General features: G+C 44.7%; 1 long non-coding RNA gene across 1 annotated transcript; it reads right to left on the bottom strand.

Annotated features, from left to right (window-relative positions):
* Positions 1–13,987: 13,987 nt before the first annotated feature.
* On the bottom strand, positions 13,988–47,025 carry LOC309634308. The gene is made up of 3 exons (XR_014247965.1): positions 46,941–47,025; positions 28,975–29,040; positions 13,988–28,597 (listed from the first exon to the last, which is right to left on the bottom strand). It is a non-coding gene; the product is annotated as an uncharacterized lncRNA (long non-coding RNA).
* Between the last annotated feature and the right edge of the window lie 25,064 nt (positions 47,026–72,089).

Genomic DNA, 72,089 nt, shown 5'->3' with positions numbered 1-72,089 from the left:
TTGGTTAGGATGAGGCAGGGAGAATGATGAAAATGATTCTGAGATGCTGATGAAACCCAGAGCGGTGTGGTTCTGAGTGGAAAGCGTGTTAAGAAACCTGAGAAATTTCTGCCTGCTTTAGTCTACCATCAAGGAAATTATCTTATCCTTTTTTCCTCTTGTTTTCTGTTTTGCGTAGCACAACTGGAGATTAGAGTAGAAAAGATGTTCCTGGGGCTTTCTCTGAAAACAATGGCCCTACCCCACCAACAGGGAAAGGATTGATGCTAGGAATTACCAACTTGTAAATGAAAATTAATACTGCAATTAGCAAGGTAGGAAAATCCATCTCATTGTAAATAGTGCTACTTATAGATTGTGATATTCCCCCTGGGATCACCAGGTTATTTAAAAGGAATAAATCAGGAACCACATTCAAGCCCATGAAGAATGCCAGAAACATTCAGAGCAGACATACACCCAAAACACATAATATTTTCGCCAGGGTTGTAAAACAGTTGATAAAGTCAGTTTTTAAAAAAGACACACATTTGTGATTTTTGACACTTCTTAGATGGAAAGTGTTTTCAGATTGGCTTTTGAATATCAACATTGTCACCTAGACAGCTTTCTAGCAAACAGACTAAAGACATTGGATAAAAAGATTAGTCTCACAAAAAAACGATGAGATGAATACTGCATTTCAAATAAAAGCAAGGGTCTCCAAGGATGAAATATAAACATTCGATAAACCTGCAGTCTGATAAAAATCTATATAATGGCCTTACGTTTCTATAGCTGTCTAAAATATGGAGGCTGCCTTCACGTCCATTAACTCATTTGATTCTCAAGTGTGTGTGGGAAGAGGTAAACGAGAGAGATGTAAAAAAAGAAAGATCCTCATTTTACAGATAAGGAAGTGGAGCCAGAAAGATTCAAGCTCACACTACCTCCCAGGTATTAACAGACTGTGTGTATTTAATGTTAGCTGCCCCTGAATCAGAGTTAAAATGCAGCTATACTTCTCTAGGCAGCCAAAATGGGAATGCCAACACAGGGATGGCATTCTAGCCATAGTAGGGCTGTGACTTCAAGTTTATGGGTTCAAGAATGAACCAATGCAAGAGATGTAGGAAAACTACTTCGCCTCCCCCCATGAATATGGATTTAGGGATAGCAGAATTTCATCCTAGTGTCCCCATTTTTACACCCATATCTGACAGATTGGTTAGGGCTCTGCTAGTTACAGTGCATCATAGCCTGCCTTGAATTGAGGCTCTACATTTATACGTGTCTTCCTTTCTGCACCGCAAGAGCCCACAGACCAGCAACCAAATCCTTAATGTGTTGTTTCCATCCAGTGCCCAACCCAGTGCCAGTGCTTCATAAACCTGTAGAGTTGAATAAACCATGAGAACAGATACTTTGCAACACCACCAATTGGGTCATAATGTAGGCATGCAGACTGGAAGACACAGTCGAATCCACTCGAGGGTTAGAATTGTCAGATGCCTCCCTTTTGAACCATGTGACCTGATTCCTCTCCTTTTCCATAGTTTGGTTCCATTTCTTGGGATGAAGTCAATTATAGATGACCCCCTCCTTTCAAACAGATTGAAAGTGTGTCTGAAAGTCAAGTAACAAACTCATATGCTAAAAGGGAGTTTCCATTCACCAAAACTTTTAATCCTTTATCAGGAATGCCAGGCCCTGTGGCAGGGTTGGGGGAACCCTGCAAACCCCCATAAGTGGTGGCCCATGTGATATGATAGCTGCCACCCCCACCCCTGGTCCACACCCTAGACCCCATCCCCAGCCAGACTCTCATGGAAGGGCAGGACAGTCAGGGATTGGTGCATGAGCTTCAGTAGCTTCCATGGAGAAAATCTTTGCAAACTTTTAAGGGAAAATGCATCATGTAATAATTCCTATTTTGTGTAAAAAGGGAAGAAAAAGATTAAAATAAATATATATGTAAGTATAGACGAAAGACAGGAAGGAATAGACCAAAAAATTTTAATGGCTTTTTCTAGCTGGTTGGATTATGATTTCGGTTTTTTCTTTTCTATTTTTGTATGGTTTAATGTACTCATTTTTTTTTAACATCTATAAATACCTTAAAATTTATTTTTTTAATCTACTTGTAAGATATTAAAATCATTGCTATTAAAGCTAAAATCCTTTTTGACCACCATCCCTAAATTCCCCGAGGTAATCACATCACTTTGGCATGCCTCTTTCTGGATTTTTTTCAATATATTTAAACATACGTATGTATGCACATAGAAATACAAAGTATTGTTTTGTTTCTACATGGATGGCATCATACAATACATATTCTGCAATTTTCTTTCCTTGTCAGTTACATATAAATCTACCTCATTTAAAAAAAAAAAAACTATTCCATCAAATAGAGACTGAAGCATATTTAGTCCAGTGGTTCTGCACTGGAATCATGTAAGGGGCTTTAATCAAACCAGTGCCCAGGCCCCATACCTAGAAATTCTGATGCAACTTTTTTTGCTTCCCCTACCACCCAGGTGACTTTAATTTTTTGCTGTTTTAGAACAGTATCATATTGTGTAACCTTGCACATATATGTGGGTGGTACTCCAGGAAGATTTTTTTTTAAAGCACTTATATTGCAGTACCAATTTATACTCTTACCAGAAGTATATGAAAATACCCCATACGCTTCTCTACCTTGGATATTATTTAATTTAAAAATTTTTAAACTTTTTGCTACTTTGATGGATTAAAAAATAGTATGCCATTTATTTTCATTTTACTGATCATTTGTAAGATTTATATATTTTCATATGTACAGCGAGGGATTGAGGATACAAGGTACCCAGTTTTGTATCCCAGCTCTGCCACCAATGGGCTGTATGCCTTCAGGCCAGTTGTTAACCTCTCCATGCCTCAGTTTCCTCATTTCTAACATGAAGAGAATAATAGTGCCTAGTTCAGAAACTTACTGTAAGACTGACATGATTTAACATAGGTAAGGTTTTAGAACTGTATCATCACAGAGCAAGCACACCATAGATGTTAGTTATTCTTTTTTGGTCATTTGTGCTTTTTTACTATTACTGCTTAATCAGAAAACGAAATTAAGTTTTAAATACTGACCCATTCAGAGAAAGCTACCCAGGCAGGCCTCAAATCTCTCATGGTTAGAGACCTTACATACTTTGTTCCTACTCTCCGTAGTAAAATGGGAATGGTAACTCTCCACCTGTTTGAAGACCAAGGAGGTGAAATGTGCCTTTTGGGGGCTTTAACAGGTCAGAGGTGATGTAAGTCTATCTGTTTTGTATCGGGAAGCAGAGTACTTTCGTCGCGATCACCAGACAAGTCTGCAGTGCTTCACTAGAAGCCTAGAAAGTTAGGCCTGGAAGGACGAACCAAAGGACTCTAGAGACCATCCACCAGGCACTGTATTTTATAGATGAGGACACTGAGTCCTGAAGAATTCGAGTAATTGGATAAGCTCCCACAGCTACCCAGGGACAGAATCAGACTAGAGCCTAATGCCCTGGAACTTCAGGAAGCTTTGAGCTGATGTTCTCTGCTGCCCATTTGGGCCTGGGTGAAAATGTTTCGGGGGCAGGCTCCGATATTAATATGTATGTGAAAAAGAAACTGAAGAAAAACTTTAATTGTACATAATTAAGGCAATAAGTAAGAATAATTAGGATTTGCTATTTTAGACACACTAAAAATACAAAACTATTTTTTAACTGTAACACTACTGGTTTCTTAGCCTTAGGACAAGTTCCCAAGTAATATATCACCTAGAAAATGTTTTCATGCCACAAGATAATTCTTTTTTTAAAAAAGGTCCAACAAATCCATCTGTACAATTCACACTGAGATATTTGGATAAACACACACATACAAATTTGGAGAAATATCATGATTTAAATAACCAGCTAATATTTGGGGTCCCAATGTGATTTTTAAAAAATCTCATTCTGACCCAAGGATGAAGGGGTTTGAAAAGCTCTTAACCCTTAAAAAAGAATAATTCAAAAAAATTTTTCCCAAATGACTATGAAAGCAATTAATTTTACAAAAATGTTAGCTCTAACAAAGAATTATGTATCCATGTCTGATTTTGAAGGAAAGGAATGATAAAAACCAACAAGAAATAAGACGTATATTAGCTTGTTTGATATGACTAATTATGTGAAATATTGACATAATGTCATAAAGTTTTTTTGGTAATACCTGAAGCAGGTGAAAAAATGTGTATCCATTATTTTCTCTCCTAAAGTAAAGCCTTCAATTAGTGTATGCAAAAGTCATCAAGGTGATTCAGCAGGCTTAGGGTGAAATGTTATCAAGAAGCTGACCAGTTTGGATGCTAATATAGGCAATGAGGTCTCAGGAGTGTCATCTTGGAGCACACCATCTCACATCCTAATTTCCATATACCACGGGTAGGGGAGACAGTGCTGGCTTCAGCCCTTTGCATTTCATTTCTGGGACTTGAGATTTCACGTCTTCTGTTAGTAATGACTTACAGTGCTGGATTAATTCCACTACTCCCCACTTGCAGGAGAAACCAAGGGGAAAGGTCAAGTGTCTTGTACAAAATAAAGCAGAAATGCAGTGACCTGAAATTCAGATTTTCAGTTGATATCAAAATTTTCCCTAAGATACATAAAGAGATCGCACTTCACAGTTATTATCTTATTTACCTCGATATTAGTTCTCTAATTCTGCTTAACAAATTAGTCCCAAAAGTTAGTGGCTTAAAACAACAAACATTTATTATCTCACAGTGTCTTTGGGTCAGGAACTCAGAAGAAGCTTAGCTGGGTAGTTCTAGTTTGTCGTTTCTCATGGGGTTGCTATTAAGATATTGGCTAGAGCTACTGTCATCGTAAGGCATGACTTGCTCTGGAAGATCTGCTTTCAAGATGGCTTACTCATTTGGATGGCAAATTGGTGCTGGCTATCGGCATGAGGACTCAGTTCCTTGCCACGATGGACCTCTCCATAACACTGCTTGAGTGTCTCACAGCACGGCACTGGCTTCCCCCGGAGGGAGTGATACAAGAGAGAACAAGGAAAAGACAGGCCTCAAAATGTCTTCTGAGGCTTGATCATACCTTCTATGATCAAGCCTCAGATCAAGCATACACCATAATTATTCTGATGCTCTATGGTTACCAAGTCAGCCCTGTTCAATGTGCAAGGGAACTATTACAGGGCATGAATACTCATCACTGAGGATCATTGGGGACCATCTTGGAGGCTGCCTACCTAACTTTTTTTTAAGAAGCTGTGAGTACACAGTAGAAGCATTAATATTCTGTTTTGAAGACAAGGAAACTTTTTTTTATCCCTAGAGAATGAAAGCTACATTCGCAAGAATGGGGATGTGAACCCAGGTCCTCTGAGGCGGGTTGTGTGTCCACACCTCGCAAAATGGTGGCTGGTAGGTCTCAGTGCAGCACAGATTCACTCCCCTCTGTGGCACTTTCCTAACTTCATAGGAAACTTTTTGATAGAGGTGGAGGTATGTAGCTTAGAATGCAAGCTCTGACATACTTTAGAGCTCCCAGTTATTTGGGGGGAGCTCATGTCCATGGCCCCACTTCAATTCCTAAATATTACTAAATAGATAAATAGGTTTTCTCTTTCCTCCTGACCCACAAAGGTATTCCCTTTATTTCCAGTGTATTTTAAGCATTTCAAGTATTGTATTAGCTTTCCTATGAATTCAAAGACGAGAAAGGGATTTCATGTGCGCCTAATCCAACATCCCGACAGGGAGAGCGGTATTTGACCTGACTCGGATTCCTCATTTTCAAAACAGGAACAAAAATTGCCTCTATAAGATTGTCGTGCGGTCACATGGGACGACTCACGCAAGGTGCTTAGCACAGTGCCAGGCACACAGTAAATAAATATTTATCGAGCATTTAGCAAACATTTATAGAGCAAAACATTATGATCGGTATTACTGGACACTTTATTCTCCTTGGGCCTCCGTCTCTTCATCTGAAAAATAAATGAGTTGGATGAGATCAGGGAAGGGGAAAAGGCTCCCAAATACCCAGTCTGTTGTGAGCAAGCAGCATGGGCTGTCTGGAGAAGAATTCTAAGACTAAACCTCTGGTAGCAGGAATGATTCCAGAATAGGTTCGTGCTATCTGTTGAGGTCTGGGAAAAGAAAATGCTGACACTCATGCATTTCTTTGCTATCCGTGGACTAGATAATCAGTTAAGTCTATTGAACTTTGGGAGTATAAGATTCCATATCCCACCAACACCTTCTCACACACAGGCGAAATGTTCTTAAACTGATCTCTGGATTATCCGGAGTTTTTGGTGACCAGCTCGATCATAATCAGTATGCCTTTAAAGGTTTTAACCTCTTTTGTAAATAGCCAGTGGGTTACTTATTTGAATTCACCCAGTTATTTTCAAAACAACCAGGAGTATGACCAAATTCAGTCTTTCCTTCAAACTAGTTTTGCGTGTCTCTGTGAGTCGCTACATGACGATATATGTTATTTTAAACTCTCCTTATTTTTAATGATATAAACAATGAAAGCCCAAGTAAGAGAAAGGAGCTAACACATTTATTCCCATTCTGCCATCTGTTTAAAGCTGCTGATGTAATTCCAGTTTGAAATTGCATTAGCGCTTGCCTCCTGGACTTCTTCCTTATTTCCTTTTGTGTTTCAGGCCTTCTGTACTTAAGAGAAAGCACTGCCTCTAGGATGTTGGTCAATTAATGCACAGCTACAGGATAGCTCTGGCCATTTTCAAACTGGTCTCCAATTTGGATTTCCTTCACGATTAGCTAGAATGAGTGTAACTGGAGTGTTATTTGCTTAAATGTATTTGGTATTTAAGGTTTGATTAGTGATGTTTTCAGCAATACCATCAACAATCAGCAGGTTTGTTTACACTGCAGAGAATGGCAGAGATTACGGGTTGTGGTCATGCATACTCAATCATGATATATTGGCTTTTTTTGACTTTTATCTCTTGGATATGCCTCAGAATTCAATTTTAATTTTTTAAAAATGCAGCTGCTTTACACTGGTTTGAATAATACTACGGTAGAGGGTTTTGTTGAATTGTGTGATGTTTCTTGGTGTGTGTGCGTGTGTGTGTGTGTGTGTGTTTGTCTTTTATGAGGCTGGGTGTCATTTAAAATTATGTTTTACTGGATAACCAGAGTGTAATTTCTTTGCTTGGATATAAACTGTGTGCGTGGGTCAAGCCCTTTTTCTTTTCACTTTCAAATGAAGGTGAATGCCACCCTAGGGACTTGGCATTGGGTGAGGTGGACAAGGTATGTGAGGGCACAAGGGATAGGGGCAGGAAAACCGGAAACTTGGGCAGCTTCCTTCACTTTTCTGAGCCTTAGTTTCCGCACCTGGGTTTATACTAGAGAATTCTAAAGTCTTTCTCCTCTAAACAACTTCTAAAATAGGCACCTTTCCCTTTTCCTGATATCGCTGTAGTAGCGGGTGCTCCTTTGGGTGCATGAAATTGAATCTCATGTCAAAAATGTCATCAGAATAATAGAAAGTTGGATTGGAAGTGACCTTAAGGGCTCTCCCCAAAGCTCTTTCAGGCTCTCAGTCATAACCACCCTTAAGGGCACAGCCAGCAGAGAGGAGTGTATTCACTAGGTATCAAGGATGGAGCTCAACTTCGGCACGCTTATGTAGAGTGTCACTTCTACTCAGAATCCTGGCTCTGAACCATGGCTCATCACTGTGGCTCAGAACTATCTGTGGATTTCTTTTTTAATATTGGTGTCTGGATCCTACAACCAACATGCCAAATCAGAATTCTGGGGAGTAGGAACCCAGTATTTGTATATTACCAAGCTCCCTGGCTGATTCAGAGCCTCAGTCAAGGTGGAGAAGCTCTGTTCCAGAGAAACATTTCATTGAGATAGAGTCGAGTCAGCAGAAGGAGAGATCTGATTTGGGAATCCAGAGACCAGGGATTAAGCCTGACCCAAGTACCAAAGGAGCACAGAAGGAGGGAGGACTAACACAACCAGGGAAAATCAGGGGAACCTTCACAGAGGAGGTGACATTTGAGTTAAATCTTGAACAATGAGTAGGAATTTTCCTTTTGGAGAAGAAAGAATGGGTTGAGAGAAAGAATGTATTGCTATGTGTCACAGAGTGTGTGCCAAAGCAGGAGCAGTAAAAGGCAAGATTTCTGAGTTTCTATTCATTCCTTCCAGAGACCACGTGAAATGCTAGCACTAGACGGAAGGGCCTCTCCTCCCACAGGGAGGTTCACTGGAGCATACATGGGGAAGGGGAATATCTGGAGTTGGGTGTGTAAAAGTAAGCTGCATCAGCTTACAAAAAGTCATGACTCCCAGGAAATGAATTTGGAATTGATTCTATAGGCCGCTGCTCGCAAGTGTAAGGTCACAGCACACTGGTATGTTACAATCCGCTGTGAGGGGCTGTGAGTAGTGTGTTAGTGCTGGCTATCAAAGATGCAGTAGAAGAGAGTGGTTGAGAAGGCAGGCTCTGAAACCAGACCGTGGGAATTCAATCCCAGCTCTGCCACTTACCGACTACAAGCCACCTGCCTGTACGCTGGGCAAATTATTTAAGTATTCAGTGCCTCAGTTTCTTCATTTGTACAGTCTTTTCTCAGTATCCATGGGGGATTTGGTTCCAGGATACCAAAATCCACCGATGCTCAAGTTCCTTATATAAAATGGTGTAGCTGTCAGCCCTCCATATCTGTGGATACAGAACCCACAGACATGGAGGACCAACTGTATAACAGAGACAATAATGTTGCCTACCTCATAAGGTTGTTATGAAGATGAACATGCATCTGTAAAACACTTGAAAGTGTGCCTGGCAGTATAGATATAATTATTATTATTACTAATGCTGTTATTTTTAAAAATTTCTACAGTAGTTTGAAAGTCACACACATGTTCGAGGAGACTCAATTTTATGTACAATTTATACTCATTTGTTTTACTAAATGGCAGAGATCAAGGCAGAGGTGAGCCATCATTCACCAAGCTGCATATAGCCTGGGCTATGCCCAGACCAGTGAGACCTGCAAATGTCCTCCAGTAGGAACCACTGCCACAGGCATGCCACCTGAGTAGGGTTGCCAGGTAAAACACAGGGCACCCAGCTAAATCTGAATCTCAGATAAATAATGAAGAATCTTTTTAGTATCCTAAGGATACCCCAACTATTCCATGGGACATACTTATGCTAAAAAAAAAAAAATTATAAGTATGGGAGGAGGGTCCACGTGACTCTAGTCACACTTTAGGAGCCAGAGCCCCTTCCAGAGAGGCTGGATCTCCATGGCCTCTCCGAAAAGGGATCCCCCACAAGTAGGGAGGGAACGTCATCCCTGAGAAATCTTCAGGGAAGCTGGTGTTAGGCCCTGAAGGCTGGAAAGGATTTTGATAGGTGGGGAAACAGCAATCAGTGTTGCAGCCTGGAGCCTAATGTGCTCTAAGGCACAGAGGCATGGAAGTGTGTGCCATGTCTGAAACCACTGAGAAGACAATGACAGCAGGGGCATAGGGATGTGTGTGTGTGTGTGTGTGTGTGTGTGTGTGTGTGTGTGTGTGTGTGTGTGTGTGTGTGTCTGCATGGGGTGGTGCTCAGGAGGACATATGGTCCGGGAAGTGTTTGGGGGCCAGGAGTTCAGGAGTTTAAGAAATTAGATTGAATGAGTTACTACCCAGTTCCTGAATTAGTCATTTTGCTTCCTTTCTTAATGGATTTCATTACAGACATTCCAGTTTCCCTAAGCATTGCCATTTTTTTCTTATTATGATTAGTTTGTTTGTTTGTTTATTTGTTTTACAATTCTTCTGTGTTCAGTTAGTGAAAGGTTGTAAGATGGATAGGAACAGCAAGGCTCAATGATTATTTAACAAGTAATAAACTGACTGCAGTCAAACATGCTTGTCATGGAAGCGTTATTCTGTTATCTGAAGCAAACATGGCAGAGCTCGTTTATTTAATTAGAAGCTGTTTTTACTGGAATCCTTCCAGGAGGACAGTGGGTGTATTCTATGGCTTTTTCTGGGCTCTTCAGATTTCAGAGGTCTCACAGATAGAAATTAAATAAAAGGGGACAGTTAAAATAAAACCCTGTGAACTGTTATTTCTCCAAGAGTGTCTGTTGACTGCTTCCTTCCTCTTCAGCTGTTCAGGGATGGAGACCTTTATCCTCAGAACTAGGCAGATAAAAATTACATAAAAATGTACTGAGTTCTTTTGGTGTTTTTCCCAGATTTAGAAGACACACATCTTGCCATTTCTTGATTAATTACTACATGGAAGTTGTTGAGAGGCAAGCTTGGCTCAACATAATGAAGGACTCGCATATGATTGTGGAAACACTGCCAGGCTGGTTGAGGAGGATTTGGGTTCTAGTCTTAAGAGCAGCAATAATTCTTTGTGAGATCCTGGGCAAGTTGTTTCCCTTCTTGGGGCTTCAATGTCCTCGTCTGGGGAATGAGAAGTGGATCTTAATATTTCCTTTTAGCAGCCCCATTCTGAAGTGTTGGGACACGCTGGCAAGAAGACTGTCCACAGAGGAGTAGCCAGGCAAGCCAGAGCAGCAAGGAAAGGCCTGCTGAAGGAAGGAGCTCTGCATGGAGCCTTAAAAGGAGGACAAGGGAGGGACAGGGGAGAACTTTACAAATTTATTCTAAACAGATAATCATAGATGCCTACAAAGCCTTATGTTGACAAAGGAGATAATGCAAGGAGGTTCTTTGGATATTACTATTTCAAGAGAATTGAGTTCATGAGTGTGAAGATGTGAAGTGCTTGGCGTAATAGACCTTCTTGTTTCTAGGAACAGTAGAGTAGGTTATTTAGACCAATCCTCCCACTGAAAGCAACTAAAAATGTACATTTAAAAAAAAACTTCTTAAAAGCATCAAAGAGATGGCAGGAAAATAAAGAATTACTGGATTAAAAATAAACGGAAAATGAAAACCTAGTAAGATAAGCAAGCACTGTAACTGCTTTTGATCTGAACACACTACTCCCTCAAAATTAAAGCTTTGTTCTGGCAGTCTCAAGAGGTGAGAGGGACAGAAAGCAAAGCACAGGCCACACACGGTGAGGCATCTCCTAGGAGACCCTTCCCACAATAAGCTGGGACCAGAAGGGACACAGTTCCAAGAATTACACCCTGGTTCTAAACCTTTGGGTCCTGTTCCAGTCCCTTGCTTCTCAAAGTGTGGTCCATGGATCCAGGATATCAGTGGCACCAGGGAGCTTATTAAAAATATGGATTCCTGAGTCTCACCCCAGACTAACTGTTTATTCAGTATATATACTTTAATAAGACTCTTGTTAGAAGCAAACATGAATCCTCTCAGGAGAAATGTACTTTCATTCTAGGCCTCAAACTATTCCTGACAATAGCTTTTCTAATACAATTTTCAGTAAATAGTCCAAGATAAGAAGTCACAAAAGGAAATTCACCTCCACAAGAGAGAACCAGCAGAAACAACAGACAATAGAAACAGAACTACAGAGACTTTACATGGTGGAATTATTAGATGTAGTCTATAAAACAATAATTTATATTCATAACAGCTATGTGTGAAAGGGATCATAAAAAATTTGAAAAACAAGCTTGAAAGTGTCTGCAGTGAATAGAAAATATGAACTATAAAAAGTTCATGACAGATTTGAAAAAGGACCTTAGAAATTCTAGACATAAGTTTTTATCATGATTTCTGGAGCTCATCCATTTGTGGAGGACTGGCTTGGGGCAGTAAGCTACCTGTCACTGGAAGTGTGTGAACAGGCTAGACAACTGGCTATCTCTCCACTGAAAAGGGGAGAGTAGTATTGACTAAGCATTAGCCAGGTCATCCTCAAGTCTCTTTCAGGTGCAGATACTATAAGATATTTTTCTAAGATGGGACATCCTCCAATTGGCCAGGGCCCTTGGAATTCCTTCTAACTTGACTTTTCCTTGTGTGGGATTGAGAATCCTCCCCAAGGTTGCTAGATCACCCACTGCCTTGGGGTAAATAACACCACAACTGTGTGATACTTGTAGAGAGGTAGGGATCATCAGTAGAAACTCCAGATGAAACAGAGGGAGCCTATCTAGGGGACACATCAGGGGCCATGGACCCAGGAGAAGTTTATGGACTGTGATCCAGACTGATTATTTGCACATTTCTGCATGAAGCTTCACAAGCCCTCCCCACTTTCAAACATTCTCAGAACTTCATAATCTTCAAAAATAAAAGGAGGGACTTCCCTGGTGGTGCAGTGGTTAAGAATCCGCCTGCCAATACAAGGGACACGGGTTCGATCCCTGGTCTGGGAAGATACCACATGCCGCGGAGCAACAAGGCCCTTGTACCACAGCTAATGAGCCTGCGCTCTAGAGCCCATGAGCCACAACTACTGAGCCCACGAGCCACAACTACTGAGCCCACGTGCCACAACTACTGAAGCCCGCACACCTAGAGCCCATGCTTCACAACAAGAGAAGCCACCGCAATGAGAAGCCCACACACCGCAACGTAGAGTAGCCCCTGCTCGCTGCAACTAAAGAAAGCCCGTGCACAGCAATGAAGACCCAATGCAGCCAAAAATAAATAAATAAATAAATTTTCAAAAAAGGAGAAAACACTAGGGTCCTTCTCTTGATCCTCTTCCCTTCTTGGTTCTGTTTATCCTCTCTCCTTGTTCTACTCTATCAAACTCTTCAAAGGTAGGTCTGTGGCCATATTTTCTGTCCACTCTCACGTTTTATGACTCCTTCACCCTAATTTCTCTGCATGCCATGAGCTTATTCAAGTTTGTTTTTCCTTTGGTTCATCCTCCCCAACTTCTCTGATCATCTCCTTCTTGGGGCTCTCTCTTTGGAAATCACAGTTACCATATGAGGGGCACCTAAACCACTTTCTACATCATTTAATCCCCACACTAATCATGCAAGATAAGATACGCATTTTTGTCATTCCTATTTTATAATAATATGTATTCATTATAGAAAAATTAGAGATTATCTGTAAACAAAAAACAAATTGAAAGCTCCTCTAATTTTACTATCCAGAGATAACTTTACCACTGTTAATATTTGGTATATTTTATCCAGACTTTTTTTCCATAATTTTTTTGGAAAAAATGAGATTTTGTATGCTGAGCATATGTTTTTATAACCTATTTTTATTTACTAACAAGAGATAGTGAACCTCTTTCCATATTTGTAAATACATACCTACAACATAATTTTTAATGTTTGCATAGTATGGATGTATGATAACTTACTTAGCAAACCTTCAATCATTGGGCATTTGAATTAATTCCAATCTTCACTATTAAAATAGCATCTTATAGTTATATCTTTGTACGTATCCTTAATTATTTCTCCAAGATAGAATCCTTGATGTGGAAATGGATTCATGCTTCTGATTTTGACAAATTTCCCCTGCAGAAAGTTTATACTAATTTAGACTGTCAACAGCAATGTGTGAAGGTGAGCATTTTCCTGCACCCTAACTAACATTTAGGTATTATTGTTTTATTGTCTTGATTAATTTCACAAGCAGCCTTTTATTGCTGTTTTAATTTGATTATAAATAAGATAGAATACAGCCGTCCCTTGCTATCCATGGGCGATTGGTTCCAGGACCCCCAAGGATACCAAAATCTGCAGATACTCAAGTCCCTCACATAAGATGGCATAGTACAGTATTTTCCCTTATGTTTCTTTACCATTTAGTTTTTTTCCTTTGTGAATTAAACTGTTAGTATTGTGTATATATTAACACACTGGCATGTAGAAATGAATGTTAGCATCATCATTATTATAGGTAGCAGCCACAGTATATTGCAGATAGTTTCCCCCAATTTGTCATCTTCTTTTATTCTAATTCAATTTCATTTTATAATTTAGGCCATACAGAGGTTTAAATTTTTTTTTTTAATTTGTACTTGATTGTTTTTTTATTCCTTGTTTGTTTTGTTTTGGGTTTTTTTTTGTTTTTTTTTTAATTTTTTTAATCATTATTTATTTTACTTATTTATTTTTGGCTGTGTTGGGTCTTCACTGCTGCGTGCGGGCTTTCTGTAGCTGCGGAGAGCGGGGGCTACTCTTAATTGCGGTGTGCGGGCTTCTCATTGCGGTGGCTTCTCTTGTTGCAGAGCATGGGCTCTAGGCGCCGGCCTTCAGGAGTTGTGGTTCACGGGCTCTGGAGCGCAGGCTCAGTAGTTGTGGCGCACAGGCTTAGTTGCTCCGCGGCATGTGGGATCCTCCCGGACCAGGGCTCGAACCTGTGTCCCCTGCATTGGCAAGCGGACTCTTAACCACTGCGCCACCAGGGGAGCCCCCAGGTTTAAATTTTTGATGTGAACAAACTTATGAACCTCCATCTTTATAGTTTCTGCCTATGGTTGCCTGCTTAGAAAGAACTCTCCCACTCTAAGATTATATAAATGTTCACCTTAGAGTATTTTTATGGCTTCATATGTTACATTTAGATCATTAACACGTCTGGAATTTATTTTCATTTAAGGATGGGATAGAGATCAGTGGCTTTTCACAAAAGGCCAAACGGTTTTCCTACTCAACATTTTAAGTGTTTTTCAAATGGAACAGAGCAGAGACATTTTTGAATCAAGACCTGTGAATGGCTATATCTCTGAGTGGAAAGGAATTAATTACTGCATGTCAGAAATCAGCATGGGGCCAGAGCTATTAAACATACTAATGGCTTGGATGGAAGGAGAGCTGCAAAGCAGGCTGTGAGCCTCTCCCTGTCCAATGGTGATTTAAGTGGGTTACTTACAGCCCAAGATGACAGAGTGAAGAAAGCCAGACGGCCTTCGGTGTCGGGGAAGGGAGCAGCCATGGTGTCAACAGACAGAACTGGGTCTGGTTGTAATCTGCCTGCAAAGCTCACCCGACTCCTTGGCCCTCGTCTTGAAGACTGGAAATGGAGCAGAAGGCCTGAGAAAGGCCTTCCAAAGCAGCATCCCTTCGTGGCCAGGCCTGGAAAGACCACACCTAAAGGTTTTTCCAGCTAATACCTCAGCAGCCGCCTGTGCTCACGATTCCTCTCCAGCACGGCCATGCTCTCTGGTTTCGTTCCACGAACTTCTGGCTTCTAGCTCTGCTCTCCCACATCCCCCACTGCATTGTTTTCTTCAAAGCACATGTTTCATAATAAGGTCATTTTTCTCTAGACTGTTTTTTAATGCTGTACGGCAGTCCCATCATTGCATGAGTTTTTCACCTTTAAACTGCTTTCATAATGCTGTACTTTCTGAAAGTGGACCTTGGTTATTCTATGGGCAAGTAACATAACGATACTAGTTGACAATTACACCTTGCTCCCACGTGTTTTAAGGCACACCTCAGAGTAATCCTGACAGATAGGTGGGCAAGATTGGGTGGACAAAGCCCAAATTTGAGAAGGGATTTTTCTGAGGGACACAGTGAATCTGGAGCAGATCTGGCACTCCACACTAGGGATATGGGCCCAGCTTCAGAATTCCACCTACTCAGCTTGATGGCTCTTGGGAGTCCTGTGATTCAGCAGAACTCTGATAAGCCCTGTTGCAGCCCTGTGCTAGGGTACCAAGATAACAGATTCATACCCAGTCTCTCAGCAGTTTCACTCCAGGAGTGATTTTTGTGTATTTCCTGTGTACAAAATGAGAGATGGACAAAGAGAGAGTGTTAACCACAGTCAGGCTGTTTGTCAGGGAAGCCTTCACAGAATACTGTGTTTGGGTAGTTGGGTGGTGGCATGTTGGACTATATGAGCTTCGGGGTCTTTAAAGGAGATCTGTTGTCCTGGCACCCATTCCACACCCCCGCAAAGCTTTCCCCTCTTCTACTCTAGTCCGTGCAATTTTATCCTCTGACCACAGGTCTAGGTTCAGGTCAGGACCCACACTATTCCAGTGACACTCAGCCCTGGAGTTTTTGTTATAATCCTATTGGAGGAAAAGATGCTGGTCTTTCCTTAGGGGTAGCTGAGAGGCTGATGACCATCTTACCTCTGTGAGGGGAGAACCTGCCTGAGGGGAGCCCACAAAGGAGAACAGAGCTGAGAGAGGGAGAGGGTAAGACTGAGTCTTCAGGACAGTGTCTGGGCTCTGAATCCAGTCACCCCTGAAAGCAAATACCTTGAATTTTACCGTCATGTGAGACTAGCGATTCCTTTTCTTATGTGTGTATACCAGTTTGAGTTGGGCTTCTGTCAGTTGCAGCCCAAAGATCTTTGGCTAATACAGAGTCTTGTCCAAATCCAAGGCTGTGAGTCTTTAGCAGACTTGGCGTGGGGTGGGGGGCAGAAATGGTGTCCGCACTGCCTCAGCATCTAGCTCCTCTGCCTTGCAGGTCCTGCTGCTCAGCGTTCATGAAATGATTGGGTCCAGGGTTGTCCTGCTTTCAAAGCTGTTGATTTTTGCTCCTTGGTGGTGCGAGGTTCCAGACCAGGGCAGGACGTTCAGGTCAACTACTGAAGGATTTGCTTTCGAGTGAGCAATCCAGCTGTAGGAATCCTATATGAAGGTCACAGATGATGGCTAGGGAAACTCTCTTGTAGATCTTTCTAGAACAGTACCCCCTCCTTCTTCTGGAAAATAACCCCTTCCCCCACCCTAGCCATGTGGTTTGAATGGGGACTGCCAGCATCTTAGTGACACAGCCATGTGACCAAAGCGATTGGCCTGGAGTGGGCACCTGCCCAAGGATGGGGGAGAAAGAAGTCGCAGATCTTCTCCAACACTGGAGATGTCTAGAGTCTACAGTGACCAGGTCCCTTGTACTGGGGAAGAAACAGCCTGAGAAGGGAGAGAATGAAGTGGCAACACAGAACTTGGCATGAGGGAAAGGGGGCGTGGAGATGGGTGAGGTGAGATTAGGCAGTCTTCTACTCCCACATACCATTTGTCTTTGAGATCCCACTTTATTCCCTATGCGCCTCTTGATTAAATGAGCCTTCTAGTAAATCCCCCTGCAAATAACCAAACCTATTTAGCTGAATTAGGTGTCTGTCATTTGCAACCCATAGGGCCTTATACAACTGCTCAATTCCCCAAGGCCTTCCAGGCTACACTTAGCTAACTAGCCACCCATTAGATCAGTGGTTCACAGCCCAGGCTCACATTAGAATTACCTCAGGGGCTTTTAAAACACAATGGGACCCCTGCCCAACTCCAGAAACTCTTACTTAACTGAATCTAGAGAACTGGCCCAAGCAACAGGTATGTTTTTAATCTCCCCAGGTGATTTTAACATGTATCTTGGCTTGCAAACCACTGTAGAGATGACCAATTCACTCTACTTGCCTACGGAGTGGGACATGTTGCAATAAGGTTGTGGTCCTTATTTGGTGGTCTTGGCATCTGAAGGGCTTGGTCCCAGCCCCATCTTAGTCACTAATTCTGTGAGTGTAGGCAAATCTGTTGACCGAGCTTCAGGGTCCCCACTTGTTAGATGGAACTAATAGCTACTGCTCTGACCTCCTCACAGAGGTCTCATAGGGACCAGATGTGCAGGAACCTAGAACTCTTGGAATCCAAAACCTCCTGGAGCGGAGACTGTACGTCCACTCCACACACTCCTCACACAGTGGAAGGGGATGCTGTGGCGTCTTCTTAGCTTTACTGGAGTCAGGACTGAAGCCTCAGGAGGGACAGAGGGCAACTCCACCTCAGCAGAGGAACACAACATAAATGGGTCTCTAACCTGCAGTTTACACAGTGTCTGTGTCCCCATTTCCTGCCTCACCCCCTGCCTACCCCACCCCCACTCTGCCTCACCACCCGTCCCCCGCCCATCAAAGTTCCTGTAGGAACACCTCAAAGATTCCTTGTCAACAGCCAGCCACCCATCAAGGCTACTTAATGATCAAATCAGCTTTTCTAGGCCTTTTCCTAAAGGATTTTTATCTCTGTCCTTGTTCTCCCCTGGATTTTTTTTCCACCACTCTTTGGCTTAATAAATGCCTTTCCAGAAGGCTTCAACCCGGCTGGAAGTACACTTGAACAGCAATTCTAAGTCCTTATTAGCTCTATAGTGATCAGGTGAAGGAATAATTGATCTCAATCAGGAACACCTGGTTTCATAATTGCACAAATGATTATAATTCAATAATAAAAGTCAATTTAACTAACTTAATTCAGATTGCTTTAACCTCTCGCAGACAGTTAAGAAGTAAAGAAGCAAACATAGGAAAAAAGGAAAAAGAAAAGAAAGAAGAAAAACAAAGCTCTGTCTAAACTGCCTGACCCAGTAGGGCCCAAATGTAACTGATTCATTTTCCCCTACCACAGTATACATTATCGCTTCCGGGCCTTTGTTCACTATATTCTTTCTTTGTAGAATATCCTTTCCCCATTTCCATACTTCCAAACTCTATGCATTTTTTCCAGATCAAACTCAAATAACACCTCCTTTAGCTCTATAAGGTTTTATAAAGTTTTGGGGTCTCAGAGTTGGGAAGATATCCAGTTCCCCTGTGGGCCTTGAGCAAGATAGTGACCAAGGGAAGGAAAGTAATATTTATTGAGCAGCTTTTGCAAGTCACTCTGGTATTTCATGTAGTACTCATAGAGCTTAACAATTTGCTCAAATTCAAGTAGCTGGAGAGCAAGCAGAGACAGAATCTGAACTCAGATCTCCCTGATTTCAGATCCAGGTCAGGGCTAATGGCCACCAAGACTTGGTCATTCATGTCACCAGAACTTCACTTATATCCCCAAGCTGCTGAGGCCTGCGAATATTTGAGCTCTAAGACACCCTCAGGAACATGAAAAAAACCCTCACACTTCAAAGAATGCTGCACCTTGGGCGATCACTGACAATATGAAATAAGTTGAAAGTGTCCAATTTTAAAAGGAAGGAATAGGTCATCTTTACAATGTAAAAAAAAAAAAAAAAGTCAATGGATGGATTCATTATGAGGTTAGTTGATCATGGAGCCATGTTTAGCCCTCAGCCATGCACGGTGCCCCCTCGGTCAAAGCTCGGTCAAACCTCTCAAACAGGCAGAAACAGGGACCCAGGAAACAGGCGCTCCCATCTGGTCTCTGCATTGCCAAGAAGAGGTCCAGCCGCTCATGGCAACCTCCCCTCGGGGCTGGAAGAGCTGAGGCTGGGCCAGGGCAACCTCCCCATGACGGCAGAGAGCAAACAAAAGCAGCCAGGATGCTGAAGGGGCGCAGGGCTCAGCTCCCGATGCCACTGGCTGACCCTCCTCCTGCACTGGGACTCAGGGCAGAGACCTAGCACGTAGGCTGGGAGAGAATCTCTATGTTCCTAGGAACCTTGGCTTGGTGGGGGGGGGAGGAGGTCGGTCGTCAAAACCTCCAGCCATGAAGACCCTAAGGGATTATCTAGTCCAACCCCCTCATTTTCCAGATCGAGTTGCTGGGGCCCAGAGAGGGGAAGGAATTTGTTCAGTGTCACTGGGAATGTCAATGACACAGGCTCCCCGTGCGGGGTTCAGCGTAGGACACTGAACCCTGACAAGCGACCCTGGGTTTCCATTGGGTTCATCGGAAAAATCAGAATAATCACATCACTCAGTATTTTCCAGCCACTGGAAAAGTCTACCTTTGTTAAATCCACAAAGCATAAACATTTGCTAATCAAACTATTTACCCAAGTGATACTCAATTAAAGCAATATTAAGGGAAATAAAATGTGTACATGCTACTGACTTACCTATGCAGGATTTATATCACATTCTTTTTTTTTTAACATCTTTATTGGAGTATAATTGCTTTACAATGGTGTGTTAGTTTCTGCTTTATAACAAAGTGAATCAGCTATACATATACGTATATCCCCACATCTCCTCCCTCTTGCGTCTCCCTCCCACCCTCCCTATCCCACCCCTCTAGATGGTCACAAAGAACTGAACTGATCTCCCTGTGCTATGCTCTCCCTGTGCTATGTGGCTGCTTCCCACTAGCTATCTATTTTACATTTGGTAGTATTTATAAGTCCATGCCACTCTTTCACTTGGTCCCAGCTTCCCTTCCCCCTCCCCGTGTCCTCAAGTCCATTCTCTTCGTCTGCATCTTTATTCCTGTCCTGCCCCTAGGTTCTTCAGAACACTTTTTTTTTTTTAGATTCCATATATATGTGTTAGCATACAGTATTTGTTTTTCTCTTTCTGACTTAGTTCACTCTGTATGACAGACTCCAAGTCCATCCACCTCACTACAAATAACTTAATTTTGTTTCTTTTTATGGCTGAGTAATATTCCATTGTATATATGTGCCACATCTTCTTTATCCATTCATCTGTTGATGGACACTTAGGTTGCTTCTATGTCCTGGCTATTGTAAATAGAACTGCAATGAACATTGTGGTACATGACTCTTTTTGAATTATGGTTTTCTCAGGGTATATGCCCAGTAGTGGGATTGCTGGGTCGTATGGTAATTCTATTTTTAGTTTTTTAAGGAACCTCCATACTGTTCTCCATAGCGGCTATATCAGTTTACATTCCCACCAACAGTGCAAGAGGGTTCCCTTTTCTCCACACGCTCTCCAGCATTTATTGTTTGTATAAATGACCATCATTTTTTGATGATGGTCATTCTGACCGATGTGAGGTGATACCTCATTGTAGTTTTGATTTGCATTTCTCTAATGATTAGTGATGCTGAGCATTCTTTCATGTGTTTGTTGGCAATCTGTATATCTTCTTTGGAGAAATGTCTATTTAGGTCTTCTCTGCATTTTTGGATTGGGTTGTTTGTTTTTTTGATATTGAGTTGCATGAGCTGCTTGTAAATTTTGGAGGTTAATCCTTTGTCAGTTACTTCATTTGCAAATATTTTCTGCCATTCTGAGGGTTGTCTTTTCATCTTGTTTATGGTTTCCTTTGCTGTGCAAAAGCTTTTAAGTTTCATTAGGTCCCATTTGTTTATTTTTGTTTTTATTTCCATTTCTCTAGGTGGTGGGTCAAAAAGGATCTTGCTGTGATGTATGTCATAGAGTGTTCTGCCTATGTTTTCCTCTAAGAATTTTATAGTGTCTGGCCTTACATTTAGGTCTTTAATTCATTTTGAGTTTATTTTTGTGTATGGTGTCAGGGAGTGTTCTAATTTCATTCTTTTCCATGTAGCTGTCCAGTTTTCCCAGCACCACTTATTGAAGAGGCTGTCTTTTCTCCATTGTATATTCTTGCCTCCTTTATCAAAGATAAGGTGACCATATGTGCATGGGTTTATCTCTGGGCTTCCTATCCTGTTTCATTGATCTATATTTCTGTTTTTGTGCCGGTATCATACTGTCTTGATTACTGTAGCTTTGTAGTATAGTTTGAAGTCAGGGAGCCTGATTCCTCCAGCTCCGTTTTTTCTTTCTCAAGATTGCTTTAGCTATTCGGGGTCTTTTGTGTTTCCACACAAATTGTATCACATTCTCTTAAATGAGCATGAAATCAATGGCAGTTCTTGCTGGCTGGGATTTGAACAGCAGGAAATTAGCAGGAGCCTTTAGAAGGATTCGACAGGCAGCAGGAAAGGCTCAGAATCAGGAGCCAGGAGATCCACCTCCTCCCTCAGCTCTGCCTCTCAAGGGCCCATTGACTTGGGCAAGTCCTCTAACCTCTCTCAACCTCAGTTTCTTCATCCCCAAATTGGGAATGCTACTCCCTGTCCAGCCCAACTGCCGCTCCTCACAACTGGAGTTGTTGCAAGGGTAATGTGAGGTGGCCCTGTATGCATCTGATGCAAATTATAGTATTTTCTAGCCACCTTCAGTCTGAGCTGGTGATCAGCTACAGAAAGGAGAGTAGCTGAGCAGAGCAGGTCAGAAGGGGGGTGGGTAAGGGGACTGAAGACCAAGTTCTTGTTGGGACAGTTGCACTCCATCTGCAACTGGGCAGATGGAACTGAGGGCTCTGACTCTTCCTAACTCTGTGGCCTTGGGCAAGTCATGTGAGTTCTCTGAGCATGTAAAATAAGCCTGTATTAACTCATTTAAGCCTCACAACAACCCTGAGTCAGGTGTTATTACGATCCTCATTTTACTGATGAGGACATGCAGGCAAAGAGGGGTTAGATAACTTGCTCAAGGTCACACAGCTACTAAGTGATAGAATGAGGCTTTGAATTTGGGCATTCTGGCTCCAGAATCTCTATACTTAACCTCTACATCGAGTGTATTAGTTTCCTATGGCTGCTGTAACAAATTACCACAAACTTAGTGGCTTAAAACAATACAGATTTATTACAATTCTAGAGGTCAGAAGTTCTAGATTCAACCTGTTGACAGGGCTGCTTTCCTTCTGGAGGCTTTAAGGGAAAAGCTTTTTCCTTGCCTTTTCCAGCTTCTAAAGGCCACCTGCAATTCCTTGGTTCATGGTTCCTTCCTCATATCACTCCAACATCTGCTTCCATTGTCACATTTCCTTCTCTCTACTCTGACTTCCTCTTATAAGGACCCAGATGATAGTCCAGGATAATCTTCTCACCTCAAGGTCCTTAATCATATCTACAAAGTCTCTCTTTCCATATAAGGTAACATATTCACAGGTTACAGGGATTAGGATATGGACATCTTTGGGGGGGCCACTATCCCATCTACCACACAGGGCCTCTTGAACAAATAAGAAAATGTTTGTAAAGTGCTTAGCCCAGAGCTGGGACATAGTAGGTCTGGATGCTGGTGATATTGAAGATGTGATTAACTGGCAAAGACTGGCTGCCCAGTGTCACAGCTGTCAGGAACCAGTCTCTACTGACGTGCAAGGAGCTTCACATACATTGGTTCAGACAATCGCTCTCACTTCGTTTAGGTTGCCCCAGCAGCAGACCCTGAGAAAAGGATTCCAGTGCAAGGCATTTATTTGGGAGGTAATCCCAAGAAACAGGGAAAGTAAGACAGGCAAGGAAAGGAAAGCAATAAAGGGTATTATCAAGTTACTTACCACTGTGGACACCTGGAGCTCGGTCTTGCTGGCACTGTGGGTGACAATGCAGAGCCTCGCCTCACAGTTCTCCTGCCCAACAGGTGACAGAGTTGGGGTGCGGGTACACCGGCTCCCTACAGTCTTCGCTGAGCGTTAGTCTGGGGAGTGGGGGACAGTGGAATTAATTCATTCATCTTCACACATGCATAGCGGGCAGGCTCTAGTGCCCTGAGAAAGCCCGCATGCAATGATCTGCAGGTGCTGGCAAGTAGAACTTAGGCTGTGGATGTGAAGGGCTGAGCCAGGGTGTCAGCAGTATCTGCTCCCCAACCTTGAGCCCACAGTCTACTTCCTGTGGATGCTGGAGTAGCTGCAGTCGAGAAATCTCCCCAAACCCAGATAATGCAGAAAGGTTAGGAAATCAAGGAGCCAGCATCTGACCAAAGTGAAGGTAAGAGGACTGCCTGGCACTGACAGCTAGAAACTGAGGCTGGTGGAAGACATGATCTGAAAGTTACTCGCCAGGGCTCTCGGCCCTTAGGACAGACAGGCTGTGTGCAGGGCAGCCTTGGGGGGATGGTGGCCATACAGCTGATCCCCAACACCCCTCATATTGCCACTTTCCTCGGAAGCTTTTATATACCTCTTATTTCGACTACCATGTGGGGTTATTGTCAGCCTTTTGAGTAGCTGCTGTTATTTTATTAAGGAATTCTTTCCCCTCCTAATTGTTGCTTGGAAAGCTTCCTGGCTGTCTTTGGTGTATTTTGTATCGCATCTAGGCCCTTTCTCCCAGCAAGATGGAACAAGTCTCCTATAACTTGCCAGCTGCGTATCCTCTCCTCCCTTTCCTTCCTTAACCCAGTGCAATCTGGCTTTTACCCACCTCTCCATGGAAACAACGCTCCCAAAGGTCACCAAGGGATTCTGAATTTCCAAAATTAATGACATATCTCACTTACCCAAGCTGAAGTCAGCTTTTGATATTGTCACATGTCTTCTCTCGCCCTTCCTCCCTCCTCCTCTCCCTCCCTCTCTTCACTGGTTTGCCCGCTGCCTGGCTGCTTCTCAGTCTCCTTCTCTGAGTCCTCTTCCTCTGGCTGCTTCTTGTGTTGGTTCCCCTGGAGGTTCATCACTGGCTCTCCTCTCTTCTCGCAGTCCTCACTCTCCTTCATTGAGCTCACCAGATCCACGGATTCAACGACCACCTGCTCACCTGCAATGCCCACATCTCTAGCTGTCCCCCAAGCCACTCTCCTGACCCCTAGATCCAGATGGTCCTCCCCTCCCCCATGGGTCAGTTTCACATAAACATCACACTCAACAGGCCCCAATCTGATCTCATCTTCCCCAAAACCTGGGTCCTCCTCCAGTGTGTCCCATCTAGGTGAATGATACCTCCCAGCCCACATCATTGCACAAGACACCTGCCACATCTAGTTACTCACCAGGTCCTATCTCTGTTATTTTCTCATAACCAGCTCCTACATTCTCACCCAGCTGTCTTATTCGTGGTTCAGGTCATTATCACTGGGCCATGGCAGGAGCTTCCCACTGTGTTCTCCTGTAGCTGAAATCAACCAGGACAATCCAATCCCACAATCCTGCCATTTTACGGAGCAGGAAATTGGGCTGCAGAGAGTGAGTTACAGGCCTAGCACCCAGGCCTCCTGGCTGGAGGCATAATTGACGTCAAAGCCAGAGAGGCCTGCACTCAAAGCCTCACTTCTCTCCTTGCTAACAGGTATTAGTTTCCACTTGCTGCTGTAACAAATTACCACCAACTGAATGACTTAAAACAACACAGATTTATTATTTTACAGTTCTGGGGGTCGGAAGTCCAAGATGGGCCTTATGGGACTAAAATCAAGCTATCAGCAGGACTGTGTCCCTCTGGAGACTCTAGGGGAGAAGCTGTTCCTTACCTTTGCCAGCTTCTCAAGGCTGCCTGCATTCCTTGTCTCATGGCCTCCTTCCAGCAATGGTATCACTCTGACATCTGCTTCCATGGTCACATCTCCTTCTCTGACTCAGACCCTTCTGTCTCCCTCTTAAAGGACTCTTGTGATTACATTGGGCCCTTCCAGATAATCCAGGATGACTTCCCCATCTCAAGGTCCTTATCTTAAGGTCCATCTGCAAAGTGCCTTTTGCCATGTAAAGTAACTTATTCACAGGTTTTGGGGATTAGGATGTGGATAATTTGAGGGATTATTATTCAGCCTACCATACTAACTATGACACCCACCCCCCAAAGTAACTTAATCTCTCTGAGATTTTGGTTCCTCATCTGTAGAATGGAAGTGGTATTTCCCACCCCACAGGGATATAGTAGGTAGCAAACGAGAAAATGTATCTAAAGCACACACACAAAAAAATGTAGGTGTTCAACAAATATCTACCATGAGAAACCTTGGTATTATGGCAGGTTGGGATGGACCAAGGCATCTAGGAGATGTTCCTGAAAGCCCTCCACCACTTCCTCAAGACTGCTGGAGGTAGACTCTTCCATGTGGCCCTGCTTCTCCCTCCTGGTCCTCATCAGTGCTGGCTGGGCCTGGGGCAGGAACCGCCATCCTCCCTCTGAACTCCAAGTTTCAGGCATCTTCTCTGGAACTTGAACTGTTCATTTGTCATAGGCAAGCAATGCCATGCTGGCCGGAATCCACTGGGACCACTCTGTACCCCAGCCCTGGGCTCAGATGCTGACTTGGGGCAGAGGTAGAGGAAGAATAGGAACGATATTTTTAAAATGTATTTCAATTCTTATTTTGAAAATACTAAGAGAATCTACTACTGCAAAAATATCTATCGTGTTGCTGTTATTTTATAATATGGTAATCCCTCAGGAGCAGGGTCACATCTGTGGTATAGTGGGAACAACAGAATTCAATGCTAATTCTGTCTCTTACAGGCTAAAGTGGACACAACCCGTGTAGTTATATACCTCCAACGAAGTTGACCCCTTCCAGTTCCCAGGCCAGGCCCAAGTAGTCTGAGCATAACCACTTTTCTCATCCAAATAAGTGGTTCAGAAATGACTCGTGAGATGGAAGGCATCACTGGGGGCAGGAGTAGGGAGCTTGCGCCTAATGAAGTTTTCCAACTATCCAGAAAGACCGAAGAAGCTATGTTCTCTCTCTTCTCCTGCTACTATCATGTCTGGATGACAAGTCTGGTACTCCTGTGGCTGTCTTGTTACCAGCTGTCTTGTTGCCAGCCTGAGGACAAAGCCAACCCAAGTATAGCAGAGATGTAGAGAGAGTGCAGGTCCTTAATGATATACTTGAGCTGCTGTTACAACCAAACTTGAAGCCTGCTTTACCCTAGACTTATGATCATATTAGAGAATAAATCCCTTTTCTTGTTTAAGCCAGTTTTCCAGTATTTGCCACCCAAAACACCTGAAGTGATATATTAGCTGTGTGACCTTGAATAAGCCACCTAACCTCGCTGAGCTTTATAATAATCCACCCCTGCATAGTCTCGATGAGGATCAAGTGAGAACGTACATATGAAAGCACTTTTCAAACTAATTATAGGGTGCTGGACAACTTAGGCTATTATTATTATTATTTTAAGCTTTGGTAAATGTGCATTGGCCAAACTGGGCCTGTTTAACAAAACTCTTTGCATAATTGATTTATTCAAATCTCAGCTCTACTTTGACCAAGTAGATCCAAGTTCATTTTTTTAGAGCCATGGTAACATCAGAAACATGTACAGGTACTCTTCCCTCCCTCTGTCTTGTTGAAGTTCAAATGGATCCCCTACAAGGAAACAGAAATGGCCCAAAGTTTGTGTAGGGAGAAAAGCGCCGAGGAAAGGAGAAACAAAGTTTTCCCAATCTCCCCTCGAAAATCAGAGGCCAGGAACACCTGAGAAGAAGTCTAGGTGGTCCAAAGCACACAGGCGCCCAGGTACCTGAGGCTTACTCTGCTGTCTCCTGTCATCTGTGCTTCCCAGTCGATACATTTGTCTGGGGAAACTGTAGTTCTGAGGGTTTTCAGATAGTGCCTGGGCAATCTGTTCCCTCTGAATATCTCCTCTCCTTCCACATAAGGGACTCTAATTGATGAACCTTTGCCTTTATCGTTTTCACTTTTTCTATGAACAAGTAGGGATGGGAACAGACTGTAGCTTCTCTGTTCATCTGTAGTCTGAACCCCTCAACATGATGCACAGAAAAACAGAAAAGTCTCAGAGCCCCAAGAGGCAAGGGCACAGTGATGCTGAAGGGAACACATCCTGCTTGGGGATGGCTTCCAGCTGGTCCTTGAAAGATGGAGAAATTGGGATACAGGGAGACCAAGCAGAGGACAAGCTTTCAGGTAAAGGAAGCCATATGCAGGTGAGGAGGTGGGACCACCGAGTGGATTAGGGCATTGGCTAACCAGAACTGGCCTGCGGACCACACTGATCTGTGACTGTTTTCCTTCCACCAACAGCAAAGGTGAGAAAAATAAGGGCAAAGAGCAAGTTTTGAATAAAGCTAATTTATTCAACTTGAAGTTTTGCTTTTATTCTGATATGATGTCCTTCTTATGTTTTGGGTGCCAAAGTGCCATTCTTTTTATAAAATGATTGTCATAGTCATCGGTAGCTGGAGGAGTCACGGGTGCTGGTCATAACTATTCTGACTCTCACCTCACAGGCACAGGGGAGGATTAATCTTCCCAGTCCCCATTTCAGTTAGGTCTGGACAAGTGACTTGTTTTCACCAATGAAATGTAAGCAGAAAGAATGTGTCACTTTCAGGCAGAATTTGTGAGAGTCAGACAATTCCACTTCCCTGCCTCAGAGACTATGGAAAGAAACGTGTCAAGATGCAGCCTCTGTCAACCTGGCTCCCCCAGCCACCGCAACCCTGCCAACCTCACTGGGCATGTAGTATGAGTGAACAGTAAACTGTGGCTCTGAGACTTGGGGTGCTGTTCCTGCAGCCCAATCTGACTAATAGAGTAGCTGTTTATTTTTTTCCTATCCTTATTTAGCAAAATGAAATGTTGCCAATCTTATGTTGGTATTCCTTTTTTTTTCCTTTTGGCATTTAACGGCCCCAGGAAATGGAAGCCCTTGGACATTCTGACACTCTGATAACTGGAGCATGGGAGGTATCCAGTTTGACGAGAACAACAGTTCTCAGTGTAAGGGCCACAATATGGGGCCCCTCAGTGCCAACTCAACCAGAGTCACCCTATTTTATCTGTGTAATGAATAAATGAATGAGTATACCACACTCCTGCATGGGATTTCAGCATGAGGAAAGAGTTTTATAGCTGAAAAAGAAAAAGTTAAAAGGTATGTGGCTGAGACTATGCTAGGCTCTGGGGACACAACACTGAACAAGACAGACACATAGTCTATGGTTTTCAGTTTTGTGGGATGCAAGAGGGGCCAGAAGGGCAGACAAAAGACAAGTAAACAAACAGATAAAATCATTAAAACAGGGAAAAGCACTATGTAAGATATGGGAGCTGAGGTAGAGAATAATGGAAGGGGGACCACTTTAGGTAGGGTGGTCAGCAAGATCTCTTCTCGGGAGGTCACGTTGAAGTTGCAGCCTGAAGGAGGAGATGCAGCCAACTGGAAAGGGTGGGGAATGGGCATCCAGGAAGCCACGCTGGGAGGGCCATCAGGCAAGAAGGTGTGCCACCTGCTCAAGAGCAGACGACCTGCATAGCTGGACAGTAGGGCTGAGAAGGAGAGAGGCAGGAAGTAAGTTGGAAGGGTCAACAGGACCTGACCACACAGGGCCCTGCAGGCCATAGGAAGTGAGTGAAGGAGGGCAGTCGGGGTGAAGCTGCCTATCCCACGTCACCATTTAATAAACACTCAGAGAAGAAATCCTGATGCTCACTCACTCACTTCCCCAATCTGCCCTCTCTCCCCATCTCATAAATGCCAGTTCCACTCTTTAAGATGCTCAGGCCAAAACCGTGGAGTCTCTATTACTCTACAGCTAACCCATCAGGGAATCCTAGTGCCTCTACCTTCAAAATGTACCCTGAATCAGACCACCGCTCATCACTGCACGGCGACTGACCTGGTCCAAGACACTAGCCTCTCTTACCTGGACTGGTGTGGAAGCTTCTTAACCGGCCTCTCTGCTTCTACCTTTGACCCAACATTCTTCTCCCTACACAGCAGACAAAGAGATCCTTCAAAACACAATCAGACCATTTTCTGCCCCAAACCTGCAAAGGCTTCACACCTCACTTAGGATAAAACCAAGGTCCAGTCCATTGTGATCTGGCCCCTCACCGTCTCCCCAATTCCATCTCTATTTCTTTTCTCCTCACTCACTCAGCATCAACCCCACAGCCTTCTTGACTTTTTGTGGCATGACCTTTGCACTTGCTATTTCCTCTCTAGATCCCTTCCTCAGTTATCTGTCTCTTGTGGCTTGCTCCCTCCGCTATTCAGATCTGTCCTCAATGGTCACGTTATTAAGAGCACGCATCCAGAGACCCGCCTTTCTATCATTTCTATCTTCACACCTGTTCATTTTTCTTCATGAAATGAATCGTCACCTGACATATGATATACTTATTTTTCTAGGTCATAAGTTGGCAAACTTTTTCTATAAAGGGGCCAGATGGTAAATATTTTAGGCTTTGCAGGCCATACGGTCTCCATCACAACTGCTCAACTCTGCCATCGTCGTGTGAAAGCAGCCATAGACGGTACATAAATAAAAGAGCATGGCTATGTTCCAATAAAACTTTATGTGCAATAACAGGTGGCAAGCTGGATTTGATCTGTGACCACTGACTGCAGACCCTTAGTTTAGGCATTTGTTCTCTACTTCTCTATTAAAATGCAAGCTCCAGGAGAGCAAGGATTTTGTCATTTTTGTTCAGTACCTTCTGCAGCATATACCAAAGTGCCTGGCGTGTGGTAGGCAGTCCATAAATATTTATTGAATTAATTCATTGATTTATTGGTTGATTAATGAACTCTTGGGAGACTTTGACTTTAAGGGCCTGACTAAGGAGTTTGGATTTTCTTCTTTAAAAAAAAAGTTTGAAAAGGGTCTTTGCCAGTTTTAACAATGTTCATGACTTGATTGACAGATCTTATCTGCAGTCTGCAATTCTCAGAATGCAGACATTTTGAGACAAATGACAGCCACTCGCGCATCTCACTGTTTACTCCTCTCGGAAGGGGAGTATGTATGATGCACATCGCACATTGAATTGGATGTGTGATGCATCAGACCACTGCCAACAAAAACACATCGAAGTAAAATAATCACCTCTGTGAGCAAAGGCCTAGGGATGACACTCCAGACGCCCCCATGGAATAAAGGGCCCTGCTGCAGCTCTGTAGGGAACAGAGCTGGGGACAGCACTGTGTTGTTGGAAAAGCAGAGCAGTCAGGGCGTGATTGAATGAGTGGCAAAGGCTGAAAGAGTTATGGGGGAGGGGAGGTCAGCTTGGGTTAGGCTGGAGGGAACAGGTGCAGACAAATGGAAGGATGATTCTGATTTTCTGGGATGAGATGGGCCAAGGTGTGGAGCTGGCTGTGAGCAGAATGTGCTCCTCCTGAAATCTGAAGAACCCAGTCAGAGTAGCTTGTTTCTTTGGCGAAAGGGATTTGGATATGAGGATCCGGACTGTGGACAGCCTTGAAAGCCAGTCTGGAGAAGTGGTACCATCTGGGCAATGGGAAACCACTGAAGTATTTTGAGGTTGTTATGGCGATGGAAGTTCATATGCAATAAAGTTGAGAAATGGAGTGAATGAGCAAATGGATGTGAATGAATGAGAGGGTAAATCTCAGGTGAAGGAATCAGAACTGAATCCTGAGAGCACTGGGGAGCCACTAAAAGGTTGTTTTTGTTTTTGTTTTTTAACATTTTTATTGGAGTATAATTGCTTTACAATGTTGTGTTAGTTTCTGCTGTATAACAGTGAATCAGCTATACGTATACATATATTCCCATATCCCCTCCCTCTTGCATCTCCCTCCCACCCTCCCTATCCCACCCCTCTAGGTGGTCACAAAGCACCGAGCTGATCTCCCTGTGCTATGCGGCTGCTTCCCACTAGCTATCTATTTTACATTTGGTAGTGTGTATATGTCCATGCCACTCTCTCACTTCGTCCCAGCTTACCCTTCCCCCTCCCTGTGTCCTTAAGTCCATTGTCTACGTCTGCGTCTTTATTCCTGTCCTGCCCCTAGGTTCATCAGAACCACTTTTTTTTTTTTAGATTCCATATATATGTGTTAGCATATGGTATTTGTTTTTCTCTTTCTGACTTACTTCACTCTGTATGACAGACTCTAGGTCCATCTACCTCACTACAAATAACTCAATTCTGTTTCTTTTTATGGCTGAGTAATATACCATTGTATATGTGTGCCACATCTTCTTTATCCATTCATCTGTCATGGACACTTAGGTTGCTTCCATGTCCTGGCTATTGTAAATTAAAAGGTTTTAAGTAGAGAGTGACAGGACCATTTCTCTCTTTCTAGATGAAATGGGCAGAGAGATTGGAAGGAATGGGAGAATCTTCAGGGTAGAGAGACCAGTTGGACTACTGCTTCTAAGAATATCCCTCTTTTGTACATGTTGTCACATTGCCCCGGGTCCACTTCCACACTGAGGGTCACAAGTCAGCACAGTACGTTTAGTTGATAAATCTGGCAACCCTACTCAGATGCCACTTCCTCCATGAAGCCTTCTCCAATTTTCCTACCTGGAAGGAACCTTTCCTCCTCGGAGCTTTCACACCTCTTCAAATGTTCCCCTCTAACTGCAACAATCACTTTTTATCTTAGCACCAGACTGTCTGGATTCGAACCACAGCTCTACCACTTGCCAGTTCTGTGGCCGTGGGCAAGTCCCTTAACCTTCATAGGGCTCTATTTTCTCATTGACAAAATGGGGATAATAATAATAATAATACCTTTCTCCTAAGGTCACTGTAAGGATTTAATGAGTTAACATATGTGATAGGCTTAGAACAGGGCCTGGAATATAGTAAACTTTGTATAAGCAATGGCTGTTATTGTTATTATTATTATTGCTATTTAAATTATTTGTGTCCATGTTTTAATTCCTATAATAGATTTGAGCCTTTTGAGCACAAGGACTATGACTTATCCATTTTTGCATCTTCCTCAGTGAGTAGCAAGATGCATTTACATAGTTCGTGCTCAATAAGTATTTGTAGAGTGGATCAATAAATGGTCAAATGAATGAAAGAATGTAAGCTTTAGAATGGAATTTAACTATTCTAACTGTAAACAAAGTTATTATTTGTATTCAAGGATACTTTGATCTTTAAAGGAAAAAACAACTATGTGCGTAATGACAGGAACCTAAGAATCTGAGTACAGAAGGGGCACAGGGTAAGCCCTGCATCATGTATTCTCAAAACTCAACTCTGTGCCTTGATTTTTTTTCATCTGCAAAATGAAGAGATTTGATTAAATGATCTTGAAAGTCCTCTATAGCCCTAAAGTTCTATTATTGGGATCACTAGGTTCTTAAAACTTTTGTTTGTTGATTACTGCACCATTAGGAATTTCCTAGAAAAGTCAGTGGAAGAATTTTTTTAATTGAAAAAATACTTCCAAATGACACTTGGTACTAGGGCCTAAAGAAAGATCTTATCAAATATAGCGAGGGCTTGTGTTAGAGATGGAGCCTATGTTCCCTCACTTTAATTAGGACTAACACATCAAGAAGAGAAATTCTGTCAGAAATAGGTACCACAGCCACATTTACCCCAAAGACACAGGAAGCTTGAAAACAAAAATCAAAGCTGCTCAGAATTCTCCTGGGAAAATGAACAATGAGAAGCACCAGCAAAATGAATCCAAGTTCACCGGGAAGCCATTGACCCTCCTGACTGTGGGTTGGTATATTGGGCTGTGCCACTTTGAGTATTCTGGGGTTCAGCGTGAAAGGTGAAGACGCTGTGGTTTCTAAAGATGCCTAGAGGCTATGGCAAAAAGGGAGCCCTGGACCGGATGGCCCCATCTTCTAAGTCTCTCTCAGCACCCTCTTCAAGTCTTGGGCACCATCTGCCTGTGTGGCTATCATTTGTGTCACTGGATGTTAAATTCTCCACAGATTGTGCTTATTTATCTCAGGAACCCCCGTACCCAGTACCCAATACCTAGATGCTCAACAAATACTTGTTGAATAAATGAATGTTGACCATGCCTTAAACTCTGGCTCTGAGGAATGCTGATATGAGAGAGAAATTGCAGATACCTTAACTTCCAGGTCCTATGGTGGTTAACCAATATAAACTCATTTCTGGATTAAAATTAGACAAAGGTGAAGCAACCAGCACATGTTCTCCTGCCTTCTCTCTTGACTTCTCAATCAGCCTGGGCTGGAAATACAGAGACCTCTGGGCAGTGAGCCTGTAGCTCAGTCTGTGGGTCTGCCCGTGTCCGAGGTGGTGCTCGTGACGGGGAGCAGCTGGCTGCTGATGATAACAAGAGCCACGTGGCAGCCGTGGCTGATTCTTAGTGGGGGTTTCACCCGTCTCCCATAAACCCTGCAGCAGGCCATCTCCCCAAAAGAGCCCTGTACCCGGTTCTGTTCGGGGAGAGGGAAGCTCGATTCCTCCTCAACAGATGTCACCATAATTAGATAACTCATTATATCAAGGAATAAGGAAAGGAGATTGACATAGATACAAATGCGAACATATTGATAGCTCTTCTGCATGTGAGTTTGTGCAATCTTGGAAACTGATTTCCTGGACAAGGCTCAAGGGATGAGTCAGCGGTTGGAGCCTGAGGAGATTTTCCACAATGAAATTCTAGTCCCAGTCAAGTATTCTAAGAGCTTGCCACCCTGTAAGACCATTCCCAGGGGCGGCCAGGGCTCAAAGCCAGCGTAGGTGTGTGTCTGTGCGCTGTGCCCATGGGAGAACCCCAGCAGGGATCCAGGGCCCAGGGGTGAAGGAGGGAGAGGGAGTAGCTCGCTGGCTTAGGCAGACCACGTGGGCAGTGGCTGATGCTGATCCACGAAGTCGTCGGAACTCCTGGGTCCCCTTCCTGTGTCTGAGCGGGAGAGCCTCCCTGGGAGGTCACCCCCGGCAGGGAGTAAGTGTCCTTCACAAGTGCTCCCATATGACCCTGCTCTTTCTGTTGGAGCACCCATCATTCTGTAATGTACTTGCCTCTTTTCCCTGTGGCAAAATAGAAGATTTGACTACATGATCATTTCCAGCTCACGCATTCTAAAGTTGGAAATGCCTTTAAAAAAAAATGGGGTAAAGGAAGGAAATCGTGAGTTGACATGCAATATATGTATATATATATATGTCTGCTCCTTCTCTGGTCATTTCATATCCATCATTTTCCAACCACCTCCTGAGGCTGACCTTCCAGTTTTCAGGAGGCAGTGATCACTTCAATCACTTATGCCTTCTGAAGACCCCAGAGCAACCCAGGCTCTTCTCCTGTAGTTTAGCTGCTCATCTGTACTTAGCACTTTGTTTCTATAGGGAGACCTAGGGGAGTGGAGGGTGTGAACAGAGAGAGCCAGTCCTGCAAGAGGCCCTAATTCCTGCTCCTGCCCCTGAGGTCTTCATCCTCTACCCTAGGCTCTTCCTCTGGGGCCCTCAGGTACCATCCATCCCTTTCCCACTCCCCACCTCCACCCCAGCATCTTACCCCCAGAGAGAATGATCTCCTGTACAGAGAAAATAGAATCGCCTAGAAGGGAACTCTCTCATCTTACTTCCGTGGAAGAGGAGCCTTACATCCTTCCTAAGAACTTTCCCTGTGGTTGGCGCCTGTCTCACCACTTTAGAGTCGTAGTCTGTCCTGGGCTTTATTTCTTTTTTCTTTTCTTTTTTTTAAAATTTATTTATTTAGTTTTGGCTGCGTTGGGTCTTCATTGCTGCGCGTGGGCTTTCTCTAGTTGCGGCAAGTGTGGGCTACTCTTCTTTGCGGTGCGCAGGCTTCTCGTTACAGTGGCTTCTCTTGTTGCTGAGCACGGGCTCTAGGTGCATGGGCTTCAGTAGTTGTGGTGCATGGGCTCAGTAGTTGTGGCTCGCGGGCTCTAGAGTGCAGGCTCAGTAGTTGTGGCACACAGTCTTAGTTGCTCCATGGCATGTGGGATCTTCCTGGACCAGGGCTTGAACCCATGCCCCCTGCATTGGCAGGCAAATTCTTAACCACTGTGCCACCAAGGAAGCCCTGGGCTTTATTTCTTGAGTCTGTCCTTTCCTCTGCCCCCTACGTGGCCCGCTCCCCAGACATTCCTCTGGGTATTTATGATATCCCCCAGGCCTCCCCCGAGTGGTCTTTCTGCCACTGCTCCCTTCTCCTTCCTGGGCCTCCTATTCCCTACCCCCATCTCACATACCTTCTCTTGAACCTATAGAGAGACCCTCCAACAGCCTGAACCTGGCATTCATACATCTTGGTAAGAGTCCTGGGGAAAGTTCTTTCTGAGTAAACTCGAGTCTATAAGCAGTATCCTAAAGTGGGTGAAGCAGGTAGACTTTAAATATAAAGATTATGGATGCCACCAGCAGTTTATATACAGGAGCCAGTGCTATGTTTGCAGTGTTAAAAGTGTGACAGGCTTTTAGCTATACATTTTTAAAGAACTGACGGTCACTCTTGCCTGAACAGTCCAGGCCTGAATGACAGATGACTCTCAATAAAAATTAGAGCTACACCCAGCTGGCCCCATAAAAGAGAAGAGCTGAAGTTCATCCCTCTGGGACAACCTGAGGCAATGATACTCACATTGATCCTGTTACTGGGTAAGTGAGGAGATGCAGAAGGACCCAGTCTCCTCGGGGACCACAGGCTGTCGGAATATCTCCATCCTCCATTGGAGTCACTGGCACCAAATCTGCCTGGAGTGAGAACCAGTGAGCCCTCTCTGACTTGCAGTACTTCTCTTTCTTCCCACTTGGTCTTGGCACTAAAGCTCTCTGGACTGGTTTTTGCTCATACTCTGTGAGTCTGTGCCAAAGTCCATTTAGAAGACCTGTTTGTAGCTCCAATTTTGGAATAAGAAAGTCAGACCTTAATCAGACTAATTCCCACCTTCCATCCACTTTCCAGCCCTACCACCTACTCATTCTGTGTTGCAGTTCTCTCTCCCTGTACAAGAACCATACTCTCCTTTCCTCTGTTTTCCTTTGTGGTCAAATCTGGCCATTCAGCAGGGACCATTCAAACCTCACCTTTCCAGGGAGACTTCTGGGCTCTGCCTATCCTCGCCTCTCTCACAGTCCTGTCCTATCCTCTCAGCATACTCTGCTTTCTATTAGTGGTGTTACTCTGCCTGACTTATCTCCCCTACTATACCATGGATTTTTCCAGGAAACAAATTCAGTCTGAGACTTGTGAGCATATCTCCTAGGCCCCAGCCTAATGTTGTTGGCTGAATGTGACTTGCTATGGAAGAGGTATGTCATTTCCAGCCACATACTAAATGCCTCACATTCATTATTCCATTTAATCGTTCCTTGGTAGCTGTCATCCCATTTTGCAAATGATAAAACTGAGACCCAGAGAAATTAAATGACTTGCCCAGGATCACATAAGTAGCAAGTGGCTGAGCTGAATTTGAACCCAGGCTTTGTTGTGTTTATTCCACCCCCCCTTCCCATCCCCCAGTGCCCCAAGCCCTTACAGTCTCCTGCAGTGTGAATTGAGGGGTGGGAGGAGACAGAAGTGCTAACTCACTTAGGTGAGTAAACACTGCTTTGCAAGCACAGTCTTTTCCCACCAAAACATGTATTTTATATGCCTTTGAACACTTTTAAGCATCTCTTGAAAGAATGGAGTAAATGTAAACAACACAGTTAAAGGCAGGAGCAAGAAAAGAGAGAATCAAGAGTTAGGTTTTTGGACTTCCCTGGTGGTGCAGTGTTTAAGAATCTGCCTGCCAATGCAGGGGACACGGGTTCGAGCCCTGGTCCAGGAAGATCCCACATGCCGCGGAGCAAGTAAGCCCCTGCACCACAGCAACTGAGCCTGCACTCTAGAGCCCACGAGCCACAACTACTGAAGCCCGCTCGCCTAGAGCCGTGCTCTGCAACAAGAGAAGCCACTGTAATGAGAAGCCCGCGCACCGCAACGAAGAGTAGCCCCTACTCGACGCAACTAGAGAAAGCCCACGCGCAGCAACGAAGACCCAACCCAACCAAAAATAAATAAATTAATTAAAGAATTAAAAAAAAAAAAAGAGCTAGGTTTTCTTCCGGTAGTTCTCCTCCTCATGAGAGAGTTTGGTTTATAGGTTTGGGAGGAGAGAAGGGGAAGGAAAGGAACTTCCAGCTGGGGAAATGGTGCAGCTAACAAAGCATGGCCAGCTTTGGGGAGATACACAAGCAAAGAAAAATTTTGCTGTAATTCACTCAATGAAATCTCTTCATTTTGCCTACTTAAAAGAGACCTCAGGGAAAATGTAAAAAGGTTGATATTGCTTTCTGGATGTCGGACTGATATTTCTGGTCTGTATGACCTAACGAGATGGGACTAGAGGTCACCCAGAATACTTAGGCTACGTGCCACTTTGTCTTTGACATGTCTCCTCCCAGTGAGCAGAGGTGCTGACACCTCCACTTCATGGCAAGTGGAATAGTGTGCTTCCAACCCAAATCTCCTCACCCTGCGCCAAGGCCTTCTTCCTCTGCCTGTTCTGGGGTTTGGTCCTCATCACCTGAATGCGCTCTGTACATCCAGGGACTTGTGTAAGGAGAAGAGGCAACCTCTCATTTCCCCACTCATGGCAATTTCCCACCAGCCTTCAGGGCCCTGGGACTGATGCCTCCTTATTATGGGGCACTGGCCATCGGTCTTGACAGCAATAACAAGAGAAAGAACTATGGAATCCAGTTCGCTGTACATTCAAGCTGCATGAAAGGTCAGGTGTCACTGCAGAAACAAGAAAGATGTTTTAAAGAGCATGGTCCACATTTACAGGGCTAGTTAAACTGTATCCAGAGCACCATGTTCAGTTCTGGACCTCACGCTGACATCCATTTAAGCTGACCAGGTTGTGAGGGGACTGGAAACAATACTCTATGAAGGATGCTCAAAGGAACCGTGAATATGGCAGTGGTAATATCTAATCTCTAAAGAATTGTCTTGAAGGACTTCCCTGGTGGTCCAGCGGTTAAGACTCTGCGCTCCCAATGCAGGGGGCCCGGGTTCAATCCCTGGTCAGGGAACTAGATCCCGCATGCTGCAACTAAGACCTGGCATAACCAAACAAATAAATAAATATAAAAAAAAAAAAAAAAAAAAAAGAATTGTCTTGAGGTAAAGGAAGCTGATGGGGCCTGGGTTGGGGAGGCAGGGCAAGTGGGAGAAAGCTCTAGGCAGGCAGCTTGCACTTAGTAAGAGGACCCTGCGTGAGGCTCAGAACTTCCCAAAGATGGAATGAATGGTAGTGATCTCCCTTCCTCTGGGTGTGCCCGAAGCAGAGGCAAAAGGAGCATGGGACTGGGGGAAGTGTCAGGTTGGCACATAGCAGCTTTTACAGATGAAATGTAGCCCGTGGGGTTTTCATTGCAAAGATATGTTCTGCCTTCTTATTTTGCATTTTCAGTTCATGACGTGGGGAAACAGAACAGCCAGGAGCTTTTTTGGAACATAAAAGAGTCTAAGGTAGCCAGTTGTAAATGACCCAGAAACCAAAGGGACCCACATTTAGCAAATTTGCTTGCAATAAACATCATTCCTATTTTCAACATTTATACATCCTTAACCAGAGACTGTCATTTCTGGCTCCAACTTCAGAAACAATAACATACCCTTAGGGCTTGTAATCCACACTAGAGAAATCATTAGCTCACTCATCGAGCACCATCTGAAAGAGTCGTTGTATCTCATTCAAATCAAACCAAACCTGCAAATATTTACTGAGCACTTTGCTGGTGCAAGGAGAACCAAAATGGATGAGATCTGGTCCCTGCCATCTAGGCACCAACAAGAGAGTGATGGAGAGAGAACAGGTTGGTGAAAAGCTTAATTATCATGTCACCTCTTCCAGCACTTTTCCCACCTATTGGGATTATTTCTTTAAAATTGCCAGCAGCACCACTAGGCTGTGAGTTCCCTCAGAGACAGTAAAGCTTATTGGCTAAGACACAGCATTTGCACCTGTAGAAACTGAGTTCACCTCCTCACCTGGCCATGTGTCAGCTGTAACTATGGACACATTGCTTTACTGCCTTATACTTCAGTTTCTTCGAACCTAAACAATAGAACCCATTATTGTGTGAATTAGATTAAATACCACAGGCAAAGCGCTTAGCACTGTGGCCTGATCCGTACATATGTGCTCAGCAAATATTTGCTGCTGCTGCTGCCGCTACTACTACTACTACTACTACTACTACTACTACTACTACTACTACTACTGTAGTGGGGGTTACTCTAATGTAGGGTTGGTTTCTAAAGTAAATTCATAAGGTGAAATCCATACCTAATCAATATGATACCTCAAAATCCCACCTTGCATGTCCTCAGAAGCATATGCACTTTGAAAGAAAGCATACGCACTTGAATAGTTGCCAGCACAACACTTTTCCTTCTCACTCTCTTTCTTTCGCATAGGCCCCTTAAATTAATAACAGCTAATAATGAGGGCTTATTACATGATAGGCACTGGTCTAAAACTTTACGTGTATTAGCCTATTTAATTTCATATCCACTGTGTAACGTAAGTACTAGGATTTTCTCCGTTTCACCTATGAGGAAACTAAGGCACAGAATACACATTCTTAACCACTGGTCTGACTATCTCTCCTAAGGTAAATAGGATATGACTACACCCTAATGCTAATGTCAGTATGCCCAACCATTTACACAAGTCCTGGTATACAGCAGGCATTCAGTAAATGTTTGTGGAACGAATGAGTTCCTCAGGTTACTAGTTGTAGGAAATATTGCCTTTGTGCAGGGAAACCATATCCCCATAAACTCTCAAGCAGCAGAGGGGAAATTGGACTGGGGTGAGGCCATCAGGCAGTGTCCCCATCTCAGAAGCCTCTTTGGTATTCTTTGCTCATGCTTAGCCAGTTCAGCCAGTTCCTAGGTCGAATCTCCATCCTTAATCCTCCATGAAGCCAGCTCATTCCCAGGTCACATGATCCCACAGCAGTAAGTCTTCATCCCATGCCATTGTCATCTGTGACATCTTGGAACCACCATGTCACCACTGGGGTGATGGTGTGAAGGGGGCAGAAAAAAAGGCTTATAACCTTCAGCACACTTCGGAGGAACTCCAGTAAATCGATGTTTCTCTAACTGGAATGATGGGAGGAGGTACAGAGGTGTATTCTCAAGAGTCCATGTGTTTTCTCCAGGAACTTTTAAGTGATGTGCTTTTGTTTCAATTATGATGTGACAAACTTTGGTATGAGTATATTCTAGAGGTTAAGACTGCAAACCCTGGAGTCAGAAATCCTGGATGCAAATCCTGACTTTGCCGCTTGGCAGTGTGTGCCCTTGCATCTAGCTTCCCAGACAAGGTGAGAAGTAGAATGAAGTAAGCGAGTCGCCCTCTTGACCTTTTCCTTCCACCCCACCCAGGCAGGTAAGGAACCTGTTCTAGTTTGTATTTACAGTTAAGTCCTTGCCTTGGTACAAGACTTCCTGGAGAAGGTGAATCCTGAGCTGATGCCAGAGAGAATGAGCTGGCATCCACCAGCACATGTGTTATATAACCATTAGATTCATTTCTACAATGCCTTATGGTTTGTGATGGATTCTCCCATGCATTTGGTCCTGACAAAAACTAAGTGAGGTAAGGTAGCAATATATAAATGTATATAGAGTCAATCCTCATTATTCACAGATTCCATATGTGCAAATTCACCTACTTGTTAAAATTGATCTGTAACCCCAAAATCAACACTTGCAGCACTTCACAGTCATTTGCGGAAGTGGGCAGAGCAGTAAAAAATTTGAGCTGCCCATCGCACACGTTCCCGGCTGAGGTCGAACAAGGTGACACACTGCCTTCATGTTTCAGCTCTCATACTGCAAACAAGCTCCTTTTTGCCATCTATTTTCACACTTTGTGCTCTTTTTCTTAGAGATTTTGATGTTTAAAATGTCTCCAAGCATAGTAGTACACAAGGAGATTGTGATGTGACTTGTAGAGAAAGTATGTGTTAGATGAGCTTCATTCAGGCATGAATTCCAGTGCTGCTGGCCAGGAGTTCAATGTCAATGAATCAACAATAATATTACACAAGGTGTCTTTAAACAAAAACACACAGAAAAGAAGGTTATGTGTTTCCCCTCAGAATAGCAGTTCAAATATTTGTTAATGCAACATTCCCAGTCACTCTATAGGACAAACTATCACAAATAATGAGAACAGAGTGAAGACCGTACTATATAATATATACAATATATAAAATAAGGGAACCGAGGCTCAGAGAGATTAGAGAATCTGCCCAAAAGGCCCAAGGTCACACATCTAATGGGTGCCAGGCAGGTCTGAGTCCATACTCCACCCACTACCACCCTCTGCCTGTCGGGATTCATGGTCAAAAGAGTTGTATGAACAATTGCTATTTGTGGAGTTTGGGTAAGGAGAATTCACTCTAGCTGTTTTCAGCCTCTCCTTTGCTATGCTGGTCTTTATTTCCCCTCCTGTCCCTCTTTGTTTGTTTTTGGATCATCTGTAATTGTTTTGTCATCGCATGGAAGGTCCTTCCAAGCAAATGAATCTGTAGGTACCTCTTGCTACATAGCACAAGTCTTTCCAAGGAGGGACCTAGGAATAGAGCAGGACAACCAACCTGGGAACCAACTCCTATTCAAATTCATACATGAACCAACGAAAATTATCCTCCATTATTCTTACTAATATTTTAAAGTCTAGAATGGGGCAGATGGGAGAAGAGGTGTTAAAGGAACATCTGCACCCTCCTTAACCCTCACGCCCTCACCCCCGGCAGCCTTCACAAGTCCTTGAGATGCCTACCCCTCCCCATTGAGGAGCAATGCCTCTTTGTAAGCGTTTTCAAACACTCAGTGTCATTTTGTGGGAATTTAGATCCAACATATCTCTTTTCACAGGTCCCACAATGCTTCAGTGATGATGAGTTTGACAGGCATGACAGAAGAAAGGCAGGAGGGCGGAGGAGAAGAGAGAGGATTAACAAGTGTCTGTGAAGTGGCATTTATATTTAGAATTTCCTTTCCTTTCAAGGGTTGGTGTGCCAGTCAGGACTCTTGGTATAAACAACAGAACCCACTTTGCTCATTTTAATGGAAAGAGAATTTATTAAAGAATATTAGATAGTTCACAGAATCTCCAGGACAGCCAAAGAGTGCAGCATAAAGGGAGCCAGCCAGGAAAATGCCCAAACCACAAAGTGAGAGTACACCTTCAAAGGCCCCACTGGCAACATGCCTGGGCATAAACACCATGGCTTTCACCAAACACGCTGAACACTGAACACCAAAACCTCAGGCTCTGACACTCCCAAGGCTTCCTGCTATACTTCTGAACTGGATTCTTCCATGGGTACATCCAATTGGTAGAGCCCAGGTCACATGACCGAGGACTGGCCTGGTCTCATACCTGATGGATCCCCAAACGGGGACCAGATCAACTTGTTAACTTGCTGAGTGACCTCAGGGAAGTCACTGAACTCACTTGTTCTAGTTCCTCGTCTTTAGTATGGAGGATTCAGCTCAGTGTGCTCTAAGGTGATTTTCAGCTCAGAAATGCTATAATTTGGTAATTCTAAGCATCTGAGAATGTTTTATTTAGCACTCAGCCACCCCAGGATGTTTGATAAAATCTGATCATTTGGACAAGTCCCAAGAAAAGAACAGATCAGAGCTTGCATTGGGTGCTGGGAGCCCACCTGATGGGAGAATGTGTGTTTGTAGTGGGAGGTGGGGAGGTGGATGATGAAAGTATGGAGAATTTTAGAACTTGAAGGAATTAAAAACTTCCTTTTTCCTTCTTTCTTTGTTTCTTTCATTTCAAATATGGAAACTGAGCCTCAGAGAAGGAAATGAGGAATCTAAGTTCACAGAGTTAGTTAAAGGCAGAACTGGGATTAGCATTACCTTTTCTGCTTTCCATTCCAGGGTTCTTTCCCCAGTGCCAGGAATGACAAACAGATTTCCTTTCCTTTCCTGTGTTAACTCTAGTGAATTAGCATGGCTGCCTTGAGCACTGTATTCAGGAAGGTTCCCAGGTCCTTCAGGGCTCAGTGGGAAAAGTGCTATAATTGATTAGCAATGTCTGTCATGGCCACAGGAGGGGAGAGTAGTCACCCAGGTTTTGCCATCTGTAATTTACCAGGCCTCATTATAGAATCAAATTGCCAATGAGGAACTGGAGGCTCATTCTCCACAGAGAACCAATAGGTGAAAAAGGGTGGAAAACTACATAACCCGTCCTGCAGAAGGCTCTTACAAAGAGCCCCAAATTAAGAGGTGGTAGTCAATGTATGCTTAGGGAACCAGCTCACACCTACATTAAAAGTTTGCTAAGTTACATTGGGAACAAAGAGTATTGCAAACTGTGAAAAGGGCATGTGAAAACAAGGATGTGAGAGCTGGGGGAACAAGTCCCTAAAAAAGCAGAATGAGATAACAGTTAAATTAGAGACACAGTGTACAATGTGCACCCAGAAGTTTTTTTTGGGGGGGTTATGTTGTCCTAACTAAAATATCATTGCTTAGATTGAGACAGTGAAATTAATTCATTTTCATGAACAGAGTTATATGTAAAATCTATATGAGCATATGGATTGGTCAATCCCTCCATGCCTAAATTGAATTCTAGTTAATAATAATGATGATAATAATAATAACTATCTCATTTAATCCTCATTACAAACTTGTGAAATAAATACTATTATCATCACTGTCTTATAGGTGGAGAATCTGAGCTTTGGATGGCTGACTTCCCTAAGGTCACACAGTTAATGGGTGGCAAAGCTGGGTTTCAAATCAAAAAAATCATGATTTTCTTTTCCCGTTCATGTTAATTAAAAGTCGGATCCAATCTGAGGCATGTTTGAGAATTTGTGGAAGTTACTAGGGGTGAGATATGAACCTTTGCAGAACTGGCCCTAACATCCTAACCCCTCTTAATAGAGAAGTGACATCATGATCTTCCCCTTGTTTTCATCTACTAAAATTCAAATCACCAAACTTCTTAGCCTCTCTGGGAAAACTAAGCAACCCATCACTTCAAAGGAACCTCGTGGGGTTTGTGCACAGCGATTTCACATCTTCCCCAAAACACCGACATAGCCAATCCAGGTTAAAGGATATCAGCATTGCCACACACTCTTCTTTTTCCCAAATTAATCAAGAAGTAGGAATTTCTGACAAATGCCATCTGCTGATTTTTCAGAGAGACAAGTTTTGGTGGTGTGACCAGCAGGTGCCTCGGCTTTTTCTAGCATGCAGTACCAAAATAGTCACCATGGCAACCCTCAGAGGGCAGACTTCCAAAGAGATGCATTGTGAGCACAGAAACTCTAGAGCACTTTCACGCAAGAAGGAAGGGGGCTCGGTGGGCAGGTTTCCAATGTGGGGAGCAGAGCTTCTCCCCGCATCCCCAGGCCGGACCGCAGGCTGCTGTGTACTTGGTACAGCCAGGCTCTCAGTCACCCTGGGGCTTTTGCTCCCAGGAAGGGAGAGGAAATGTGAATTTGTGGGGAATGGCAGGCAGAACAGGCAACTCCAAGATTTTTGCAGGGACTAAAGTGGCTTGGGACTGGGACAAGTCCCTTGGAGGAGGGACAAAAAAGGCATGGCCCTGGGCTGGGACTTGGCAGGAGACTTGGGTTCTAATTGCTAACCAAGTGACCTTGGGTGATTGACCTCACCTCTCTGAGTCTCAGCTTCTCATTTGTGAAATGGGGGTGGTGAACTCACCCTGCCTCATCACAGGGGAAACTGAGGATACGATATGATGCTTGTGGAAGCTCTTGGTAAGGTGCTCAAAGGGCAGCACAGATCAAAGAGAGTAGAGATTTGGGGTTCAGGAAACCTGGGTTCCTGACCAGGCTCTGCTACTTTCTGATCCTATGAGCCCGGGCAAGCGACAGAGCTTCCCAGACCTCAGTCTCCTCACCTCACAGGGACGATAATAAGTACTGCCTGGCAATGTGGGTGTGCAGGTTAATGAGGTATAGCATGTGTGATCAGGGATGCAAGTCTGCTCCCTCCTCTGGGTTCCTGGGACTTCTGAATCCTCGGCTCCTCTGTGACCTGGGATTCCACACTCCCCTGTGGTGTTAGAAGCACACGCCAAGACAGGATTAAACGTAAGGATTTTACGTGGGGAAGCACTTGAGAGAAAAGGGGGAGGGAGCTGGGAGAGGCCAGCTGGGAGAGCCATCACACCAGAATGCAAGTCTGACCTAAATTCAGGAGGGTGGGGAGGAAGGTTGGCCGGAAGCATCCTAGACCACCTATGCGCTGAGGAAGGCCGTGAGGGAGTCTTCAAACCACAGTCAACTATCAGAGAAGCCCCTGTCTCCTGGAGACTATGAGTGCTAGCACCCGGGACTCACTCAGTGGCTGACTGGGTGGGAGCAGCCCATAGGAAGTGTGGCCTCAACACAAATACAAGTGCACAGCAGCTGGGGCCCTTGATCAGTTTGGCTCCCTGTCTGCAAGGCATGTCTCATGGCCGCCACACCCACCCCATCCTGATATTGCACTTGGGCACCCGCAGCAGGTCCTTGGTCTCAGCCTCACACTTCCACTCCAGGAGCCTTTTATCCCACACCCACAGTCCCTCATCCAGAACATTATAGGAACTAGGACTCAAAGATGTCTCTGGACCCCAACTCTGGGAGAAACAACATTCTTGATTAGATTCCTTATATAGGAAAGCTGCACATGCCCTGTGTCTCTATCTATATTTAAATGCACACGTGTGTGGGTACACATGCTATTTGTCAGTGCACACATATATGAATGAGTATATCTGCATATGTGGATAAGTATTTATTTGTATGTGTGTGTGAATTTATACAGTGATACCATTAGAACTATGCTAAGCATTTTACCACAGTATCCCTCATGTTTACAACTATCTTTGAGGGAGATAAGGTAGGTAAACTTATATGTTTTCCCCAACATGCCATTCCGATAATACAAAGCGGAGCCAAGGATTGAATCAGGAATATTTTCCTTCAAGATCTGAGCTCTTGTCCTCTTCACCACACCCCCACCCACTCATATGACCATTTATTACATGAAACCACATATGTGTGCATATATAAGAAAAGTTAAGACACAGGAGGCAAATATACATGGAGAGGTATAGATTGATTATAGGTTGGTGGCTGATGAAGGGACACACTTCCAGAAGCACACCCCCTATATAATTCTATTAGTGTATGCCATCTGGAAACATATATTGCATTCTAGCTGTAAGAATTTCTATATAATAAGCTACAGCACAAATTTTAGAGATTCTAAGCAATTTGAGGCTCTGATTCTTCTAGCACAATCCTACAGGAGTCCCTTTTCTTGTCCTTCCTCCAAATCCTTGCTTCCATGGCAAGTTTTTCAGAGTGCTTTGTGGAGGTTTTTTTGTCCTGATTGAGAGGTATTTTAAAAAAAAACACAATCAACTCCAACACTTTAGTTTTCTGAATTTGTCTTTGCTTGTTTCCTGGCAGTATGAAATACTAGTCTGGAGAAATCAATTTAAAATCAGTCGCAATTACCATTTATTGAGCACAGGTACTCTGCTTGAGATTTCCATAAACAATCACATTTGAATTTGGTTCTTATCAAAGTGATCCTCATTTTACAGATGAAGAACTGAGGCTGTAAGAGTTTAGGAGACTTGGTTGAGTTACTCTGTTTGTAAGGGGGCAGAACAGAGACTGAAGCTGGGCTTTGCTGGATCTACAGCCCGGCTCTTTTCCACCGCTTTAACGCTCTGCATAGAAGCCATAATTTGCCGAGTGCTTGGTATTGCACGCTATGCTATTTGTTAGTTCTGCTGTATCCTGGGAGCCTGCAGGACCAGCCAACCCCAGGAGGGCCGCCTGGGGCCAGGGCAGGTAGACTTACCTGGAAGAGCACCAGCCTGGCTATCAGCATATCCACTTTCTTCCCATCTCCTTTTGCAGCCTCCTTCCTCCGTTCACAATGACAGTCCAACTTCTGCCAGTCCTGATTGCCATTCAAGCCTTTTTTCTTTTTAAGGATTTTGAGGGAGAAAACCATCGTGTGCTCAAAAGGGTCCTGGCAATCAGAAGTGTCTGGAGATTTTGAGCTGTTAACGCAGAGAGGTGGCAAAAGTCCTTTCTAGGACATCCTTATGAGCCCAAATGGCGGCTAGAGTCAACATGGCTAGATCTGAACAGGTTTCCAAAGCACAGCCGTAAGTGGGTGAGGGCTGTAACGAAAGCCCCAGTGTTTGGAGAGCACTGCACAGTCTGTCAGATGCTTACAGCCCCACACTGTCTCTCAGTCCTCACAGCAACCCCATGCAGTGAGTGGTGTTATTACCCCTTTTCACAGTTAAGGAAACTGGTCAGAGAGGTACAGTGACTTGCCCAATGGCAGACAGCTAAGAGGTGGAGCTGAGACTCCAACCCAGTTCTTCTGACTCCAGGCCCATCATCTCAGGATTGTATCTGGGTGGTCCTCATACCTGTATGAGGGGCCAGTGGCAGGGTCAGTGGAAAATAGCAGAGGAGCTCGGAAGCAGTAGGGGCCTCTGTAAAAGGTAAAGTTGTCTTTGTCAACTTGGGTTGCCGTAACCAATACCATAGACTGAGTGGCTTAAACAACAGATAATTATTTCTTACAGTTCTGGAGGATGATAGTCCAAGATCAGGGTGCCAGCATGGTTGGATTCTGGTGAAAGCCCTCTTCCTGGTTTGCTATCTTCTTCCTTGGTTTGCTTGTTCTCATGTGTCAGAGAGTGAAAGCAGAGAGAGGAAGCTCTGTCCTGTCTCTTCTGATAAGGGCACTAATCCCATCATGTGGGCTTTACCTTCATGACCTAATTACCTCCCAAAAGCTCTATCTCCAAAGACCGTCACACTGGGGATTAGGCTTTCAACATATGAATTTGGGGGACACAAGTATTTAGACCATAGCAGAAGTAGAGAGCCCTGGAGGCCCATTTCAATTGGTGCAAGGAACCAAGCACCATGCTAGGCACCGGGGATATGGCATGAACAAGGCCTCCCAGACCCTGCCCTTAGAGTGTCATAATCCAGTGGGGGAGACCAACAGTTAAAAAGACAACCAACACAGAGTGATAAATGTTCTGGGAAAGGAACATACAGGCTCTGTTGGAGCACATGGGAGGGCACCTCACCCAGACATGGGATAAGGCCTCTTGATTCATTTTCCAAGTATATAAAAGTGACTTAAGATTTGGGGTAGAAGTGAAAAAGGAGGTGGTGGCTGTAGGAGGAGAGATACAGGAAGGCTTCCCAGAAGAGGTGTACAGCCTTTTGGAGCTGTAGCCTTGAAGTGGGTAGAATTTTCATGTGCAAAGATTTGGAGGAGAATCATTTCAGCCTAAGGAAACAGACTGGTGGCACGAGTGGGGGATGTGCCCAGTGGACAAGAGCTCATCTCCAGAGTCTTTGGGTGGACGGCTTGGTGCAGAGTACCAGGAGGCACCGCTGGAAAAGCAGATGGAGGGGGGGTCAAGTAAGCGCCTTCCAAGATGTGGACTTTGTCCAATAGGCCATGGGGAGCCATGGCCAGCATTTTGCGTGGGGCAGTGACACCCTTGGGCCTGCATCTTGGAAAGGTGGTTTTCAGGGCAGTTTGGGTGATATTGGGGAGAATCTGGAAGCGTAGGACCAGTACCAGTGTGTAGGTGAGAGATGATAAGGGCATCAGTCCTGAGCAAGAGCTAAATCAGTGGGGTAGTCACCCAGGCTGGCAGAACCAGAGGGGGCAGAGCCAGAGAGCAAGCCCCAATGGTGTCTGAGAAGAAGAAGTTGAAGATCCACCTGGAGGAGCCAGGTGTGTCTTCCATCCAAGGGGCAAGCTCAAGGTTAGGGATGAAAAGAAGCACCAGAGGGCTAAAGCAGAGCAAACAGAGGGACACAGAGGGAGTAAGACGCCAGAGGAAGCAAGGGGTGTAAGGGCTCTTGCTGGAAATGGGTCTCAGACTGCTAACTCTGTGTGTGTGTGTGTGTGTGTGTGTGTGTGTGTGTGTGTGTGTGTGTGTGTGTGTGAGTGTGTGTGTGTGTGTGTGCGTGTGCACGCTGGGCTGTGTGTATATGTGATATATGCACAAACATGTGCTGAGCAGGGAGGAGAGATGACCTGGGTTAAAGAGTGATAGATCAAGAGGATAATGAGGGTCCCCTAAGAGGTTAGATGAGACAGGCAGCCAGGAGCAGGTCTTAGCATCCACACGGGCAATCACCCCTCGGCACCTGAATCAAGAGAATGAAGAGCAATGAGCTTCCCACAGAACAGTTCTCTTTCCCTTGGTTCTACCCCAGGAAAGCAGCACCTTCAGTCACACACAGCTGTACAGTCAGTCATCCAACCACCATGCTCCACATGCCTACTAAGTGATGCCCAAGACATGGAGATAAAAACCCAGTCTTTTTTTTTTTTTCTTAAAGACTTGAATCAAACTCCTTTCTGGCACTTTCCACAGGTTTCTAGGGGTTTTGTCCCCTGCACTCAGGGCTGAGGAAACTGGTTTGTCCACAGCCTGGTCATCCCAGGGGGTTCCTTTGAAAACTTCCTGCGGTGTCCAGGAGCAAGCAGCCTCCTGGACACACTGCCTGGTGAAACTCCAGATGAGAATGAACGGCATTTCTAAGACAGTCCTCCCCAGTTCCTTTTCAGCACCGTGATTCCTTCTTTCCTTCCCTCCCCAGCTTGGCTAGCGTTTTCTGCCCATCGGAGCTCTGTGAGAGCATTTCAGGGCAATCCAGCCATCCCACTTCACCAGAGGCTGGCTGAACCCTGGCCGGCCGGTGGATACTGTACCCACAGCCCAGGGCTTGTCTGTCTGCCCTCCCTCCTCCCCTGCTGCTGACGCACGCAACCTATAATAAGCCTCTGTTACTTGGAGCTGGGGCGGCTCGTAGTAAGCTGAAACCGCTACTATATTTACACTCTTTCCACATTTAGACAAAGGCTATTTTTAACAGAAGGTCTATTTGTGGGGGATGCCCACGTCACACTCTGTTCACATGCATCTCACCAGCCTGAGTCTATTATTTTGATTTCACACTTGTACCAGGTCTCTTACCTTCCCTCTTCCTTCCATCATTTTGCTTTCATTTCATCTTTCTTTCTCCAGTTTCCTTCCTTTCTTTTCCCAGGAGGAAACCAGGATGAGAGGTCTTTGGCAGGCTGTGTCTCCATAGTTTTTCTGGGGATGCCAGGCGCCATCCTCACAGGGCAGAGTGGGCAGTGGACACTAGGCCTGTGGACTGTTCTCAGTCTGTGGCAGGGGGCAAGGACAGACCCCAATCCCAAGGGGCTCCGGAAGGGCCTGTTCTGCCTCCACAGTCTGGGCAGGATGCTGGGACTGTCACAGGCTGGCCTTCCTTCTCCATGGCATTCCAATTCTGTGCGTGCATGTGTGCGCACGCGCGTGTGCTTGGGGCAGCATGGCTAGCAAGGTCACAAGAAAAGAAGCCAATTGGTTCATCGTTCGTGCAGAGCCTTTTTTCAGCTTAAAAGTTAATTTTGTCAGACTTCTCTAAGACAGAGTTTTTGTATATTTTGATGAAAGAGGGTTTCATACTTTCTAGGTGAGTGATCCACTTAAGGGAAGGGGTGGGGAAATCAGTGGAATTAGCACATATTAAGTCCCCAATGTGGTCAAGCCCTCTACAGGCACTGTGGAAACCTGGACCCTGACAATTGCACTAGGGGGTAGTCCTGCCACACCCAGATTACAGGTGAGATTTAGAGAGATGAGTGACTGGCCTAGATTCACTTAGCTTGTAAGTGGCTATGCTGGGACTGAAATCTACGTGTCTGGCTACAAACTGCATGCTGGCCCCAAATCTCACACCTTCCCTACTGCTTCCTTCTCACCTCCCTGAAAAAATAAACAGTGTTCATTAACGCTGTTTTTACTATTTTCTTTCCCTGGTTTTGCTCCCCTCCTCAGCCCCGTACCCGAACTAGAGGAGACCTTTCCAACTTCCGAAGCCTCAGCACTTACTTGGTCTCTGCTTCTTTAGATTCTGAGCAGTAACAGATCTGAGATACAGTCACATTGGAATCTAAAAAGCACACCAGCCCCCAGGCTCCCGGGACCTCCCTAAAGGGTCCCAAGAGAAACCCCACGTTGTCAAATCTTATTTTATTTCTGCCAACAATTTGGATTGTGGCTTCAGAGTGACATATTTTTATTGTATTTCTAAGAGCAAAGGGTGCTGAGATTTGAACTCACATCAGACTACAGCAGAAACAGAATTGTAGGACACCCTGCCCTCCTTAGCCCAGCTTCTGTAGGTGTCAGAAAACTCATGGAAACCAATGGGCCCCCTGGGTCCCTATCATCAAGACTTTTAAATTGCTGACTTGTCTCCGACATTTCCTGGAGACTCTGATAAGAGATTATTGTCTATTTGGTGTCCTAGAGTCAGAGCCCTAATCCCAGGAGCCTTGTGGCTATAACAGTAGGACAAGTTACATTGCTTATATTTAATTTGCTTTCTTCTTCCTTAAAATGGAGATACTAATGCCACTTTGCCCACTCACCCACTTCACAATTTGCTAAGAAGATTAAATCAGAGAATTTATGTGACTCTGCTATTGCAAAAGCTGGCAAAAGCTACAAGAATGTTAGTTGCTAGTGCTGATGTTTTTGTCATTAGTAAAGATGTGAAGGAGGACTCAGCAAGGCCAAGTGACATGTTTAAGGTCACACAGCAAGTAAGTGGTTCAAATAAGGGCTTAATAGCCCTGCTTCCCTCTGCAAAGGGCTGACAAAAAAATCACAGGGCCACTGGAAGGCTCAGATACTGAGCTCTACAATGCTAGGCCGAGTTCAGCCCAGAAATGGGGACACTGATCTGGGATGGGTCCCATCGCTCTCCCCAGCTGACCCTCCCTGCACCTTTGTCCCAGAAGCTTCTCAGGCTTCTCAGCAGTGTGGGTATCCTGCCTCAGCCAGAGCTGAAATCCCAGAGCAGGGACAGAGGAGTCAGTGTCATGGGGCTTCTGGTTTCAGGATATACTGGAAAGGTGAGAAGGAAGCTTGTCTTCCCATGGATCTGGGCCAGGGCCGGGTGGCGGGGCCTCCCCTGCCAGGAGCTGGGACGTTCCCCAGGTGCCCGGGCATCCCCAAGTCAGCAGGGCCGCCAGCACTTTCCAAAGCATTAGCTTGGGTCTGAAAATAAGTCCTTCAGCCCTTTGCATGAACCAGATGCTTTGTCGTTCAGGCAAAAGCTGCCCTAGAATCTACAACCTTGGCAAGGCCTTGTGCTCCCCCGGCTTAGGGACCAGTTTGCGGAAAAGAAATTAAAGCCCCATGTAACCAGTTCTTGGAGGACTTGGTGAGAGTCCTCTTTGCGTCCTGTATCTCTACACCTCAACCTCCACGACTTTGACCTTTATGCCATGGCCACACATGCCCCTCCACCTCCAACCACCACCTCGCCTCCCCACCCTGGCCAAATTCCCACCAGCTTTCAAGGCCGGGTACAGATAGTACTCCTTATGTAAAATCTGTTCTGGTCCTTCTCCCAGTTAGGAATAATAACGAAAGCCCCTCCTCTGGGTTCTCACAGAGCTTGGGGAACATGGCAGCAGCACATCCCAGCTAGTCCGCACTGAAATTTCCCATACATCCAGCCCAGAACAGAGGAGCTGCCCCATTGATCAACGGGATCTCCTGAAGGGGTGGAGTAGAGCCTCTGGGCTGTTGGCCTGTAGACGGTGGAGGAGACGCTGTGGTGCCCACCCTGGCCCCCTTTGCAGGGCCTATGCACACCCCCCCTCAGATGCTACGAGTGTGACCTGCTTGCCTGTTACGGACTCACAGCTGCCCCCTTTCTTAGGAGAATTGCCCTCAGGAAACAGGAGCTGCCTCTCCAGGGGGTCACCCCACACTGCCCCCCGCCCCCCGCAACTACCGCCAGCACAAGGATGACTAAGTAAAACAGGGATCTGAAAGGGCCTTGCCCTTCTCTCAAGGGGACACCTTGACCAAGTGCTTTAGGCTCCAGAGTGTCAGTCCCACTTCCACCCCCTCCGAAAGGATTAGGCCAAGGCTAGGCTTTACCTGAGACCACAGTTTAGGGCACTGAAAATCTCACGTCCCAGGTAGTCTCTCAGTTTGGGGCAGACAGAGCTGATTGGTTGGCCTAGACTGGGTCGCCAGATTTAGGACATAAAAATACAGGATATCCAGTTAAATTCGCATTTCAGATCAACAAAGCACACATTTTTAGTATAAGTACATCCCATGCAATATTTAGAAATCCCTGTAGTAAAAAATTGCTTGCTGTTTATCTAAAATTCAAATGTAACTGGACGCTCTGTATTTTATCTGGTAGCCCTACCCTAAACCACATCTGTGTTTTTTCCTTTCCCCTCCCTATCCTGCTTCCATCTCCCTCCCTTGCAGATTTTTCCCTCTATAAACCGTGATACCTAATACCCTTTCTCAGCCTCTGCTTCTGAGGAACCTGACCTGAGACTGTCACTGCCTCTCTGCCATCCACAGTGACCAGAGAAGGCCCTCTATTTCCCCTGGACTTTGCAGAACATACCTCTTTGGCCCAGCCTCCTGACACAGCATGGGCGGGGCGGTTCTGAGGAGGGTCTCTGTGTGACCCTGGGGGAAGCCACTGCCTCTAACTGCATTCCTGTAGGACTGGTTTCCTGGAAACCTTAGGAAGACCAGGCGGACAGGAATCCTTGTGACCACAGCCTCTTTTAGGGAGCTGACTTTGATCCATCCATGACAGAGCTAGGGTCGGTAGCTTAATATCTGAGCTTGGATTTTTACCCTGGAACATGAAGACTGGATGAAAATGACATATGGGGACCTTCCAGCTGTGACCCAGTGAGATTTGGAGTTTTCATAAGCCTGACCTTTGTATTTAGTTTATAAAGTACTCAACCTAGTGCCTGGCACAAGGTTGCTATTAATAGTAGTGTTGATCATAAACAACCATAATAAATAACACCTGATTCCCCAAATAACATGGGATTAATAAGAAAATGTCCTATGAGGGCACCAAGCACCCAGCTAGACAGATTTCATGGCAAAACCACCCCAAGGTAGAGTGAGTTGTCTCCCTTCCTAACATGCAAAGGGAGGAACGGGAGAGAGGGGAGACATTTATCTACCTGCCAGCGGCCAATCATTTCCATCCATCATCTCCTTTAATCAAACACTGGGGTGTTTGGCAGAGGCTGGATGATGGCTTGGGAGGGTGTGCCAGCCCCTGAGGGGCTGGACTGGAATGATGCCAAGGTCTCTCCCAGACCTGAGATTCCAGCATTCTGAGAAAACACTGACATCCCAACATTTACAGTAAGCCCAGTGGCCACTCTGGTGTCCAGGAATTTGGCAAATGGTTCCAGGACAATGTCCCAGACTCTACTCCTACCCTTTTCAGAACTGCAGACACTCCCAGACCAATTGGAGGACCAACTGCTCTCCTGAGGGGGGTGGGGGGGGACTGACCCATGGACACTCAAACCTTGTGTCCCTTAAGTCCTCCAAACACAGGAGACAGAGTCATGCCCTCCTTCCTCTCGCCTATCACCACACTCTGCATGCTGGTTCCTCTTCTCGAGGGGCTCAACTCAGCCACAGACTACTGCTGAGACACGCTCAGCCACCAGCCCCACAGCTCTTTGGCTGAAGGAACTGGCTTTCTGTTCCCTCTCTCACAACCGTCACAAGGACACTCAGGAGCCCTCATTCACATAAAATCCCATCATGGAATCTTTGCCCACAACCACAAAATCACAGGGCTGGAGGAGACTCTGAGGCACCTAGTCTAATCCTTAGCAGATGTACAAGTGGAGCCACCCCAAAAACACCCCCGCCAAGTGCTTCTGCTTGACACCTTTGAGGCCGAGAGCTCACTCCCAGCTGGTGCCCCCTCTTCCCTTCGTGGAACTACTCAGCCATTAGAAGGTTCTTCTCATGTCCATGTGTAATCTGACCTCTTGCACCTTCCTCTCGTTGGTCCTCATTCTTTCACTGATGGCACAGAAAGTCCAGTCTTGTTGGAAGACGTTGTGCAAAGAGGTTCAGGGAGGTGTGTGGGGATAAGTATCGTGAGACGATGTCGGAGGTGATGAGAAATGTCAGAAAGAGAACTGGTAGAGATATATGCTTGCTAAAAGGGACCCGCATCCTGCATGCTTTCTATCATGCTTTTTAAAAGTGTGGTGCTCAAGAGGTAGCTCCTTAGCCCTCTGGAAAACTTGTCCGTCCCAAATAACTTATTCTCTGAGACTACAGACAACTGGAGTATTGTGTTACTTATTGTGGCAACAAGAAAAAGGTGATCAGGAAGGGAGGAGACTCAAAACTGTGTCACGGGAAAGACAGTTGAAAGACCTGGGTCTGGTTAGCCAGAAGGAAAGATTTGCGTAGTAAAGTCGTTGCCTCTGAAAATCTTTCCTGGGGAAGAATGACTGGACCAATTCCAAACGGAGCAAAGAATTAGTCTTAGGACAAAAGGGTAAACCATCAAAGTGACCAAAAGCTTCCTACTAGACAGAGCTATCTAACAGTGAGAGGTCCACGTCACTGAAGGTGTCCAAGGGAGGTGGAGAAGGGGGCCATCGATGCAATTCAAGCTCTGGGTGGAGGTTGGACTTGACGGCTTTGGCATCACCACCACCACCCTAACACACACACACACACACACACACACACACACACACACACACACACACACACACAGAGAAGTTGGGGTATTTAAAGCCAGAGGCTCTTTATTTTTCAAAGTGCATCAGTGTAGGTTGCGTGTCTCTTGCTTTGCTTAGCCTTGGTCACCCAGAGATTTTCCCATCGCTGACTTGGTTGTCAGAAAGTAATAAAAGCCTTTCCTCTCTCCTTGGGAGGAGTGGAGCAGATTGTCTGGATCTGCACGTAGTGCCCTGGCTCCAGTCTCAGCACCAAACGTGTTCCTTCTGCGCAGTCTGTTCTGTTTTGACAATGCATAGGGGAGAGCTGGAGAAAGTCCCATAGCCAAGGGTTCTGGAAGCTGCAGGGTGGGGCTTTGCTCTGGGACAGGAGGGATGATATTTGCATTGAAGAAAGATGTGGTTGGAGCCCCTTGCGTGGAAGGAACACAAGCAGAAAGTTTGGCTGGGGTCAGCGTCTGACCTCACTCATCATCTTTCAGAGAGGAAGCGCTACCTACTACAGCCACACCAGTGTTTTCTCAAGGGCGGAGTCTGAAAGAGATTTCTTCATGGGAGGAAACTCCCCTACACCTCTCTGGCATCCTGGAGGTTAAAATAATAATAAGTTGGTTTTCCTCTGCATAAGAGATGAGATTTGCTGTACTGCCTGAGGATGGAGTACTAGACTCTGCTTTATCAAGATCTGAAAAGTGGTCTCATTTGGACTAGAGCATTTTACATCCCGTGACCAGCTGGTAGTGACTCATTAAATGATATTACTCAACTAGGATTTACTGAGCCCACCTCTATGCTAGGCTGTGTACCAGGCACTGGGGAGCAAAGATAAACAAGATACAGGATTTGCCCTCAAGAAGCTTATAGTCCAGTGAGATAAAATCGCAAGCAAAAAATTAAAATCCGTGCAGCCAGGGCTCCAGAAGAGCCCTGTGAATACACTAGCTGGCCACGAGCCTCAGGGATGGTGTCCTCGAGGACGGGATATCTTGAGATGAGTTTTCAAAGATGAGCAAGATTTTATGAAGCTTCAAAGGCAGGAGTGGGGAAGGACGAGGGAGGGAGGGATCTGTGTATGCAAAGGTGTAGGAAGGGTGTGAAAAAGCTTTGTTTATTTAAAGGAGCCACCTGTACTTCGATGCGACCAAAGCCACATATGATGCGGGCAGAGATGTTCAAAGGATGAAGCTAGAAAGGTGGTTTCAACCCAGGGGCAGTTTTGTCTCCCAGGGACATTTGGTTGTCTCAAGGAGAGGAGGGGCAGCACTACTGGCCTCTAGTGAGTAGAGACCAAGGACACTGCTAACCATCCTTCATGCTCTGGGCGGCCCCTCAACCAGATAGACCAGCCTATCTGGTCCACAGTGTCAACAGTGCTGAGACGGAGAAACCCTGCCTCAGAGAGAGGCAGCAGCCTCATCATAAGGATGCAGCTCCTTCAGGGCCACTGTGTTTTCCCAGGGTCATGCAGAGAGGGCACCCAGGGGAGAGAAACCAGGGTAGTGTAGGCTTTTCAGATCCTGCAACCCGAGGTCCCCCTTACCTGTGTCTCAGCCATCCCTCCCAGCTGAATTTTTCTGTACACATGTGATAGGCCTGCATACACTAGCTTCCTCCAACTTACTGACAAAAATAGTAAACACAAAATTTCCTAGGGAAAATAATGCCTTAGATGCGTGTAACATCATTCCACTTATGGGGCACTTTTCATCCCTCATCTTATTTTACTCATTCTACAAAAGAGGAAAATGAAGCTCAGAGATGCTCTGCAGTCTAGGAATTATTTAACTGCAACACGCTCAGCTTCTACCTCTTCTCCCAACCGGTCCCTGAGTGCACCACGGACCCATCCCTCTGGCAGCAGGGGATGCTGGGAGTATCCTCCATCCTGACCTTAATGGCCTCCTTTCCAGCTTCCTGGATTCATATCTGTGTGAGGGGCCAAGAGCAGGCTTCCTGCCTCCCTCTGACCGTAGCCGTGACACTCACATACCCTTCTGACCGTAGGAGACCTCTCACTCCCCATGGTGAGCTGGCTGCCTTGGTAAGAGGACCCCTCCTGGCCAGCATGTCAGGGACAGCTGCTCGGCTCGTGTACTCTGGCCAGGAGGCATTACTGACCCTGTGATTTGGTTCTTCATCCAAACTGGCAGATGGGCACAGGTGCCTTATCGTGATGCTGCTCCCTCTTGACTGAGCAAGTCTGACCACTAAATCACCCAGCGGAGGACAGCGCCAGTCAGCTGAAGGGTGGACTCTTTCCAAGTGGAACCCCAAAATGCTGCTGATCTGAAATTTCGCCATCTCCAGGACAGCATTAACAACCCACGCCAGGTCACACGCTGCACAAACACTCAATAATCAACACTCATTCTAACAGCTTGTCCAAGGCCTGTTTGTCTGATTTAGAAGTTTATATAATAGCATGACAGCCTTCTACCCCAGTAGCTCATGAACTCATGGAGAACTGACTTCCTACATTCCCAAAGCCATTTCTCCAGTCATACAGAAAAAAAAAAAAAAAAAAAACCAGCACTTCCCCCTGCTCTTCATCTCCCACAACCCATCCATTACAAGCCCAAGGAAAGGAATAAAGGGCAATGGACCTTCATAAAATAATAAAACCCTGCCTGGTCTCAGGCCCACCTACGTCATCCCAGCACTGCCTCCCCGTCCCACCCCCTGAGACCTCTTAGCCCAAGCAGGGTCTCAGGGCGTCTCCCCACTCTTCTCTCCATGGTTCCTCCTCCACTGGCATGGCCCAGCAGCTCTCTCCTGCTGACCATGGCTCCATCCCTCTCCAGTAATATTGCTCTACCTCCAACTGTGTCCTGACACTTTGTCAAGGCTACAACAGTGGAGAGCACCTGACCCCTGGCTGTAGAGTAGAATGAATAACAGGAAGCAAGAACAGAGGGAGAAAGGAGGTGGCTAGAGCAGGGCAGGTGAGAGATGATGCTGGCTGGGCCTAGGGTGTTGATTGCAGAAAAAGCAAAAAGGGAGGTATGAGAACTGAGCCTGTGTAAGAAAGAATGTCAAAGGGGGCTCAAGCCCCAACTGAGGTAAGGGCCAGAAAAGGGGTCCCTTTCAACCTTGAGAACTTTAAATAATAAAGGGGGTACATTGGCTGGAAGCTCTGCCATGACTCTGATCCTAGAGAGTATGCATCTCTTTCTTGGGGTACCGGATGACAGCACCCATTTCTCCAAGGGCTTTTGTGGCCCAGTGGAGTGCTCTCCAGAGACACTCCAGACCCCTCACTCTGTGCTTGTTCATCACGCCAAGACACTGCTGAGCATGAGTCCCACCTGCTTAGAGCTGGGCAGTGGGCTCCTAGCACGGGTGGATACAGGTGGGGGCTCCACATCGAGCCATGGGACACTGACAGCGAGGCTGCCACCGTGTCAAGCAGCTGCTCTGATGGGCTTTCTAAAAATACTCTGGGCTCTGCTGCTCACGGGCACCAACCCAACCCTTGTGAGTGCCAGGCAGACAGGCACCTCCTCCCTCTCCCCAGTGCCTCCTCCCTAGCTCAGGTTCATCTGCTGTCACCTGGATTATGACACGAGCCACCCGACTGCTCTCCCTTCTCCACAGGGACCACCAAATGGTGACCAGAAAACCAGGAGACCATCCTATCCCCAAAGCCTATCCATTCATTCACTCACTCATTCATTCACTCAACATGCATCCAACAGAACTTTCCTGTGCCAACGCAAAGTACCCTTTCTAGGCCAGGCCGTGTAGTAGATGCCACAGATTGGTTGAGTGAAGCCAAACACAAAAGAATAAATACTGTGGGAATCCAGTTATGTGATACTCAAGAATAGGCAAATCTAATCTGGAAATATGAAAGTCAGAATACCAGCTACATCTTGGAGGTGAACGTAATTATTGACCGAGAAAGGGTAGAAGGGAGTTTTCTGGGATCTGAGATGTTCTATATCTTGATCTGAATGATGGTCTCATGGGTGTAAAAATGAGACATTTTTACATATGTAAAAATGTACTGAGCTATAAACTTAAGATTTATGCCTTTTACTATATATATTATGCCTCAATCATTTTTAAAAATATATATATAAAGTATTACTCTGGTTTTACTTTTTATAATTTATATATGAGAAAGCTACATACCAAAATTTGAGCAGTGGTTGACTCTGATTGGTGAGATGATGGTGAATTTTTAATCTCCTCTCTTTATACTTTACTGGACTTGCTAGATATTCTGCACTGAACATACCTTGCTTATGTAATGACATTAAATGTTATTTTGAAAGTAATAACCCTAGAGGTGAAACATTCAGCAAGCACGAGGTAAGTGGCTCTCTTCCCAGAGGGGACAGATCCCACTCACGAGCTTTTGTCCCCTTGGACAGTGAGGACATGGGCTTAGGAGTCCTGACCCAGGTCTGTGGGATTTCAGTGCAACTAAATAAAGCTTCTGGACCACTGGAGGCTGGAAGGTGGGGCTGCTGGAGGAACCCTGGGGCTTTCCTCTCATTCCTGAGGGAAGGAGCCTCCGGGGCATTCTGAAACCTCACTGGGCCCATTCGTAGCCTGTCTGCCTTAGAACTTGCCTGACTCTGGTCTCCTGCATTTCTGACCCCTTCAGCTGGGAATTCTGTGCCCCAGGGTATGGAGGCCTCTCCCCTGGACTTAAGAGTGATTTCAGGACCCCTCACCTCGTCCCATCAGCAAGAAGGACCTGCCAGCTTGTGCTGTTTGGGGCCATGGTGAGGTAGAGGGAGCTGACAGTGGGAGTATTAAAGCAAAAACTAGATTAAACCCTGAAAACCCTAAGGAAGGAAGAAAAGGGAAGATGGAGGAACCTCTTCAGGCCTTTGTTTTCTCACTGGGAAATGGACTGTTGTGAGATTAACATACAAATGAGCATATGGAAAGCACTGGAATTGAGGGCTGGTTTTGTACTCTGGGTTTTTTTTTGTTTTTTGTTTTTTAAATTTATCTTTGGCTGCATTGGGTCTTCGTTGCTGTGCGCAGGCTTTTCTCTAATTGCGGTGAGCAGGGGCTACTCTTCGTTGCGGTGTGCAGGCTTCTCACTGCAGTGGCTTCTCTTTGTTGCGGAGCATGGGCTCTAGGAGCATGGGCTGTAGGTGTGCAGACTTCAGCAGTTGTGGCTCGCAGACTCTAGAGCGCAGTCTCAGTAGTTGTGGCGCATGGGCTTAGTTGCTCCGTGGCTTATGGGATCTTCCTGGACCAGGGATTGGACCTGTGTCCCCTGCATTGGCAGGCGGATTCTTAACCACTGCACCACCAGGGAATCCCTTGTGCTCTGGTTTTGCTGACACTTTGGGAGACAGAGGCTGGTCGCATGGCTGGCTCCCCCACCTTCCCCTCCATTCCTAGTGTCCCTCTCGGCTACCATAGCCTGCACAGAGCAGGGGGTGAGATACAGTTTTTTGTGCCCGAAGCCTGATTTCTGCACTGGCAAAGTCACTGGGGTCGTGTGATGAATATCTGCTTGTGATTCATAAATGTATTTTGTATTTCCAGCCTGGATCCTAAAATCACTTCCCCCTCCCTCCAGTCTCCTCTCCCGCCCCTGACACACATACTCCCACAGAGAAGTCATGTGAGGCCTTCTCAGATTGAGCCCAGGAATGAGCCAGCGGCCCAGCTCTGCCCTGTGACACACACAGCCTCCAGCAGTCACATGGCCTCCAGCTGCCACCACCTGCCCTCTGTCACCAGCCTGGTGCCCTCTCCCTGGCAGGCTTCCTGAGCTGACTCACCCCTCCAGGCTCTAAGCTTGGCAGACAGTGGGACTGAGGGACAGAGGGTACAGGGCCAACAGTCTTGGACAGTTCTGGTCTCAGCCGACCTCAGTGGGACCCCATCCAGGAGTCTCCTCAGCACCACATGGTGTGCCCCACAGGGGATTAGGTACCCTGCTGGCCTGGTGCAGAGGTAGACAGAGCTGTTGGCAGCTGGCTCCGTGAAGCCAGCCCCAGCCAGAGCCCCCATGAGCAGGGAGCTGCAGCCATAGGTGCTAAGATGAGGCTGTGTGGGGAGCCAAGGACACCATACATCCGTGTACCTTGTGGAAAGGCTGGAAGCCAGACGTTGCCCAGCTTTAGAAGGAGAGAAGAGAGCAAATACAGGAGGGGCCATCTGTGTATATATTATACTCAAAAAAAAAAAAAAAAGGAAAAGAAAAGAAAGAAAAAAACTCTAGAGGAGTGGTCCTCAACCAAGAGCAGATTTTCCACCCAAGGGACAACATCTGGAAACAGTTTTGGTTGTCAAAACTGGGGGACTGCTACAGGCATCCAGTGGGCAGAGGCCAGGATGATGTTGCTGAACCTCATATAGGCACGGGACAGCTGCCCATAACAAAGGCTTATCCACCCCAGTGTCAGTAGTGCCACAGTTAAGAAACCCTGCTCTAAGAGAGGATGCCTAAAATCATAATAATTTCACAGACACCCGAAAACACACCACCAGACGTGGTCCTGCCCACCAGAAAGACAAGATCCAGCCTCATCCACCAGAACACAGACACCAGTCCCCTACACCAGGAAGCTTACACAAACCACTGAACCAACCTTACCCACTGGGTGCAAACACCAAAAACAATGGGAACTACGAACCTGCAGCCTTAGAAAAGGAGACCCCAAACACAGTAAATAAAGCAAAGTGAGAAGACAGAGAAATACACAGCAGATGAAGGAGAAAGGTAAAAACCCACCAGACCAAACAAATGAAGAGGAAATAGACAGTCTACCTGAAAAAGAATTCAGAGTAATGATAGTAAAGATGATCCAAAATCTTGGAAATAGAATGGAGAAAATACAAGACACGTTTAACAAGGACCTAGAAGAACCAAAGAGCAAACAAACAATGATGAACAACACAATAAATGAAATTAAAAATTCTCTAGAAGGAATCAATAGAAGAATAACTGAGGCAGAAGAATGGATAAGTGACCTGGAAGATAAAATAGTGGAAAAAACTACCACAGAGCAGAATAAAGAAAAAAGAATGAAAAGAATTGAGGACAGTCTCAGACACCTCTGGGACAACATTAAACACACCAACATTCAAATTATAGGGGTCCCAGGAGAAGAAGAGAAAAAGAAAGGGACTGAGAAAATATTCGAAGAGATTATAGTTGAAAACTTCCCTAATATGGGAAAGGAAATAGTTAATCAAGTCCAGGAAGTGCAGAGTGTCCCATGTTACAAGAGACAAAGAAGGACACTACATAATGATCAAGGGATCAATACAAGAAGAAGATATAACAATTGTAAATATTTATGCACCCAACATAGGAGCACCTCAATACATAAGGCAAATGCTAACAGCCATAAAAGGGGAAATCGACAGTAACACAATCATAGTAGGGGACTTTAACACCCCACTTTCACCAATGGACAGATCATCCAAAATGAAAATAAATAAGGAAACACAAGCTTTAAATGATACATTAAAGAAGATGGACTTAATTGATATTTATAGGACAGTCCAGCCAAAAACAGAGTACACTTTCTTCTCAAGTGCTTATGGAACATCCTCTAGGATAAATCATATCTTGGTTCACAAATCAAGCCTTGGTAAATTTAAGAAGATTGAAATTGTATCAAGAATCTTTTTCGACCACAACACTATGAGACTAGATATCAATTACAGGGAAAAAAATCTGTAAAAAATACAAACACATGGAGGCTAAACAATACACTACTAAATAACCAAGAGATCACTGAAGAAATCAAAGAGGAAATCAAAAAATACCTAGAAACAAATGACAGTGAAAACACGACAACCCAAAACCTATGGGATGCAGCAAAAGCAGTTTTAAGAGGGAAGTTTATAGCAATACAATCCTACCTCAAGAAACAAGAAACATCTCAAATAAACAACCTAACCTTACACCTAAAGCAATTAGAGAAAGAAGAACAAAAAAAATCCAAAGTTAGCAGAAGGAAAGAAATCATAAAGATCAGATCAGAAATAAATGAAAAAGAAATGAAGGAAACGATAGCAAAGATCAATAAAAATAAAAGCTGTTTCTTTGAGAGGGTAAACAAAATTGATAAACCATTACCCAGATTCATCAAGAAAAAAAGGGGAAAGACTCAAATCAATAGAATTAGAAATGAAAAAGGAGAAGTAACAATTGACACTGCAGAAATACAAAGGCTCATGAGAGATTACTACAAGCAACTATATGCCAATAAAATGGACAACCTGGAAGAAATGGACAAATTCTTAGAAAAGCACAACCTTCCAAGACTGAACCAGGAAGAAATAGAAAGTATAAACAGACCAATCACAAGCACTGAAATTGAGACTATGATTAAAAATCTTCCAACAAACAAAAGTCCAGGACCAGATGGCTTCACGGGCGAATTCTATCAAACATTTAGAGAAGAGCTAACACCTATCCTTCTCAAACTCTTCCAAAATATTGCAGACAGAGGAACACTCCCCAACTCATTCTACGAGGCCACCATCACCCTGACACCAAAACCAGACAAAGATGTCACAAAAAAAGAAAACTACAGGCCAATATCACTGATGAACATAGATGCAAAAATCCTCAACAAAATACTAGCAAACAGAATCCAACAGCACATTAAAAGGATCATACACCATGATCCAGTGGGGTTTATCCCAGGAATGCAAGGATTATTCAATATACACAAATCAATCAATGTGGTACACCATATTAACAAATTGAAGGAGAAAAACCATATGATCATCTCAACTGATGCAGAAAAAGCTTTCGACAAAATTCAACACCCATTTACAATAAAAACCCTCCAGAAAGTAGGCACAGAGGGAACTTACCTCAACATAATAAAGGCCATATATGACAAACACACAGCCAACATCATTCTCAATGGTGAAAAACTGAAACCATTTCCACTAAGATCAGGAACAAGACAAGGTTGCCCACTCTCACCAATATTATTCAACATAGTTTTGGAAGTTTTAACCACAGCAATCAGAGAAGAAAAAGAAATAAAAGCAATCCAAATCAGAAAAGAAGACATAAAACTGTCACTGTTTGCAGATGACATGATACTATACATGGAGAATCCTAAAGATGCTACCAGAAAACTACTAGAGCTAATCAATGAATTTGGTAAAGTAGCAGGATACAAAATTAATGCACAGAAATCTCTTGCATTCCCATATACCAATGATGAAAATTCTGAAAGAGAAATTAAGGAAACATTCCCATTTACCATTGTGACAAAAAGAATAAAATACCTAGGAATAAACCTACCTAAGGAGACAAAAGACCTGTATGCAGAAAACTATAAGACACTGATGAAAGAAATTAAAGATGATATAAACAGATGGAGAGATATACCATGTTCTTGGATTGGAAGAATCAGCATTCTGAAAATGACCCAGAGCAATCTACAGATTCAGTGCAATCCCTACCAAACTACCAATGGCATTTTTCACAGAACTAGAACAAAAAATTTCACAATTTGTATAGAAACACAAAAGACCCCGAATAGTCAAAGCAATCTTGAGAAAGAAAAACGGAGCTGGAGGAATCAGGCTCCCTGACTTCAGACTATACTACAAAGCTGCAGTAATCAAGACAGTATGGTACTGGCAGAAAAACAGAAATATAGATCAATGGAACAGGATAGAAAGCCCAGAGATAAACCCACACACATACGGTCACCTTATCTTTGATAAAGGAGGCAAGAATATACAATGGAGAAAAGACAGCCTCTTCAATAAGTGGTGCTGGAAAAACTGGACAGCTACATGTAAAAGAATGAAATTAGAACACTCCCTAACACCATACACAAAAATAAATTCAAGATGGATTAAAGACCTACATATAAGGCCAGACACTATAAACCTCTTAGAGGAAAACATAGGCAGAACACTCTATGACATAAATCACAGCAAGATCCTTTTTTGACCCACCTCCTAGAGAAATAGAAATAAGAACAAAAATAAACAAATGGGACCTAATGAAACTTAAAAGATTTTGCACAGCAAAGGAAACCATAAATAAGACGAAAAGACAACCCTCAGAATGGGAGAAAATATTTGCAAATGAAGCAACTGACAAAGGATTAATCTCCAAAATATACAAGCAGGTCATGCAGCTCAATATCAAAAAAACAAACAACCCAATCCAAAAATGGGCAGAAGACCAAACAGACATTTCTCCAAAGAAGATATGCAGATTGCCAACAAACACATGAAAGAATGCTCAACATCACTAATCATTAGAGAAATGCAAATCAAAACTACAATGAGGTATCACCTCACACTGGTCAGAACGGCCAGCATCAAACATCTACAAACAATAAATGCTGGAGAGGGTGTGGAGAAAAGGGAACCCTCTTGCACTGTTGGTGGGAATGTAAACTGATACAGCTACTATGGAGAACAGTATGGAGGTTCCTTAAAAAACTAAAAATAGAACTACCATATGACCCAGCAATCCCACTACTGGGCATATACCCTGAGAAAACCATCATTCAAAAAGAGTCATGTACCACAATGTTCACTGCAGCTCTATTTGCAATAGCCAGGACATGGAAGCAACCTAAGTGTCTATTGACAGATGAATGGATAAAGAAGATGTGGCACATATGTACAATGGAATATTATTCAGCCATAAAAAGAAACAAAATTGAGTTATTTATAGTGAGGTGGATGGACCTAGAGACTGTCATACAGAGTGAAGTAAGTCAGAAAGAGAAAAACAAATACCATATGCTAACACATATATATGGAATCTAAGAAAAAAAAAAAAAAAGGTTCTGAAGTACCAGGGGCAGGACAGGAATAAAGATGCAGATGTAGAGAATAGACTTGAGGACACGGGGAGGGGGAAGGGTAAGCTGGGATGAAGTGAGAGAGTGGCATGGACATATATACACTACCAAATGTAAAATAGATAGCTAGTGGGAAGCAGCCACATAGCACAGGGAGATCAGCTGGAGATCAGCTGGGTGCTTTGTGTCCACCTAGAGGGGTGGGATATGGAGGGTAGGCAGGAGATGCAAGAGGGAGGAGATATGAGGATATATTTGTATGTATAGCTGATTCACTTTGGTATACAGCAGAAACTAACACCCCATTGTAAAGCAGTTATACTCCAGTAAAGATACTTAAAAAAAAAAAAAAAAGAAAAAGCCCTGCTCTAGAGAGAAAGCAACCCTTCTGGGTTAAATTTGAGAAGGACCCCACAAATGAGTGAACTGGGAGTGTCACACCCAGGCTTGGAACCATTCAGTACCTACCCAGTGCCTTCAGATTTGAACCCAAACCCCTCGGCATGTGGCGCACCAAGCCTTACTTCCATAATCTGGCCTACGCTTCAGCCTCACCTCCTGTGTGGTTGTGGTCACATCAAGCCATTCACAGTGTCCCAATACCCCTAGGCCTTTGCCCTTGAGGCAGGGGATTTCATGTCCTCTCTTTAGAATGTTCTCCTACTTCTATCTGGCCAGGATTCACCCATCCTTCTGGGTCCATCTGTGCCATTTCCTCATCCGAGAAGCCCCCTGCACCCTCATGTCCCTGCGGTGGCAGATGGCACCTGTACCATAGATCATCACACAGGACAGGTGCTGGCACAGCTGTCTCTCCCACCAGACTGTGGGTTCCCTTTGACGTCCAGGTCTGTCTCCCCAGTGCCTGGGGTGATCGTGAACAAGGGGAACCAGTCTCTCCTTGATCTTGGGGTGGGTGAGCAGGTCTAGCCTATTGTCCCTCAATGGCAGAGGATCCATGCGGAGCTGGAGAAAATGCAGAGAGTGATGTCAGGCCAACTGGGCCAGGCAAAGCAGGTGGGAATCAGAGACAGGAATGAGTCTGAGGGACCAGACAAACAGGGTCTCGTAACAAAACAACAGAGGAGCAGAGACCAGAAGAAAGATGGTCTGTGCCAGTTCTAGAGGCAGAGTTCTAAGCTCCCAGTTCCCCCCATGGTGGGCCTACAGCATCCAGGACTGGGATTGCCACCAGATGCTTGGCAAATGCATGTTATATCAACAGGGAAATTTGGTCATTCACACTTGAGAGCCAGGTTGCTTACTTTTCCTTAAATTAGCTTCATGGGGAAGGCAGGGCACAAGAGACAATCCCATTTAATAGATGAGGAAGCTGAAGCTCTAGGAGGTAAAGAGACTGTCTCCAAATTGCCAATACTGCATCCCTATTTCTTTTTCTCTTTGGCTGCACCATTCTGAGTCAGCCAAGACAAGATCAATCAGCTCATTCCTTCACCATTGGTTTAATTTCCATGGGCAATCCCAAACGACAATGCAAAAGAACAATTCTCCAGTGTCATCTCTTGTGGTATGCAGTTACCCACAGAATTTAGTTTTGTGTTTTACAGCTATATTGAGATACAACTGTCCTACAATAAACTGCATATATTTAAAGCGTACGATTTGATGAGAGCTGACATATATATACTCCCATGAAACCATCACCACAATGGAGACAATGAACATATATCCACCACCCTTAAAAGTTTCCTTGGACTCCTTTATTATCCTTCTCATCCCTCTTCACACACCCACACACCCACACACACACACATACACACAGGCAACCACCGCTTTCTGTTCCTCTTATTGCATTTTCTAGCACTTATACAAATGGGATCATACAGTATGTACTTGTTTTTATCTGGCTTCTTTCAGTCAGCATAATTGTTTTGAAATTCATGCATGTTGCTGCATGTATCAAAAATTTATTCATTTTTATTATTGAGTGGTATTCCATTATATGCATATACCACAATTTGTCCATTCACCTGCTAGGTTGTTTTCAGTTTTGGGCTGTTACAAACAAAGTTGCCATGAACAATTATATACAAGTCTCGTAAGGACGTATGTTTTCATTTTTCTTGGTAAATACCTAAGAGTAGATTGGCTGGGTCATATGTTCAATTTATGTTTAACTTTTTATGAAATTGCCAAACTGTTTTCCAAGTTAATTATACCATTTTACATTCCATCAGCAGTGTATAAGAGTCCACTTCCTCCACATGCTCACCAGCATAAGGTATAGCCAGTCTTTTAATTCTAACCATTCTAGTAGGTATGGTGGTATCTTACTATGATTTTAATTTGCATTTTCCTAATGACTAATGATGTTGAGCATCTTTTCATGTGCTTATTTGCCATCCATATATTTTCAATTAGTGAAGTGTCTATTCGAAGAAAAAGTTTTGGAAGAGTATTATATTTGCTTATATCAGATGTAATAAGGTACATAATTTTGAACATGGCCTTTGGAAACTGTCAGACCTGGTATCACATTCTGGCTTGGCCACTTACCATGCAACTTAGGATAAACGGCTTACCTTCTCTGAACTCCATTTTCCTCTTGTGTAAAATGAAGGTAATAATAGAACCTGATAAGGTTTAAATGAGGATCAAATAGTTAATGCCTTTAAAATATAACTCAAGGTCTAACATATAGAACTTAATAAATATTATTAATAATTATTATTATAGCATCCTCTGTTGGTCTGATTTGAATTGTGACAAGCAATACCCCTGGCATACCTGAAAAACTAATCTCTGTGGGAATTAAATGGTGTTTCATGTCCAACACAGTAGATATACAATATCTTTTTTATTGCTAGGTATGTGAAAAATGGAATTTAATAGAAGTCTAGTATGTCAGAACTGAAAGAGTCCTTAGAGATATTTAAACAAACTCTATGCCTTAGCTCAGGTCCTCTGGAAAGCAGAGCCTGAGGCAGGGATATAGTACTGTGACTTTACTTGGGGGGTGCAAACTCAGGGTGGTTAGGGTGGAGAAAAGATTCAGAAGTGAGACAAGGGAAGATGCAGGGGCTCTCACGCAGGTAACCACTATCCAACTATTCAAAGAGGCGCCAAAGAAACACAGTAGGTCTCTCGGCAGGCATGCTTTCTCAGCACATGGAAATTCCCTGGAAGGCTTCCAAAGAGAAACCACACTTCACAGAAGTCCAAAGAGGGGGAAAGTAGGGCACGTGTATCTGTCATTTTCCCTCCTGTGGTCAAGACTCACCCCATGGCAAACAAACTCCCCTGCACTTCCAGCGCGTGTCATCCAGCACCATGGTGGTTATTCAGGAAAACATCCCACATCCTGCCTTGTGGTCTTTCATCCAAGCCCAGAACTGAATGGGCAGCTTAGTGCAGATGGAATGCCAACCAGGGAAGAAAAAGAAGGTGTGTAAGACTCATGTCCTCTTAGGCTGGGCACCTGCAGAAGCAGACCCTGAGTCTAAGATTTGAGTACAAGAGGTTTGGGGGGGAATGGAATCCAGGAAGCAGGGGTAGAAGAGTAGAGAGGGGAGACGGGGAGGAAGCCAATACATGGTGTGGCGATGGGGAGGCTACTGTTGTAGGCATCTGGGGCTCAATCCTAGTGGTGACATCTAGGAGACAATACGAAACTCATTTCAGGTTTGTCCCATGCGAGGTGAGGAAGCTGAGATAGCTACCTCCAACCATTTGTCATTGGCTGTCATTGGTTGAGGGCTGCTCCCGGGGACATTAACTTCCATGACCCCTCCCCCCAAGAGAAAGGAGGAGAGTCCCAGCTGCTGACAGTAGGATGCCTTTGGCATGTCCTGGAACAGTGAAGGCAGTATCTGCTACATCAGGGGTCAGCAAACTATTTCTTAAAGAGCCAGAGAGAGTAAATATATGAGATTTACGGGCCATGTTGTTTCTGTCACAACTAGTCCACTCTGCTGTTGTAGCTCAGCCACAGATAATATGTAAACAAATGGGACTGGGGCTTTGTCCCAATAAAACATTATTTAACAAAACAGGCAGCCAACCTGCAGGCCATAGTTTGCAGACCTCTTTTCTACATGTATGAAGTATCCCATTTTGCAGACAGAGAAACTAAGACCCAGTAGAGAAAAAGTAACTGGTTATAAAGGAGCCAGAGTCACATCTCTTGACCTTCTGCCCAATATTTTCTCCACTATATCTTGTTACCTCTTTACTGGGGCCTTGGTATGATTTCTAGGAGACTTTCAGCCAGAATTCTTCCAGGGAGAGTCTGTGTAACCCATAAGTCTTAAATGGCAGCGGTTTGTTTCCTCTTCGTGGCCAGAGAGGCCTCAGGGACTGAAGCCTGGCAGCTTTCCGGGGTCGTTCAGAGCAACTTCTGGGAGCCTCCCCGTGCCAGGCCCTCTTCCATCAGGCTCTGCCTTGGCTGCTTTGACAGAGCGTCTCCCGGCAGCGGCCACAAAGCGCAGAGTGAAGAAGCAGTTAGAACTTTGGAGCCTGTAAAAAAATCTAAAAATATCCAGGAATGTGTGCACACATGTGGCCCTTCTGTGACCAAAACATCTGGGGAGAAGATCAAATGCTCCTACTTTAATTTGCGTAAAATTCTGCAAGGACTTGGGAAGGGAAGGGAAGTTGCAAGTCGTTGACTTCACTGGGGGGAAGGACGTCACAAGAGTTTTGTTTTTTTAAGACAGAATAAGTTATGCGCATGCAGAATCCTCCCCTGGGGGAAGTCCTGGACCTGGTTTCCTTGGGATTCTGAGGATTGTTTCTCATAAGGGGGCGGAAAGTTCATTGGCTACAGGCTTGAATTCCTGATTTGATGACATTTAAAAAAAAAAAAAAGATAAAAATAAGAAGTCCCTCGATCAGAACATTAGGAGTGGATGATAATGTAGTGAATCATTAAATGTCAGAATTGTAGAAGGCCTAGTGTGAGCCGTGCATTTGTCAGATGAGGAAACTGAGACTAAAGAGAGAGCTTTCCTGATATTCTATGGAGTGCGGCAGAGACAGGGCTGAAATGCATGTGTCCCGACTCCCAGACCAGTGATGCATTGGGATGAAGAGTTGGAGGAAAGGATCAATCCTGGTTCCACTACTTCTAAGCCCTATAACCTTATCTATACACTACAGACGATATTGGTTGGTTTTGTCTGTAAGAAGCCAGGACTGGAACCTCTGGATCTTGTGCTGTCACCTATGGAGTCCTTGAAGGGTGAGCCAAGGCAGGTAGATATCCACTCTTTTCATTACTAATCATGGCCTCAAGCCCTAATAGAACATCCTGGCAATTTGGACTGGCTAATGTGTGAGCCTAGAATTCCATTCAGCCGCTGGCTTGAATCCTTGGCCAGAAACAGGCTAACTGGCCTGTAGGGTACCCTTTCCTCAGGCTGTGCCCCAACTCTGGAGCAGGGAAAGCTAGCCACTCCCTAAAGCTTAAGGCAGGCTGACTAAGCCACCCACCCACACTCTCTCCAATTGCTTGCCACACTATGGTTTCCACTAGTCTGTGGAGGACAAGCAGTGGCTTCTTAGACACTCCTCACTTAGGAGATGGAGACAAAGCCTCGAAGTAGGATCCTTAAAAAATATGGTGCAA

Source organism: Balaenoptera borealis, assembly GCF_965194805.1.
Source record: "Balaenoptera borealis genome assembly, chromosome: 8".
In the NCBI taxonomy this organism is placed as follows: Eukaryota; Metazoa; Chordata; class Mammalia; order Artiodactyla; family Balaenopteridae; genus Balaenoptera; species Balaenoptera borealis.
This window is presented reverse-complemented; position numbering and strand designations above follow the sequence as displayed.